The 72,089-nt window shown below is 40.3% G+C and overlaps 1 long non-coding RNA gene across 1 annotated transcript; it reads left to right on the top strand.

Moving 5' to 3' along the window:
• The first annotated feature begins 19,569 nt into the window (after nucleotides 1-19,569).
• On the top strand, nucleotides 19,570-41,647 carry Gm28822 (predicted gene 28822). The gene is made up of 4 exons (NR_151529.1): nucleotides 19,570-19,697; nucleotides 20,930-21,169; nucleotides 21,658-21,799; nucleotides 41,380-41,647. It is a non-coding gene; the product is annotated as a predicted gene 28822 (long non-coding RNA).
• Nucleotides 41,648-72,089: the final 30,442 nt, after the last annotated feature.

Below are 72,089 nucleotides of genomic sequence, written 5' to 3' on the forward strand. Positions count from 1 at the left end.
GGAATTAGTTACACCTTTTTGAGTCATTGTAGATAATGTTTGAAGTAGCAAAACATATAGAAGCAACCATAATGCCCAAATTAGAAAAGTTAAATAAATATGTAATATTCACACCATGGTATGTGAAAAGGCTTGATAAGGAAAAATTTCTACAAGTTAATGCTGAGAAAGTCTATGTAACATAGAATATCATATTTTAAAGTCAAAGACCAACACACACACTCACACACAATCATGTAAGCATGACATGTGACTCACCATACTACATGCCTATTTCATTATTCTTGTCTACACCACAGGATTCCCCAGCAGACAAGGAGCTCTTTAAGGCTTGACACCTGAAGAGGTTCCTGATATCTGTGCTCAATAAACACCTGCTGAACAATTAGATACACAGAGAATAAACGTCAAGGTTAACCATAATTGACCAAGTAGAGCAGAGATAAGAACAGCTCAGCTATTCCTCAGAGATTATAACTAGCAATTTGCTATGAGTGTGAGCTGCTTATGTCTTTTATTATTAAATGGTTCCTGTCTCTTTAGTCCTTATTTATTGTGAATGTTTCAGCCATGTTATTAATGTTCTTTTAAAGCCTAATAGAATGTCATCCTCTAGTATATAAAACTGCCAGCTTACTAAGGATGGAAAAAGCAGTTAGGATTGTTTTTATGAACACAGCATTTGATTCACTATAAGGCAGTTACAGACAAAAATCATGGGGAATATTTGGCAAATGTAGTGATGGCCACTGTAGTTTGCAGTGCTTTTTTGCATTTCAAAGCAGACATGACCACCTAGGTATTCTTCCACAAACTCCTCCCTGCTGCATTGTAATTGATTTTCAACTTTTGCAGCTACCTGGTCCAACTATGGTTCCTTCCCCGTGACCCCCGATGCAGTGACAAGTACATAAGAAAGCACTCTGGTATCAGAAAGAGGAACTTCATCACACCCACTTCCACAGTGAGTGACAAGGATGACAAAAGAAAACGAAACTAAACAACCTCATTCTGAGGACATCCACTAGTGCCTGCCTCACTAGGCCAGGAAATGGGAGCAGAGTGGAAGGTGTAGAAAGTGGGGTAGCCAGCCCTCCAGGGACTGACAGTCTAGACAGGTGTAGAAAGTGGGGTAGCCAGCCCTCCAGGGACTGACAGTCTAGACAGCTGTAGAAAGTGGGGTAGCCAGCCCTCCAGGGACTGACAGTCTAGACAGGTGTAGAAAGTAGGGTAGCCAGCCCTCCAGGGACTGACAGTCTAGACAGGTGTAGAAAGTGGGGTAGCCAGCCCTCCAGGGACTGACAGTCTAGACAGGTGTAGAAAGTGGGGTAGCCAGCCCTCCAGGGACTGACAGTCTAGACAGGTGTAGAAAGTGCGGTAGCCAGCCCTCCAGGGACTGACAGTCTAGACAGGTGTAGAAAGTGGGGTAGCCAGCCCTCCAGGGACTGACAGTCTAGACAGGTGTAGAAAGTGGGGTAGCCAGACCTCCAGGGACTGACAGTCTAGACAGGTGTAGAAAGAGGGGTAGCCAGCCCTCCAGGGACTGACAGTCTAGACAGGTGTAGAAAGTAGGGTAGCCAGCCCTCCAGGGACTGACAGTCTAGACAGGTGTAGAAAGTGGGGTAGCCAGCCCTCCAGGGACTGACAGTCTAGACAGGTGTAGAAAGTGGGGTAGCCAGCCCTCCAGGGACTGACAGTCTAGACAGGTGTAGAAAGTGGGGTAGCCAGCCCTCCAGGGACTGACAGTCTAGACAGGTGTAGAAAGAGGGGTAGCCAGCCCTCCAGGGACTGACAGTCTAGACAGGTGTAGAAAGTAGGGTAGCCAGCCCTCCAGGGACTGACAGTCTAGACAGGTGTAGAAAGTGGGGTAGCCAGCCCTCCAGGGACTGACAGTCTAGACAGGTGTAGAAAGTGGGGTAGCCAGCCCTCCAGGGACTGACAGTCTAGACAGGTGTAGAAAGAGGGGTAGCCAGCCCTCCAGGGACTGACAGTCTAGACAGGTGTAGAAAGTAGGGTAGCCAGCCCTCCAGGGACTGACAGTCTAGACAGGTGTAGAAAGTGGGGTAGCCAGCCCTCCAGGGACTGACAGTCTAGACAGGTGTAGAAAGTGGGGTAGCCAGCCCTCCAGGGACTGACAGTCTAGACAGGTGTAGAAAGTGGGGTAGCCAGCCCTCCAGGGACTGACAGTCTAGACAGGTGTAGAAAGTGGGGTAGCCAGCCCTCCAGGGACTGACAGTCTAGACAGAAGATTAATGGGATGAGTAGATGGCAATTGGAACAACTAAGACGGACTTTAAAAGTCAGAGAGATGACCACATTTAACTCAACCAGGGAGTTCGTCATCATATTGAGAGATAAGTGGTGAAAGTATGCAAAAGTCAGCGACACCATTGCATACGCCAGCAAGATTTTGCTGAAAGGACTCTGATAGTGCTGTCTCTTGTGAGGCTATGCCAGGGCCTAGCAAACACATAAGTGGATGCTCACAGTCAGCTATTGGATGGAACATAGGGCCCCCAATGGAGGAGCTAGAGAAAGTACCCAAGGAGCTAAAGGGATCTGCAACCCTGTAGGTGGAACAACAATATGAACTACCCAGTACTGCCCAGAGCTCATGTCTTTAGCTGCATATGTATCAGAAGATGGCCTAGTCGGCCATCAGTAGAAAGAGAGGCCCATTGGTCGTGCAAACTTTATATGCCTTAGTACAGGGGAACGCCAGGGCCAAGAAGTGGGAGTGGGTGGGTGGGGGAGCGTGTGGAGGACTTTTGGGATAGCATTGGAAATGTAAATGAAATAAATACCTAATAAAAAAAGAAATTAAAAAAAAAAAGAAAGCCCAAGAGACCAAGGAGTGAGTGCTCTGTAATCCTGAGACTGATGTAGCTGGTAGTCTTTAATTCCTGAGCTGCTACAAACTATCAGTGCTTCCTGATGATGTTAGATAGCTGAGCTGTGGGTGGTACTGAGAAAAGAAAACTGGAATCAAGGACATATGGGTCTTCGTCTGAACCCTGTTCCTAACTACAAGTTATTTAACTCAATGAAATCCAAATCTCTTTAGGACTCAGACACTCCAAGCTTTCCATGCCTCTATTTAATATAAATAAATACATAAATAAATAAATAAATAAATAAACAAATAAATAAATATAAGACAAGATCTCCATTCCCCAAACCACAGTCACTAGTACATGTCACCAGATGCCAGCCTATGGATGGGACTTAACTAGACCTAGGGTCAGATCACTAATAAGACTTTCTGTAGCAAAAGGCAGGAGTGGGTGGGTAGGTGGGGGAACATCCTCATAGAATCATGGGGAGGGGTATGGTATAGGGGACTTCTGGGGGGAGGAGCCAGGAAAGGGAGGAAAGGGGATAACATTTGAAATGTAAATAAAGAAAATATCCTATAAAGAGAAAAGAGAGAAAAAAAAACAAGAAAATACAAAAAAAAAAAAAAAGACTTTCTGCTTTCTGAAAAGCTGCTGTGGTGCCTTAGAAACAGATTGGTTTAGGGACTGTGGGTGGCAGTGAATCCATGGCTGCATCTAGATCAAGGGGTACAGATTGATCCCTGAATGCCTGAAACAAAGGACTTTCCCCCCTCAAACTGGGTTCTTTACATCATGTAAGCCACAACTATAACATGGCTGACTATTTGATTTTTAAACAGACTCTTCAGCCAAAATCTGTTCATTACATAACTTTGTATTAGGGGTTGGGAGATGAAGTTCCCGATAAACATTTGCTTTTATGTCAAAGCACCTCCAAACCAAATGATTAAAACATTTGAAGGGAGACGAACAGGGGTTGATAAGTCTATCAGGAGATCCAGAAAACAACTGTGTTATTTGAAATGAAAACCATAACAGAGAGAACAATATTTTGTATTTGATATTAATCCACCTGAGGGCCTGGTCTCTGTCTAAAGTGTTTCCACAGACCATGGCTGGAGCATTATGCCCATTAGGAGGGTACTCACTCAGGACTTCCATCCTTGGCTCTACTTTAGTCTCTATTTCTTAAGTGCCCAATCTTGCTCAGCTCAAACCCTTATTATCACATTCCTAAAACCACCAATATGACCATTTAAGGTTCACAAGATATATGTGCCCCGTTTTCTTTCTCAGACTCAAACCCCCATGTTGTATCTGAAAAATACCGTATTGCTTGTAGTTCCTTTAAACATTTCAAACTCTCCAGCTGATTTAAAACAAATCAAAACTTTGCTTTATATTTCCTTTGGGAGGCCGATTAAGCTGGAGTGGTTCATTTTTGTTATTACTGCAATCAGGAGCTCCAGAGAGGGGTGGGAACGCATGATACCATATGACAGTGATTTGATTTCATTTCTAAGACAGCATGTTACCACATAACCAATCCCATTCACTAAAATATAAACCCCTGCTCTTCTCAAATTAGAAGCTTTGTGTGTGTGTGTGTGTGTGTGTGTGTGTGTGTGTGTGTGTGTATAAAATTATTGGTCTATGATAAAAAGAATTTTAATAGCTTCTTTCAACAAGCCATATTATTATTTCCTTTCTTTATTAAATTTTGTGAGGTATCCAGGGAAAGAATGCTCATTTTATTGCAAACGTTTTATTCTTCAGTTATTAATGTACTTGTAATGTAACATCTTGGAAAGGTAAATTGACAATACTTACTGCTGTGTATATTTGACAACTAATTAACTTCTCCCACACATAATTTTCCTGAGGAACAATTCAGTTTCTCAACACACACTCCTCATCCTCACGTAAAGGTCTAGAAAGACAGGCTGTGAGAGGAGAGGTTTGAGAGCTTCTAGAGAGCACCTTCTATATTTAGAAATAGATTTATACTCTGAAATGAGGGCCCTTGCCTCCTGCATGAACTCCCAGGACAGCAGAAAGCCTGTTCCAGAACTGGAAACACTAGCTTAACACTCATATAGAAAAATCATTACTTCACATAGTTTCCTTCTCTAGCCTGACACAGGTCTGGCCACTGTGCCACAGAGGGAGATGAACACACTTCCCTTGAAAGCTCTTTAAAGGCGTCAAGACAGTGGCTCATAACACAGCAACTTAAAGCCCTCCACGTTATCTCCTGCTTCTACCCTTCTGTGGCATGGTTTGTCTAGGACTCTCGTTGTCTACCCCTTTGTAGAATGATTGTGATTTCAGACTATATTTTATCTGTAGAAGAATGATACTTTATATTTTTTTGTAAAGGAACATTTGTTTCTCTTTTGGCATTTAAGCCCAAATGTTTAATGTCTATATATCACACACACACACACACACACACACACACACACACAGAGTATTGTTTTAGACCATGTAAATACTTAACAGGCACCAAATATTTTTTATGAACAGTTTTTGGTCTGGATTACTGCTCTCTAACAAAGACAATGCTATACTCATCAGAATGTCAACACCCAGTGAACATTTAATAAAAGCATGCCTTAATTAATGAAATCTGAGCTACCACTATGGAGTTCTTAGGAATCCTGCCATCCTTAGTTAATTGCATAATAAGCACATCTCGAGTCCAAGACACATAAAGGAATGGAAGTCCAGCTGTTGGGCTATAACAAAGGTACCTGGGAAAACTGGGAGAATCTGTGCATTATTACTTTCCTGCTAATTTTCTTTTGAATAAAATAGATTTCAAGGTTTCATTCTTGTTATTTTTCTGGGCCTTTGCAAAGTCAAAGGGTCTAATCCTGGGGTACTTCTACTCTTATTTTATATAATACTATAATAGGAAATCTTTGTAAATGTTCCATGATTTGGTAACATATTAGCTATTACTAACAATAACAAAATATTATTTCAGCTGGACACCTTGCATCAATATGAGGGAAAAACAGACTGAAGAGGGTTTATATTGTAAAATAGCCTGGTCTTTTGTGTAATAAAATATTTACTATGAAAAATCTTATTTTGAGAAAGTGCATAAAAGCCATACATAATTCCAAGATGGCGTAGATTTACATATGGCAGAAGCACCATTATTGACATCGGCCATCAAAAGGGTGTCATTCTTCTGGTCACAGACCTATCTATATACTGAAGGATTTAAATATTAAAAGGATTTCATATTCTACCAAATACAATTTGAATGTTTGCAACTAAACTCTATAACTTATAAGAGAAAGTTAACTTTTTAAAAATACATGACTTTTTTACCCAACAGTTTTTCTTATTTGTAAATTTAGAAGTTCAAATATACAAAAAAATCAAGGCTGGCTGCAATGTGCAGTGAGAATTTTGGTTTCTTTTTAAAAAATCCAGTTATGTTATGTTTTCTAAACTGTGAAAAATGTGTAATAATTACCAACCTACATTACTACATCTGATATAGGTATGCTTCAGAACTGAAGGTGAAATAAAGACTTTCCAAGATAAGCATAGACAATCTACAACGACTGAGTCAGCATATCAGAAAATCCTCAAAGGAAACTGTGCTGGTTAGTTTATATTGCAAATATCACACAAGAGTTACCTGGGGAGGAGAGGTGTCTGCCCCACCCAGGAGGGCTTTGCTGCAGCACCTGGGGGAGACATCTTGGTTCCCGGATTCCACCAACACTAGTCTGTGCAGGTGAGAGTGTGGACTACAGAAGCTACACAAATACTGGGACAAGCACTGTTTTGGGCCTTCATCTTCTGCCAGGAGGCAGGTCCGAATGCCAGATATCTCTTCACCTTCCCTGCAAGAGGAGAGCTTACCTGCAGAGAGTTCTCTAACCACTGAAACATAGGAGAGATCTAGTCTTCCAGGTCTGCTGATAGAGGCTAACAGAATCACTAGAGGAACAATCTCTAACCAGAGACAACTATAACAACTAACTCCAGAGAATACCAAATGGTGAAAAGCAAACGTAAGAATCTTACTAACAGAAAATAAGACCACTAACCATCATCACAACCCAGCACTCTCACCTCAGCCAGTCCTGGGCACCCCAACAAACCCGAAAAGCTAGACTCGGATTTAAAAGCATATCTCATGATGATGGTAGAGGACATCAAGAAGGACTTTAATAACTCACTTAAAGAAATACAAGAGAACACTGCTAAAGAGTTACAAGTCTTTAAAGAAAAACAGGAAAACACAACCAAACAGGTAGAAGTCCTTAGAGAAAAACAGGAAAACACATCTAAACAGGTGATGGAAATGAACAAAACCATACTAGACCTAAAAAGGGAAGTAGACACAATAAAGAAAACCCAAAGTGAGGCAACGCTGGAGTAGAAACGCTAGGAAAGAAATCTGGAACCATAGATGCGAGCATCAGCAACAGAATACAAGAGATGGAAGAGAGAATCTCAGGTGCAGAAGATTCCATAGAGAACAACAATCAAAGAAAATGCAAAATGCAAAAAGATCCTAACTCAAAACATCCAGGAAATCCAGGAAACAATGAGAAGACCAAACCTACAGATAATAGGAGTAGATGAGAATGAAGATTTTCAACTTAAAGGGCCAGAAAATATCTTCAAGAAAATTATGTAAGAAAACTTCCCAAATCTAAAGAAAGAGATGCCCATGAACATACAAGAAGCCTACAGAACTCCAAATAGACTGGACCAGAAAAGATATTCCTCTCGACACATAATAAACAGAACAACAGATGCACTAAATAAAGATAGAATATTAAAAGCAGAAAGGGAAAAAGGTCAAGTAACATATAAATGCAGGCCTATCAGAATTACACCAGACTTTTCATGAGAGACTATGAAAGCCAGAAGATCCTGGACAGATGTTATACAGACACTAAGGGAACACAAATGCCAGCCCAGGTTACTATACCCAGCCAAACTTTCAATTACCATAGATGGAGAAACCAAAGTATTCCACGACAAAACCAAATTCACACATTATCTTTCCACGAATCCAGCCCTTCAAAGGATAATAACAGAAAAGAAGCAATACAAGGACAGAAATCACGCCCTAGAACAACCAAGAAAGTAATCATTCAACAAACCAAAAAGAAGACAGCCACAAGAACAGAATGCCAACTCTAACAACAAAAATAAAAGGAAGCAACAATTACTTTTCCTTAATATCTCTTAATATCAATGGACTCAATTCCCCAATAAAAAAAACATAGACTAAAAGCCTAGCTACACAAACAGGACCCAACATTCTGCTGCTTACAGGAAACCCATCTCAGGGAAAAAGACAGACACTATCTCAGAGTGAAAGGCTGGAAAACAATTTTCCAAGCAAATGGTCTGAAGAAACAAGCTGGAGTAGCCATTCTAATATCGAATATAATCGACTTCCAACCCAAAGTTATCAAAAAAGACAAGGAGGGACACTTCATACTCATCAAAGGTAAAACCCTCCAAGAGGAACTCTCAATTCTGAATATCTATGCTCCAAATGCAAGGGCAGACACATTCATTAAAGAAACTTTACTAAAGCTCAAAGCACACATTGCACCTCAAACAATAATAGTGGGAGACTTCAACACACCAATTTCACCAATGGACAGATCATGGAAACAGAAACTAAACAGGGGCACAGTGAAACTAACAGAAGTTATGAAACAAATGGACTTAACAGATATCTACAGAACATTTTATCCTAAAACAAAAGGATATACCTTCTTCTCAGCACCTCATGGTACCTTCTCCAAAACTGACCATATACTTAGTCATAAAACAGGCCTCAACAGATACAAAAATATTGAAATTGTTGCATGCATCCTATCAGATCACCATGGTCTAAGGCTGATCTTGAATAAGTACATAAATAATAGAAAGTCAACATTCAAGTGGAAACTGAAAAACACTCTTCTCAATGATACCTTGGTCAAGGAAGGAATAAAGAAATAAATTAAGACTTTTTGGAGTTTAATGAAAATGAAGCCACAACATACCAAAACTTATGGGACACAATGAAAGCATTTCTAAGAGGAAATCTCATAGCTCTGACTGCCTCCAAAAAGAAACTAGACAAAGCACACACTAACAGCTTGACAACACACCTAAAATCTCTAGAACAAAAGGAAGCAAATTCACCCAAGAGGAGTAGATGGGAGGAAATAATCAAACTCAGGGCAAAATCACCTAAGTGGAAACAAGAAGAACTGTTCAAAGAATCAACCAAACCAGGAGCTGGTTCTTTGAGAAAATCAACAAGATAGATAAACCCTTAGCCAGACTCACTAGAGGGCACAGGGACAGCATCCTAAAAACAAAAACCACATGATCATCGCATTAGATTCGGAGAAAGCATTTGACAAAATCCAACACCCATTCATGATAAAAGTCTTGGAAAGATCAGGATTCAAGGCCCATAACTAAACATGATAAAAGCAATATACAGCAAACCAGTAGCCAACATCAAATAAATGGGGAGAAGCTGGAAGCAATCCCACTAAAATCAGGGACTAGACAAGGCTGTCCACTTTCTCCCTACCTATTCAACATTGTACTTGAAGTCTTAGCCAGAGCAATTCAATAACAAAAGGAGGTAATGGGGATACAAATTGGAAAGGAAGAAGTCAAAAATATCACTTTTTCAGATGATATGATAGTATATATCAGTGACCCTAAAAATTTCACCAGCGAACTCCTAAACCTGATTAACAGCTTTAGTGAAGTAGCTGAATATAAAATTAACTCTAACAAGTCAATGGCCTTTCTCTACACAAAGGATAAACAGGCTGAGAGAGAAATTAGGGAAACAACACCCTTCTCAATAGTGAGAAATAATATAAAATACCTTGGAGTGACTCTAACAAAGGAAGTGAAAGATCTGTATGATGAGAACTTCAAGGATCCATCCCATAATTAGCTTCCAAACGCTGTAAGGCAAAAGACACTGTCAATAAGACAAAAACGCCACCAACAGATTGGGAAAGGATCTTTACCTATCCTAAATCAGATAGGGGACTAATATCCAATATATATAAAGAACTCAAGAAGGTGGACTCCAGAAAATCAAAAAACCCATTAAAAAATGGGGCTCAGAGATAAACAAAGAATTCTCACCTGAGGAATACCGAATGGCTGAGAAGCACCTGAAAAAATGTTCAGCATCCTTAATCATCAGGGAAATGCAAATCAAAACAAGATTCCACCTCACACCAGTCAGAATGGCTAAGATCAAATATTCGGGTGACAGCAGATGTTGGCTAGGATGTGGAGAAAGAGGAACACTCCTCCATTGTTGATGGAATTGCAAGCTTGTACAACCACTCTGGAAATCAGTCTGCCGGGTCCTCAGAAAATTGGACATAGTACTACTGGAGGATCCTGCAATACCTCTCCTGGGCATATATCCAGAAGAAGTTCTAACCAGTAAGAAGGACACATGTTCCACTATGTTCATAGCAGCCTTATTTGTAATAGCCATATGCTATTACATATGCTGGAAAGAATCCAGATGCCCCTCAACAGAGGAATGGATACAGAAAATGTGGTACATTTACACAATGGAGTACTACTCAGCTATTAAAAAGAATGAATTTATGAAATTCTAAGGCAAATAGACGGACCTGGAGGGCATCATCCTGAGTGAGGTAACCCAATCACAAAAGAACTCACACAATATGCACTCACTGATAAGTGGATATTAGCCCAGAAAGTTAGAATACCCAAGATACAAGATACAATTTGCAAAACACATGAAACTCAAGAAGAATGAAGACCAAAGTGTGGACACTTTGCCCCTCCTTAGAATTGGGAACAAAACACCCATGGAAGGAGTTACAGAGACAAAGTCAAAAGGATGGACCATCTAGATACTGCCATTCCTGGGGATCCATCCCATAATCAGCCTCCAAACGCTGACACCATTGCACACACTAGCAAGATTTTGCTGAAAGGACCCTGATAGAGCTGTCTCTTGTGAGGCTATGCTTGGGCCTAGCAAACACAGAAGTGGATGCTCACAGTCAGCTATTGGTTGGATCACAGGACCCCCAATGGAGGAGCTAGAGAATGTACCCAAGGAGCTGAAGGGGTCTGCAACCCTATAAATGGAACAACAATATGAACTAACCAGTACCCCCCAGAGCTCGTGTCTCTAGCTGCATATGTAACAGAAGATGGCGTAGTTTCCATCAGTGGAGAGAGGCCCATTGATCTTGCAAATTTTATATGCCTCAGTACAGGGGAATGCCAGGGCCAAGAAGTGGAATTGGGGGTAGGGGAGTTGGGAGGAGAGGGTTTGGGTGGCTTTTGGGGTAGCATTGGAAATGTAAATGAAGAAAATACCTAATTAAAATAAAATAAAATAAAAAGAAATGTGGCAAAAAGAAAAAAAAAGTGTTACCTGGGAAGAGAGGACTGAGGAATCACCGAGATAACATAGAGTTTATTCCATGAAAATTTACACAAAATTGAGAAATTCTTAACTAAGCTAATGAAAATAAAGAGAAGACCCAAATAAATAAAATTAGAAATTATAGGGTACATATTTTTATAAGTACCACAAAACTCATTATACAATTATTAATAATAGTTTGAAAATTTATATGCCAATAAATTGGAAAATCTAGAACAAAAGTGGCTAAGAGGCGATTTAAAAATTCTGAATAATCCCATAGCAGCCAATGAAACTAAAGCATAACAAAAGGTCTTCCAGCAAAGAAAACCTCAACCTGATTGCTGACAGCTGAATCCCATCAGACTTTTACAGAAGGAAACTGATGTTTCCCAAACTATTCCATAAAAATAGAAGTGGAAAGAGCTCTTCCATGCTCATATGGCAAACCAGTATTAATAATCCTGTTACCAAAACCTGGCAAAGTCATAACAGAAAAACAAAACTGTAGGCCAATATTCTTGATGAACTTAGACAACAAGAGCCAAAATAATTGCAAATAAAATTCAACAATACTGTAACAAGATTTGACGCTATGGTCAAATGTGCTTTGATCCAAGGATGGTTCAATGTTTGCAAATCAGTAGCCACACAGATTGAACCAAGGATAAAAATCAATCACCATCTCAATAGGTACAAATAAATTTGACAGCATTGACTATCCTCTCAGGATAAGAACTCTGAATAGGAGCTGGAGTGATGGCTCGGAGGTTCAGAGTCCTTGTGACTCTTTCAGAACTTCCAAGTTCAGTTCCTACAACCTATTTCGGGGATTTTTGCCATATCTGACTTCACAGCTACCTGTAACTCCAGCTCCAGAGGAATCTAACATCTTCTTCTGGATTCTTCAGGAACCCACAAGTACATGATATATACTCACACCGACACATATTCACATGAATTAAAAAAGAAACTATCATTTTGGTATGGAAGGATTACAGTTAAGTTCAACAAAGTCTATTTTTGACAGACTCAGCCAATATTATGCCAAATGAGAAAAAATTACAGGCACTCCTCATTTCTCAAATATTTATGGTTCAAATAAAGAGTAAAACAAAGGCACCCCCTCCCACCACTCTTACTCAACACAGTACTTTAATTCATACAAAAGAAAAAAAGAAACGAATAAAAACAGGAAACATGGAAGGCAACTTACTCCTGAGTGCACATGGTTTGATTCTAAATGTCACAGACTTCACAAGACAATTCTCCAATCTAATATGCAATCTGTAGTAATATTTAAAGCCAACATATAGGCAGACATCAGCTTTTCTACTCTCCAGTATCAAAAACATTAAGAGTTTAGTGGAACAATTTCATTCATAGGAGATTCAAAATATATAAATGGTTGAAATTATACCTGATGAAAGACCTTTTCAATGATCATTCTAATGTATTAAAGAATGATATGAAATAAGACACTAGAAGATGGACAGATTTTCCAAGTTCATGAGTAAAGATAATTAATGTTGTTAAATGGGCATATTACCCAAAGTGACCATTAGATTTAAGGCACTTCCTTTCAAAATACAAGTGAGACTCTGTACAAAACTAAGGGGAAACAATCCTAAAATCCATAGAGACACCTTGTTTGTTTGTGCGTATCTGTAATCCCAGCATTCAGAAGAGAGAGCAGGAAGATACTGAGTTTAGGGTTAATCTGGGTTGTGTAGTAAGATGTTTAAAATCTTAAACTCTTTTGGAAGCACAAAAAGGAAATCAAGAGCCAAAGCAATTCTGAGCGGAAAAAGTAATGTTGGAGGTTTCAGAATGTGTGTCTTGAGTTGTACTTCCCAGACTCACAGCACGGGATTACAAGGAAAACGAGCACATAAGCCGAAGGCATTAAAGGGTAGCAAATGCAGCAAACTGAACCTCAACACCGATGGCAATGTTGGAGAGATGACAACCTTGGGGAGTGGTGATGAGCAAACTGGCTATCCATCCGTAAAATGCTGAAGTTATGTCCCTGTCTCTCAACAGGGAATGGAGAGCAATGCCAACATCTTGGAGCAGGCAATGATTCTCTGGGGAAGATTCCAAATGGCTCTGGACTTAAAAGTAAGAACTGACATCAGAATATAAAGCTACTGCAAGCAAAAGAAGTAACTCAAGAGACAACTTACAGAGTGAGAAAAAGACATTTACTCATCACTCACCTGATAGAGGATTAATAGCCAGTCTACAAAGAACTCCAAAGAGTTACCAACAAAAGAATGCATGATCCAGTCAATAGATGGCCCAAACAGACATTTCTCAAAAGAAATATAATGCCAAGTAAATATATGAACACTAATATCTCTTATTCATCAGGAAGTACAACAAGCAGCTGAGATTCCATCTTCCCACATTCAAGTACAGCCAGTTCTGGAGAGAGTGTGAAGAAAATGCACAAGTATTGTTGACAGGCAGGTTACATTGTTGTCAGGGGTGTGAATTAGATGAGCCATTTTGGGATGCAGGGTGTCACTATCTTCAAACCCTAAAGTAGAACTGCATTGTTACCCAGCTATTCCACTCCCAAGTTTGTACCTAAAGGAAACAAAAACATGATGCTGGAGAAACCTGTATATCCATGTTTATTGTGACATTATTCAGGCTAGTCAAACTGTAGAACCATCCTACCTACCCATCAGAAAACATGATGTGTGTGTGTCTGTGTGTGTGTGTGTGTGTGTGTGTGTGTGTGTGTGTGTGTAGACAACAGAATTCTTTTCCACCATTAGGAAAGGCAAATTTTTATCATTTTCACAAAAATGAATGGAACAAGAGGTCACCATGTTAAACAAAGACACAGAAGGCTATAGAGTCCATGTATCCCCTCATACATGAAACTATGGAAGTAGACTTGAAAGTAATGAAGGGTACCAGGGAAAGGTAGAGAGCCCTGGAAAGTGGGGAGAAAAGAGAGAGTAAAAGAGGATATAGGAAGAGAGTTATCTTTAGGGAAGACACAAGAAAAGCATGTATAGAATGCTACAGTAAAACTCATTCATATATATATGTGTACATTATATACATTAATAACTATCATATACATTAATGATTACAACATGAAAGAAAACAGTGTTACAATTATTATCACAGAACTTAGATGGAAAATGGAGAGGAAATGTTTGCCCCAAACCAAAAAAGAAAACACAAGCAGATGATGTTAGGAACTCAGATAATCAAGAGGTCAAGCTGGGTTTCTTTTGGATGTTTGTCTTATACTTCAGCTCTCTTCCTGCCAATCCATAGTTCCTATGCTCACTACTGAAGCCATCTTTACATTTCCATATACTCAAGTAATTTTAAGGATCTGTTTTGTTACTTCATATGAGGACCATTTTTAATTTATGCTCTCCTTAATATTTTGTGAGAATTAACCAGAAAAAAAAATGATTCTCAAAAGAGTAAGAGATTTTTAAAAACTTTTTTATACGCAGCTAATGTCATTAGCTTGAATGCTTAGGCGAACACACACTTTAATAATCATTAGAGCCTTACAAAAATAAATTAAAATCCACAACTTCCAATTTCTATCAACTTGACAACAACCCTGGGAAATTCATTTGATGGTTCTATCTCAATTTAGGCATTTATAAAACCAATTTAATAATATTCTTAATTTACTGCTAATGTCAGTAGGAAACTTAATTAATGTCAGTGAACTAATTTTCTTTGGTTAGAGATTAGATAATTATGCATTACTATAGTCTTCCTAATTTCCAAAGTAGTTTAAGATGTTTAAATGATTAAATCTACAAACTTTTAAATGGCCTTCATTTTAATTTAATTAATCACAAGATATTTTATTTTTAAAGCATATATTTTGCTTTTCACAGACATAAACTTACAGTCAATTAGTCAAATTACAGTATGAAGTCTCTCCTGAGTGTTAAGCTATTTGTTTCTCATTTCTTATATGTAGTCATTGTTTCTGTTTGTAATTTTACTAAACATTAATATAATTAATAAAACTAAGAATATTCAATGTCATGTAAATATGTACATACTGGCATACTTAAATGATATTTTAATGCTGGTCTTAATCAGTTCTTGTTCCTTCAGATATAGTATGGATATGTGAGGGTGTTTATGTGTTATCGGGTCGGGTATGAGAGGTGAAAGATAGTCTCAGTAAGTGTGCAATGAAGATGAACTTCATTACAGATGTGTAATCAATGACAATAGATTAAAGCAGCAGGGCGGTAGTGGAGCACACCTTTAATCCCACTTAAAGCACTTGGGAGGCAGAGACAGGCAGATTTCTGAGTTCCAGGACAGCCTGGTCTACAAAGTGAGTTCCAGGACAGCCAGGACTATACATAGAAACCTGTCTCGAAAAAAAAAAACAAAACAAAACAAAAAAACAAACAAACAAACAAACAAAGAAAATAGATTAAAGCAAGCCAGATCAGTAGTTAGGGTGTTTAAGAAGGAAGATGCAAATTGCCACGTACCTTTTCTCTCAATGAAACAAGTGAAAAATGATCAAAAAAAAAAGTGACCATTGCCTGCATTTTACCATAAAGACACTGTCTCCTATTATGCTGGCCTTATTTCTACTTAATGTGTTTTCCTCGCTTCCTTTTATGCCCCCACATGATCAGGTTTCCTTCTGAGACAAAGTAATATGTAGAAAGCTGCTTCAAAATTATGTTTCCACAAGAGATCACATAAAATATCAATGCAAAGGAAGAGATAATCAGAGACTGGGGGAATCATGCCAGTTGATTTTTCCAGAGCATTCCCTGCCTTTTTCTTTCTTTTTAAAACATAAAGTATATAATTTCTTTCATTAATTTATTTATTCACTTTACATCCTGATCATGGTTCCCTTCCTCCTCTCCCCACAGCCCCCCCCTCTTCTCTCCTCCCCTTATCTGAGGGGAAGGGAAGCCCCCCCACCCCTGTACCAACTCATCCTGCCTTTCTTGACTTCCTCATAGAGGCAGAAATTATCAGTCCACTAATGGTCTTTATAAGATCATGGCATTCTGGGAAATTTTGTAAAATCTGCCTTTACTTACAGAAGCATTACAGTGCATTTCCTGCAGGGTGTTATGCATTTTACATGTTACAAGCATCTGCGTCCAGCTCTGTCTGCCTAAGAGCACCTTTACGCATTGCTTACTTATTGTCTTGGTCTCTTTGCTCTTCCATTAGCCATTAACCTAAGTTACATGACCATCCTCATTAAATCTGTCTTAGTGGTTGTGGATCCTTACAATGTAATAGAACTTTTAATCAAGTCTTGATGGCCCACATGAAGATTCTCTTGTCCTTTCCTCTAAGAGTTGTGTGATGCTGAAACTATGTGTTCAAATCAGAATGTAGAATGCCTCAGATGCTAGATTGGGGGGAATTCATACTTAATGAAGGGTAGAGGCTCTGTACACTAAAGTAAAGTTATTTAAGTTTATTTAAAGCAAATACTTGGAATGAATTAAGATGAGGGATAGGCAAGAGAGAAAATCATACGTTACTTTCATTGATGAGGCATCAGGCACAAACCAAGATAACAGTACTGAAGATGGAGAGTAGAGGACAAAAATCAGAGAGAGAATTCAGCAGAAAGACTTCAGACTCAAAGGCTGGAGTCAGAGAGAAAGGGGAGTGTGGACAGGCTGTCATTCTCACAGATAGATCGAGAAAAAAGGAGAGCCCCTGGGTCTTCCATAAGGAGCAAAGATCTCTCTGACCCAACTCCCGCTCTTCCACATCATAGCTTTCCTCTGTCCTGAGGCATTGTGGGTAACACTGAAGACCCATTCAGATGCATATTGTCTGTTCTATCTCTTTTCTAATTTCTATTCATCTCTTGAGCTTGGACTATAAACCCATGTCTGAGAACCTCATTTACTCTTATGGTCTCCGAAATGCTGTGTACCTAGCATCTAAATGTGAGGTAGATGTGTGTAAAGCTAAATCATTTCCAGAGTGCAGTCCCTGGTATTCGTAATTCCAGTGCTATGGAGAAATGAATAAAATGTTTCGTGTCAGAGGACAGATTTGTCTTTCTAGAAAGCATTCCTTATCGGAGCTGTGGGCTTACTTTTCTAGAGTCAGATAATATGACCTGCTCTAGTCATGGAGGCCAGACAACCCAAAACTCTCTTCTTATTTATCTTACCCTACAATAAATACTGCTGCCCATCAGGCCATTCCTGTCTATTCTCTGCCTGGAAATATAAGACAAAAAAAAAAAAAAATGCCCGAAGGAAGCCAGCAGCCCTTACCCTGTGGAATTTTACACCTGCCTTTTACCAAAGGAAATGACTAGCCCTTGCCGCCTTGCCACAGCAACCCCAAGGACCTGCTTTGTGATTGGCATAACATTTTCCTTCACGTGGGTCGATTCCTACACATCCGAGGGACATGTTTTATCCACCAAGCTAGATTTGCTCTGCTGCTTACATGAACTCTTCTCATTTTCCACGCTGCTCTGTGATGTTCAGAGACACAATATCTTAGTTATGAATAATACTGAGCAGAGTCGATTTCCTCCTGATTTTCCAATGCTCACTTCATCCTAAATCACGTTTTACCCCTGTCTGTTGGTATTGAGGCCTTGGGCAGCTTTGGAGCTAGCTGAGGAGAATTTAAGTCATGGACTTATTGGATTTAAGAAATGACTTTGGCTGGGCGGTGGTGGCCCATGCCTTTAATCCTAGCACTTGGGAGGCAGAGGCAGGCGGATTTCTGAGTTCGAGGCCAGCCTGGTCTACAGAGTGAGTTCCAGGACAGCCAGGGCTATACAGAGAAACCCTGTCTCAAAAAAAAAAAAAAAAAGAAAGAAAGAAAGAAAGGAAGGAAGGAAGGAAGGAAGGAAGGAAGGAAGGAAGGAAGGAAGAAAGAAAGAGGAAAGAAAGAAAGAAATGACGACTTTGATGTCATTGCCAGTTATTCGTGCCAAGGAATAGTTACATCAACCATCTTTGTACAAATCTCCCATGAGGCAACAGGCCCAACGGCCATCCTGCAATGTGAGTAAACCCACGGGCTACAAAAAAAAAACCCAAAAACAACTCACAATGTGCTTGCTGCCAAGTCTAACAACCTGAGTTCAATCCCGGAAGGGAAGGAGAAAACCGAGACTCCTACCTTGTCCTCTGACTTCGGACCATATATGTGATATGGCACACACGTTTAAATAAATAGATGTAACACAATTTCTTTAAGAGAAATAAGTGACAGTGTATTTTTCCATATTTGACAACAATCCTAAAGCTTACATAACACAAACAACAATGAATTATGCTGAGAGAAGAAAAACTATTGAAGCAGACGCTGACTTTTTTTTTAATGGATAAATTTTCACCATATTTCAAATATGGTGAAAATAAAAAGGAATGTTTTTTCCAGATATGTTTCCAAAAATCTGCACAGTAAGAATACAATAGGTTTATACAATACGTAATAACTGAGGTCACCAATTAATTGAAATACTGCATTTTCTGTATTTTCTCATGCAAATACAGCCAGTTTCATGAATGCGCAACTGATACAACTAAGGAGAGCTATGTTCACAAGGACCTAAGCCTAGCAGGGGGTTCTGGAGTGATTTCTTTATTGGAAGCAGCCATACATTTTGGAGAGGAGATGCTACAGTTTTAGTTGCCCTAAGTTCCTCGGATGATGTAACTGGTCCTTAGCAGCACTTGTCCTGTGGTGGTGAGGGTGGGAAAGTGCGTATTAACGAAGCGATTCAGGCCTTGACGGTGGGACTATTCCTCAGCTTTCTAAAATTTATGATCATCTGTGATTTGTCATTCTGAATAATCGTGCACTTTTATATGTAATGCCGACTTCATACGTGGGTCTTTCTTTGTTTTAAAAAAAGACCCAGGAGTCGTGTGACCATGAAACTATAAAACCTCCACCACAGAGCATGCATCCCTTTGGGCTTCTGCCGTGCAGAACGAAGTTAAGGGCTGTGAACCGCCAGACAGACTTCCCTTTTCTCCTCTGTCTGACTTTTCAGTTTGTCAGCTTTTCAGTTTTATTATGTTCAAAGATGCTGAAAAGAAGAAAGAGGTTGAAAAAAATATAACTTTACCCACTCCTGTCATTTACTAAGAATTCCGTAGATCAAACAGGACACGGAGTCATTGAAGAGGAGGGGATTGGAGTTCTGTTCTCATTGTCGCAGAAGGGACTTGATCCTTTCATTTCCGACCTCTGCATCCACAGAGTGGTGTGTTTATCTGCCTAATGATATAGCCTTGTCTTCCTTACTGAGCTCCTTCCAAGCGATGGGAAGATGGTTTTCTGCTGCGAACTACCTTCGCTCTTTTTCTCGACTCCACAGCGAGCCTGCTAGGTTTGCAAAGCCAGAGCTAGAAGAGTGCTCATTAATTCAGCTTCATGAAGGGGAACAGGTAAGCAGAGCCAAAGCTTAGGTCTTTGTGACTCTCCTCAAGTATGTTGCTCTTTCCATACAAGGGAGTGACAGCTCCTAAATTCACTATTCCTTTGGTAGAATGCTCTTCTATAATTCTTGTTAAGGCTGGATTCACATAAATTTCTCACTTTTATTAAAAGGCAAGATTATTTTAAGCTAGTCGTACCTGGATGTTACTCAATGCCTAATGAACTGTTTCTTAATAGGTCCAGTGGGTCTTCATCTATATTTATAATAATTAGAATATGCAAAGAAAATATGTGGAAAAATAATTAAGCTATGACTAATTTTCTTCAAGAAATGATTACCAATTAATTGTAAAGAGTTCAAGAGGCAGCCTGTTCATAGTACAGGGAGCCTGTTCAATATGTTAATTTTCTTTCTTTTTTTTTTTTCTTGGATGGGGTTTGAAATTAGATTCAGATTGCAAATTACAGCTTTGTATAGGCACCCTACTGCTAGCTAGTGTAATCCTCTGGCTACTGGGGATGAAGCAATTTGGCTTCCCACAATAAGACTGTGGGAACCTTATTTCCTGCTGGCAGAATAATATGTCTACAGTCTGAAATGCAGAAATCCAACATTGGCTCTTTGACTGGGTCACCAGTAGGGATACATGAATCATAAAAAGAACAGATGTAGAAGAACAGCTCTTTGCTTATGTGTTTCTGGTTTATTCAAAAATCTATCCCCCAACTTATTTCACCTGGCACTTCAGATGTAGCTCACAAATTGTTTCCTTTCTGTGAAAAGAATTAGCGTTTTGGTCATTTGGGGGCACGATATATCTATATCTATATCTATATCTATATCTATATCTATATCTATATCTATCTATATCATCTATATCTATATCTATATCTATATCTATATCTATATCTATATCTATCTATCTATATCTACATACATGTATGTATGCATATGTGTGTGTGTATTTCTTGTACTCTAGCTGTACTATAGAGGATGCTTCAATGGGCTCTTCATTGAGGCATGAAATGAAGGTTTTTTTCAGTTGAGGTGGTTTGAAACCCATCACAGACTGCTTCATAACAAAATATGTGGTGATTAATTGCCATACATGCACTGTGTTGGGTCTTTAGAAATAGAATTAGAGGCAGCTGGTGGGACACCACTTCCCTTTACAAGTGAAATATATGCCGATTGACTGGCCAACTTCACACTAAGTCACAAATTTCTCTGTCTCTCTAGGTGATATTTCCCCCAATGGAGACTGGTGACTCAGTCATGCATCAGCTTTCAAATGAACTTCCCTCCTTAGAGTTTCTTGGAAATGTCCCATGCAGTTTCAATTAATTTTACTTCTTTTTTGGCTACTTCGGGCAGAAGGAGAAGAGAATGATGCAGAAAAAAAGAGAACAGATTTTCTTAACAGTTTATCAAAATTGTTTGGCCTCACGCGGTTTTTCTGCTGCCCTTTCTGCTGTGTCTGTGAGTGCTTGGAAGCAATTTATGTTTCCCTAGGATGGTTTTTCTGTCAGAAGCCCCTGCATTTGAAATTCAAATCTCAACTGTCGGCAGGTTGCTTGTTCCAACTGTGCCTTACTCATATGGCCATAGCGGGATCCCTTACAGCTTTAGTCCTCCAATCAGAAGTGGTTCTGGTCCTGTTAGCTGGTAGGAAGAGAGTAGTTTAAAACCACAGGCCAATGCTTCCCGCCTTCAGTGGCAGGGACTGTGACAGTCCCCTGCCTCCCTTTTAGGTCTTCTCCTATCTGGCACTATGCACCATTTACAGCTCCAGTCTGCTCACTCCTGTGCCTGCATTGGCAACTGCTAGGAAAACAAGGCCTCAGGGTTAGTAACTTTCCAGGAAAACTTCCTTGTCCTTTTTGTTCCTCCAGTCCTTTGAAATAGGTTGCATTAGGTTTTTCTTTTGTTGTTTGTTTGTTTTTGAGGTGGGGTCTTATTTGTTCCAGATTGACCTCCAACTTGCTATGTAGCCAAGGCTAACCTTGGACTCCTGCTCTTCTTGCCTCCACCACCAGACATTGGAATTGCAGGTTTGAGCCACCACGGCTGGCCCAAATGCTTCTACAGAACACACTGAAAAGACTTTGGGTATGTATATGTATATGTGTATGTGTATGTATATGTGTATGTGTATGTGTATGTGTGTGTGTATATATGTATATATATGTGTATGTGTATATATATATATATATATATATATATATATATATACACACACACACATACACATATTCCTTTTGAGAGTCTGTCAGTCAAGCCCTGCACTTTGGGTATATAAGCAAGGACTCTGCTGTAGGGCTAGATTCCAAGCCTCACAACAATTTTAAGTATAAATAAATAAATATCAAAAGATGACTGAGTGATAAGAACACTGGCTGCTCTTCCAGAGGACCCAGACCCAATGATAAGCACCCACATAGCAATTCACAATCATCTGTAACTCTAGTTCCAGAGGAGATCCAATGCCCTCTTCTGGCCTCTGTCCATATCAGCGTGCATTTAGTGTACACGCAGGCAAAACACTCATAATCATCAAATAATAAAATAACAAACTAATTATTTTTTGTAGAACATGATTTTAATATTTTCAACGGTTAATATTCAACAAACAATAATTATTTTAAGATATATTTCTTTATGTCTCCCTTTTCATTTTTGATTTTGTTAATTTGGATACTGTCTCTGTGCCCTCTGGTTAGTCTGGCTAAAGGTTTATCTATTTTGTTGATTTTCTCAAAGACCCAGCTCCTAGTTTGGTTAATTCTTTGTAAAGTTCTTTTTGTTTATGCTTGGTTGATTTCAGCCCTGAGTTTGATTATTTCCTGCCATCTACTCCTCTTGGGTGAATTTGCTTCTTTTTGTCCTAGAGCTTTGAGGTGTGCTGTTAAGCTACACATATTTGCCTCCTCCAGTTTCTTTTTGGAGGCACTTTGAGCTATGAGTTTTCCTCTTAGCAATGCTTTCATTGTGTCCCATAAGTTTTGGTATGATGTGGCTTTATTTTCATTAAACTCTAAAAGGTCTTTAATTTCTTTATTTCTTTCTTCACCAAGTTATCATTGAGTAGAGTGTTGTTCAGCTTCTATGTATATGTGTGCTTTCCATTGTTTTTGTTGGTATTTAAGACCAGCCTTAGTCCGTGGTGATCTGATAGGGTGCATGGGATAATTTCAATCTTCCCGTATCTGTTGAGGCCTGTTTTGTGACCAATTATATGGTCAGTTTTGGAGAAGGCACCATGAGGTGCTGAGAAGAAGGTATATTCTTTTGCTTTAGGATGAAATGTCCTATAAATATCTGTTAGATCCATTTGGTTCATAAATTCTGTTAGTTTCACTGTATCTGTTTAGTTTTTTTCCCATGATCTGTCCATTGCTGAGAGTGGGGTGTTAATGTCTCCCATTATTATTGTAAGGGGTGCAATGTGTGCTTTGAGCTTTAGTAAAGTTTCTTTTATGAATGTGGACACCCATGTATTTGGAGCATAGATGTACAGAATTGAGAGTTTATCTTGGCAGATTCTTCCTTTGACAATATGAAGTGTCCTTCCTTAATTTTTTGATAACTTTTAGCTGAAAGTTGATTTTATTCGATATTAGAATGACTACTCCAGCTTGTTTTTTGAGATCATTTGCTTGGAAAATTGTTTTCCAACCTTGACCTCTGAGGTAGTGTCTGTCTTTGTCACTGAGGTATATTTCCTGTATGCAGCAAAATGCTGGATCCTGTTTACGTATCCAGTCTGTTAGTCTATGTCTTTTTATTGGGGAATTGAGTCCATTGATGTTAAGAGATATTAAGGGAAAGTGGTTGTTACTTCTTGTTATTTTTGTTGTTAGAGGTAGAATTGTGTTTGTGTGGCTATCTTCTTTTGGGTTTGTTGAAAGATTACTGTCTTGTTTTTTTCTATGGTGTATTTTCCCTCCTTGTGTTAGCGTTTTCCATCTATTATCCTTTGTAGGGCTGGATTTATGGAAAGATACTGTATAATTTGCATTTTCCATTTATTATCCTTTCTAGGGCTGGATTTATGGAAAGATATTACATAAATTTGGTTTTGTCATGGAATATTTTGGTTTCTCCATCTATGGTAATTGAGAGTTTTGCTGGGTATAGTAGCCTGGGCTAGCATTTGTGTTCTCTTAGGGTCTGTATGACATCTGCCCAGGATGTTCTAGCTTTCATAGTCTCTGGTGAGAAATCTGGTGTAGTTCTGATAGGTCTGCCTTTATATGTTACTTGACCTTTTTCCTTTACTGCTTTTAATAGTCTTTATTTTTTAGTGCATTTGATGTTTTGATTATTATGTGACAGGGGGAATTTCTTTTCTGATCGAATCTATTTTGAGTTCTGTAGGCTTCTTGTATGTTCATGGGCATCACTTTCTTTGGGTTAGGGAAGTTTTCTTCTATAATTTTGTTAAAAATATTTACTGGCCCTTTAGGTTGGGAATCTTTGATCTCTTCTATACCTATTACCCTTAGGTTTTGTCTTTTCATTGTGTCCTGGATTTTCTGGATGTTTTGGGTTAGGAGCTTTTTGCTTTTTGCATTTTTGACTGTTGTGTCAATGTTTTCTATGGTAGCTTCTGTCCCTGAGATTCTCTCTTCTATCTCTTGTATTCTGTTGGTGATGTTTGCATCTATGGCTCCTGATGTCTTTCCTAGGTTTTCTAGGGTTGTCTCCCTTTGTGATTTCTTTATTATTTCTATTTCCATTTTTAGATCTCAGATGGTTTTGTTCATTTCCTTTGCCTGTTTGATTGTGTTTTCCTGTAACTCTTTAAGGAATTTTTGTGTTTCCTCTTTAAGGGCTTCTACCTGATTACCTGTGTTCTCCTGTATTTCTTTAAGGGAGTTATTTATGTTCTTAAAGTCCTCTATCTTCATCATGAGAAATATTTTAGATCTGATTCTTGGTTTTCTGGTGTGATGGTGTATCCAGGACTTGCTATGGTGGCAGAATTGGATTCTGATGATGCCAACTAACCTTGGTTTCTGTTGCTTATGTTCTTAGGCTTGCCTCCTACCATCTGATTATCTTTAGTACTACCTGCCCTCGATATATCTGACCAGGCCTGTCCTTCCTGTGATCCTGGTTGTGTCAGAACTCCTCAGAGTTCAGCTGTCTCTGTGATCCTGTGATCCTGAGATTCTGGGTGTGTCAGAGCTCCTGGGAGTCAGGTTGCCTCTGGGACCCTGAGATCCTGGTGTGACCAACCTCCTGGGATCCTGGGTGTGTTAGAGCACCTGGGAGTGGAGCTTCATCTGGGCGTTGTGGGATGGGCTGTAGAGTGTGTACCCAAGGTCTGGTCAGGGCACCGGCCTAGACTAGAAGGCAAAATAATCCTTTACATGTAAGATATTTGAGACTAAATATATTTATGAATCCTGTCACAACTTTAGTTAAACTTACCAACCTATGTTATTGTATTTGTAATAATCTTGAAGAATTCAACTTTGCATAAGACTTAGATTTCCTCTTTTAAATTTGGTTATCCAAAAGGTTTGCTCTTTTTTTCAGTCAGAGCAGCCTGTGAAAGAGCCATTGGGATTGTCATACTGTATGGAGACTTTTCTCTCATTTATATTTCTATCTACTTATATCATGTGACTAAATTTATTTTTCAAGTCTCAAATGAACAAATCTGATAATTAAAACACATTAAAAATATCTTCTGATATGTGTGCATGCAGAGAAGTTTTATAGACTGATTCTTGTGAGTTGCCCAGGCTTGTCCTCAGATGGCAAATGGTGCTGCTGTTTATGGTTTGAGTCCTACCTGAGATTTTGGATAATAAGAATTAGAAGAGGCATCAGGAATCATTTGTTACAGACTTCATTTGCACACAAAACAGTATTGAGGGCTACATGGCTGAATTCTCATCATAACCACTCACCATGGGTTATAAAAACTGGATTTTAAAACTCTTAGATTCCCTGACATCATCTTCAATGCACTGCTGGTATCTTATAAATATGGGCACATCTATTCCTGAGTTTGTTTTAAAGACTTTAAAAAACTAATTATGGGTATGCATGTGTGCGCCTTCATGAGTGTATGTGTTTGTGGAGCCCACGGAGGCCAGAAATGTCAGAGATGATTGTGGTCACCATCTAAAGATGGATGCTGGCCACTGAACCCAGGTTCTCTTCAAAAGCAGTAAGGGTTCTCTATCGCTGAACCATCTCTCCAGCCCCTATTTCTGATTCTTCAAATAACTTTAGATAGTAACAAATACAGAATTAAATCCAAACCACAAAGAAAGGTATTCTTCTCAATTCTCTTTTTTTACTTCCTTGTTATATTAAGAACAAGCCTTGATTTTTACTTGATTTTTCATTTAAATGATTGCTCATATTGTCTTTTAACTATAGGAAAAAAGATTTTAAAATTTCAGTATTCATTTACAAGTCAAGTTTAGTGTTAGATTTCTGTCTGTCTGCCTGTATTCAAGAGACCCAGTTTGCACTCACAGCACACACAGGGCAACTCACAACTGTCTGTCATTTTAATTCCATACAAACTATGCACAAAAATAAATTATGAAGGAGGACTTAGGTTTAAAGGTGCAAAAAGACAGTTTTCAAACAAGACTTTAGTGGTCCAAAATCATGAGGATAGAAGTTCAACCTTATTATTAAGTAAAAAAATGAAAACTACACCAGAAGAACCTTTTTCATGTATCAAAGAAGAAATGGAGCAAAATAATAATTATGCCTATTTGAAGAAAAAGACCATAGAAAATGGTTATGTTTATATATTCCATTTAAGAGGTAAGTATAAATTACTGGATAAGTGTGTTTATATGTGAGATATATATATTATATACTATATACATTATATATACACCATATACATATATACATTTATGATAGCTCCTTAAAGTAAAGAGCATGTTAAATGTTGGAAAGATCTAGAAAGGAGACCAAAAGAGAAGTGACAGGTGATGAGGAAGATGGAAAGATGGAGAGGAGGCCAAAGCACACATGAGATGTGAAAGAAGAAAGGAATCTGGTAGGAGGTTCTAAGAGGAGAACAGATTTATAGGTGGATGGGGGAGATGGGCAAGAAGGAGGACCGCAAAAACACACATAGTTCAAGTACACCATGATGGTAACAAATAATTATATGCTGATTAAAGAAATAAAAACACAAAAACACCACATGTCTAAATTTAAGATTTTTTTTAATTAGGTATTTTCTTCATTTACATTTCAAATGCTATCCCAAAAGTCCCCCGTACCCTCCCCCCTCCCCTACCCATCACGCCTACTTCTTGGCCCTTGTGTTCCCCTGTACTGAGGCATATAAAGTTTGCAAGACCAAGGGGCCTCTCTTCCCAGTGATAGCCGACTAGGCCATTAAGATGGTAGCTCTTGACTCTAGCTGCATATGTATCAAAAGATGGCCTAGTCGGCCATCACTGGAAAGAGAGGCCCATTGGACACACAAACTGTATATGCCCCAGTACAGGGGAACGCCAGGGCCAAAAAAATGGGAATGGGTGGGTAGGGAAGTGAGGGGGAGGGTATGGGGGACTTTTGGGATAGCATTGGAAATGTAATTGAGGAAAATATGTAATAAAAATATTTTAAAAAGATGTTTTTTATTATGAAATTATTTTTCTAATTTAATTGTTATTTATGTAATGAGTACAAGTATTTTAAGACAAGATTCAGTAAATATTCAGTTACAGAAGCTGTGATTTAATCCATGTGTGTTTTCATAAAAATCAATATTCCATACACTCTGTTAGCATTAACTGTTCAACTTGACACAGCCTAGAATCACCTGAAAACAGAATCTCAATTGAGTGATTGACTTTGTCAGGTTGGTTTATGGGCATGTCTGTAAGGGATTGTCTTAAATACTGATTGATGTAGAAGTGCATAGCCCCTTCTTGGAAGGCCTTTGTGGTCCTTTCACAATAACCTGCAATCAAAAATAAAAACACCCCCCCTTGGTCAATATAATGGAGGGAACTCCTCAAATGAAGTTCCCTCTTACTGGGTACCATTTGCAAGACAGGTAGACTTGGGCTATGTAAAAAAGCTAGCTATGCATGAGGCCCGAAGTGAGCAGCACTCTTCTGCAGCCTTTGTTTAAGGTTCCTGTCCTGGGGTCCTACTCATTTCTCTCAAAGATGGACCCTTTCCTCCTCTAAGTTGCTTTTGATCAAAGGTTGTTGTTTTCTTGTTTTGTTTTGTTTTGTTTTGTTTTGTTCTTGTTTTTGTTTTTTATCACAGCAATAGGACAAAATTAAAATGATTACCTCATTAACCACCATTTTTATTTGTTTCTCTTTGCTGTGATAAAACACTGACCAAAGGCAACTTTGGGCAGGAAATGGTTAGGTAGAGAGATACAGAAATGGTTCATTTCATCTCACAGAATAGAGTCCATCATTAGGGAAAGCCACAGCAACAAGTCAAGGCAGCAACATGGAGGCAGAAACTGAAGCCAAGGCTTTGGTAAAATTCCTGGTTTGCTTTCTCCAGCTCACTCAGATATTTTATTGTTTACTTTTTTATATGACCCATGCCTATCTATCCAAGAATGGGACTTCCCAAATTCAGCTTGGCCTAACAAATAACCAGCAGCCATAATTAAAAATAAAAATCCCCACAGGCCAATATGATGGGAATAATTCGTCAACCAAAACTCCCTCAGACTGGGTATGTCAAGTCGACAACCAAGATTAGTCATTAAAACTACTACAAATTATTATATAGCTAAATGATATGTAGGTAGGTTAGGTGAGACTCTTTTACTCATAAAGAGAGATGAATACAATAGATTTAAGAGGTCAAACATCTGGTCTAAAAGCAAAGCAAAATAAATATGGTGGAGGTTTGTTTTTTCTTGCCTAAAACTACATGTGGCATTCACTAACACCGAGAAAGCAAAAAGAACAGAAAATATACATAGTTATCTCACAGTGAGTTTTCTGTGACCCTTCTGGGTACAGTTGTGTAACTGCCAGGTAATATCAACTGTCAGGTTCCCTCCTTCCTGCCCCAGCCTACAGCCGCCATAAGATACCCCCAAGGAAGTTGTCAAAATGGTGGCTCCTGTCAAAATGACAGCACCATGACACTTCAGCCTGATTTGGTCATGAGAAGCTGGCCATGTGGTGCATCTCCTTTCTCACCTCAGCCTATGGCCTTCAGAAGCTGTCCTTTAGGAGTTGCATGTGCATGGTGGTGGCACCTCCTCTCCAGCTTCCCTGAGCAGCTCCACAGAGATGGTGCCTCAGCCTGCAGCCAGGAAGGACTTACCATCCCATGCGCCTGATGCAGGGAAAGGGGGGCAAAAAGACTCCACCAAACAACAATATGAACTAACCAGTACCCCCAGAGCTCGTGTCTCTAGCTGCATATGTAGCAGAAGATGGCCTAGTCAGCCATCACTGGGATGAGAGGCCTCTTGGTCTAGCAAACTTTATATGCCTCAGTACAGGGGAACGCCAGGGCCAAGAAGTGGGAATGGGTGGGTAGGGGAGCAGGGCAGGAGGATTGTATAGGGAACTTTCAGGATAGCATTTGAAATGTAAATGAAGAAAATATCTAATAGTAATAATAAAAAAAAAAACTCCACCAATTCCTGAACAGGAAAAACCCACCAATCTCTGACACCCCCCCAAAAAAAAAAACAAAAACAATAAACACCAATCCTGAATTGCCCAAACTCAGGACTTGAAATCTGACCAATCCTCAATCTGGAAGTCTCTGCCCTAAAAAATTTCACCGGCTAAGAATTCCCATATGAGCCCCGCCCTTTGTCCGATTCTCTGCTGTCCACTCCCGGAAGCAGGGGCAGCCACTCCTGGATTCGTCCCTCCACACCCTGGACCCTCCAATAAATCTCTGCTATGAGATTTGCTGCCTGGTGTGACTATCTCATCGAGAGAACCCAAAAATGAGTGGGTGAAGGGAAGAAGAAGAGGAGAGAGGGAGCGGGCAGAGGTCCCTGAATGCTGCAGCTCAGCTGGAGAGACCCTCCCCCGGGAGCTGCAACTCTTCTGCTGGGGACACTTCCTCTCAGAGCTATGTGGTTCCTGGGCTTCCGTTGGGTACCTTCTCCCCTTAGAGCTGTGTGGTTCCTCAGCTTCCAAGTCCCAGGGCACCTTACCTTGTGAGCAGGAGCATTTAACAACAATGACTTTCTTAAGACTCAAAAATATGATTATCATAGGGAAACTGTTATCATGATATTGGAAGTATCTTGATATCTCCAAACCTAGCCACATGCTATGTATTAGTGAATATGAACCAGAGGACATTATCAACTGAATTTTAAGATTTCATTGGCAAAAGTAACAGCAGCAGTGAGATGATAGTGTAACTATTTTAGATGAATATTATTTCCCTTTTTCTCAATGTTCTCAATATTCTCACCACCATTTCTCAACACTGTCAAGGTTATGTAATTTCATTTTTTATATATGATCATAACAAAAATGAGATTTTTAGCAACTAAAATTCTAACAGGAAGAACGAACATATGTCAATATTCATTCATAAATTCAATAATTAAGCATTTCAGTTCAAGACGGGAGAGATGGATAAATAAGACATTATAATGTATAGCAATGTTATGAAGGAATATATAAAAAAAAATACTATGTAGGAAATACCTAACATAAGTATTTAGCCCTTTCCCCTCTTACCACCCCCTCAGAGATTTGTTGACGGAAACTAGAATAGTGTAGACATTTTTAGAATCATAGAAGAAAAAGTGAGCAACTTCTGATAAGGGACTGAAAATGATTATGTATGAAAGCGAGAGACAGAGACAGACAGACAGACATATATTCAGAGAGAGAGAGAGCAAGAGAGGGGGAGGGGACTGAGCAGAGGGGAACTGAAGCAAGCTCGGACTTGAAGCTTTCCTCTTTGGATCTTGATTGCAGCGAATACATGTTAGAATTTGAATATATTATCCTGTTACATCTTTTGGAAGGGCATCTCTGGATCAATGAAGAGAGTTTAACCAGATTAAAGAACTTAATGTAGGAGTTATTGAATGCCTTAAAATAGATAGATGTGTTTCCCATCTATTGACCAAGGAGCAAGTCCGTGGATGTGTCTCAGTTTGTAACTATCATCTCTCTTCCTTCCAGCATTGTACATACAATATTATATTCTATAAACTGGAAGTATTTTAACATGTTTATCCATAGTCATCTTGCTAAATATTTCAAAAATCTCAAAATGTAAATCTAACCACTGTCTGGACGATTCTATTAAAAGGTTTCATATTCTTTAGACAGTTTCTCACATTGACATTAGTGATTCATCAATATTAAAGAGGTCTACAGTATTGTATTAGCTAATCATACGAAAGACTATCTTTGGAATCTGCCATACATAAACCTGGTTCCTATTTTTGTAGCTTGATGTGCAGCTCGGGCTGATTCCACTATTTTTAAAACTATCAATCCCACTTTGAGTAGAAGAAAATTATCTGCTTTAAAATGCATGCTTTAACCAAGATAAATATCACCTGAGAATAACATACTTTAAATGCTAGTTCTGTGAAATAAAAATGGCAAACGCATGTTCTTCTTGGTTTTTCAAGCAAGGGGGGGGGCTCTGAAGGGACAAATATTAATAATAATAATATAATATAAATTATAGTAATATAATCAGAGGGCAAACTAGCTGCCTTCCCTCAGCAACTCACAAGGCTCTTCTGCTCTCACCTAACGCTGGTTACAGGAATAGCCGAGATTCCTCTGAATGTCCTAGGTAGGCAGGTTTATGCTAAGGCATGTTCCCAAACATGGTCATGACCAGGGACTTTCAGAACTGAATAGAAAAGTCTCCAACTCAGAGAACATCTTCATTTTGTAGCTCTCTCTCATTGACTACATTCTCTCATGCAGAAACAATGACTCATTTGACATTCAGTGTCTTTGGGTATTCATTGCTAGTAATTTCTGGCACACAAAAAAATAACATACATACATACATACATGCAAACACATGTACACGTTATACTCTTTATACAATACTCTGTTGAATCTTGCGGGGGTGGGGGTACCAAAACTGCTAAGAGATAGCCTGCCCGTAAACGCTTTCAACCTGGTTGATAGATCAAATCTGAGCCTTGAGTCCAAATAAGCCAGTCCAATAAGGTAGTTATAGGTGACATTATAGAAATTGGTACAAGGCTCTGTAAGGTCTTATATGAGATGTCTATTTTCTAATAAGCAAGAAGAAGCCCAAATCTGGGTGGTTTGTTGTTGTTTTGTTTGTTTGTTTATTTGTTTTGGGGGTGTGTTGTTTTCTTTTGTTTTCCTCTGGTTGAAGCCTTTTGGTCTGGTTTCCTCACCTACACCCAGACAGTTACTCTCCCATTTACAACCTGGAAGTCAGGTCTAGGCTCTTTTTTTTTTTTTTTTTTTTTCCATTTTTTATTAGGTATTTAACTCATTTACATTTCCAATGCTATACCAAAAGTCCCCCATATCCACCCACCCCCACTCCCCTGCCCCCAGTTCAAGGTTCTTTAACTGCTTGGAAAGATTTTATGTCAAAAGAGTAATTCTATATGTGGAGGTGAATTCTCTTATCATTTTCTTCACAATACACAGGGCAGTGAAGACTTTCATCCCCATAAATCAACAGGAAGAAGGCAAAACAATGAAATCCCATATAAGAGTGAGTGAGGGTTGGGAAGAGGCAGGGATGGCGTTTCACATATTTTCCTCGAGTAACTCCTGTTTTTAATTATGACATTTCAGACAATATCCTTTGATCATATTCTTTTTCCTTCCCCACCTCCTTCCAGATTCTCCTCATCTGCCTACGTATCCACCTTCATATTTACTCTCTCCCTCTCTCCAAAAAAAAGAAAGAAAATAAAAATAAACTTTAAAAAAGGAAGGAAGGGAGGGAGGGACGGAGGGACGGAGGGACGGAGGGACGGAGGGACGGAGGGAGGGAGGAGAAAGTACCAATATGAATCTGTTATTTATTTATTTATTTATTTATTTATTTATCAATCAATACAAACCCTCTTAATCCTGAATTTGTGTCTGGTTCTAGTTTTTGTTCCTGTTTTTGCATGCTGAACCTTGAACTTGGGGACATGCATCCACTAAATACCCACTCTGCTGCAGAGTTTTCATCCCCATCCTGTGTTAATTACGTTACTACTATATTAAGGATGTTTGTGGGACAATATGTATGTGGCATATGTGCATGTGGTATATGCACTTGTGTGTGTGTCTGTGTGTGTGTCTGTGTCTGTGTGTCTGTGTGCAAATGCATACTCGTGGGCACACTTGAGGACAGAAGATGATGTGAGGTGTTCTTCACAATTGTTCTTCATCTATTTCTCTGAGACAGAGTCTCACACTGAACGTGGAACTAGGGTAGTAACTAGCCAGTTCCACGTAAGCTTCCTCTCTCTGTCTCCTACATTACTGGAGTTACAGACATGTGCAGCCATATTCAGCATGTTACTTCACAGCTGAGAATTTAAACTCAAGTCCGTAAGCCTGTGTAGAACAAACTCTTACTTAGAGCCATCTCCCCAGTCCTAGAAGAGTTATGATAATGCTTGGACCACAGATCTATAATTTGTGTTATCTAAGCTACTAAATTGGTGGTTGTTTCTGTGGCAGTAACAAATCACACATGCTGACTTAGAAACTCATGACAGCGTTTATTTATATGAGGCTGTTCTCCATCAAAATTCTTAGGCTGTTCCTAACAGAGTCATATCCTTGTGGAATGTGGGTCTCAAAAGGGTGTGACTTTATATAACTTTGTCTGCAAACTGAATTTGTTAAAGAAATGAAATGCTATAATATTTAATAAGGGGAACTTTGAGATTATGGAAGTGCCTGTTACAAGAACAGAATTAAAAGCAAGGCATGCTGATAACATCGTTGATGGATCAACATGTTAAATACTAAGGAAAGAAAACCAGTATGAACTGGGAGGGGGATGAGGTGGATCAGGGAGCAATTTGATACTATATTTTTCTCAATATAAGAAATGTTGTCTAAAAGTTGAGCTGTGTGTCTGGGAAACAAATGGGAGTTAGCCAGTGAGGAAATGAGGTTAGCATAAATGTTTGCATGTTGTCAAGGAGAATCAAGCCTCCGGCTGAGTATCCTTGCTCTCCTCCAGCACCAATGTTCTATTAAATTATCCTAGGAAATAATTATATTGCCTTTATTGTATTGATGGCACATATAAGAAAAACTACAGAGCCCAGATGCTAGGAATATATTTATAGACCAATGCAGAGGGAAAAGGAAAAAGTCAAGATAGGAAGTGGAAAGAAAGGAGAACACAAAATGCCTTCTGAGGTAACATTACTAAAAGTCTACGTATTAAGATTGATTTGTGTATGGGAAACAATAATGTACCATAGCCCCAGTATTATAGAGATACAGTTAAAATAGAAACTTGCCCAGTAAGGACTGAAGGAACCTAGGAGCTGTGTGTATAAGAGAGATAAAGGAGAAGAGGGTTGACATTAATGTTAATGGATGACATGGTATTTTATGAAAAAAATGGTGATATTAAGAGCCTGAACAACCACAGGAAATAGATTTGGGAAATTTGAAATATAGACAAAAGTAATAGGAAGATATTCCTTACACGCAGTTGCTTGGTGAGGTGCGCACATTCGGATTCCTTCCAAAACTGACGAACCAACGCAGGGCGGCAAAACCATTGACCACAAGGGATTTTTAAATGAGTGGAAATGGTTTAGAGGCTGCACCATAGGAAAAAAAAATTAAGGAAAATCTGCTTCCTAAATGTGCTGAAATGTGTTTACAGCCTTACATAAATTACTGAAGTCAACATCCTAGAAACACATTTACACTTTCATCCTTGGAAATGAATCAAATGTGTAATGAGAAAGCCCGGAGCAGGAACGCTGTAAAATGATTCCAGGCTGCCTGCACTTACAGTCTAATGGGCTTGCTGGGATTAAGATATGGCTCAAAGGTTGGTGTCACTAACCTTTTTATGTCTCATCTTTCCCTTTGTGCAATAAAGGCCCTGACAAAGTGGGCTCTGTTTCTTACAGTTCCAAAGTTGAACGTGATGTTTGTCAGTAATAGCGATGTAATATTCTGTTGATTCCAATCCAATTTTTTTAAACCGAGGCCTCAGCATGATAACTCACCAAGCTATGTCTTTAAGCCTGCATTTATGACTCAAAACCCTTATTTTCAACAGTATGAGGCTTTCCCTCCTTCAACAACTCAGATGCACTCATTCCTCAGCCTGTGTCTGTACAACTCATATTTCCCAAATTGTTTCTAGAGCCTGAACTAGGAACTACACTCAAACTGACTCAAAGTTCTTTTCCACATAAGTTATCTCTTCTATGGTCCAAAACTCTTCATGGTAGCTTCTTGAACACCCATAAGCTTTTGAATATATGCAAGTTCTCTGTTACTGCAAAACAAAAGAGATGGAGTTGAAAAGGGTTAGGCATGAGTTTAATGACAATCTGCATAGGAAACTCCACAAACTCCAGATTTTCCAGCCAAGTCTTCATACTCTGTTCCTTGGCATCACTAGTACTAATAACTGAATGGGGGACATTTTATCCCTAGATAAAACAAGAGGCTGCTTTTGCAAAGAACGTAAGTGAACATCTGGGAAAGCTTAAGGCTCATTTGAAAATATCTGTTCTTCAAAAAAGCTATCCTTCCTGGCATTTGGATAACGGCGAGCTTCCTCATAATTAAAGCTTATGATCAGGCACCTCTATGATCCGGCATCCAGACCTCATCCATATGAGGACTCAGTGTACACTGTCTTGCCAATAAAAGCGCACCTGCTGTCACGTAAGCAATGGGGGTCACCTGGAAACAACATTCAAAACCCAAGGCAAATGATCCTACAAACCTAAAAACCAGCACAAAAGGAAATGTCACTGAGGAGACAGAAAATTACCTAAACCATCCACTTGCCCAACACTGAAATAAGGCAATAGGAGGCAGAAGAGAATATAAGAAAAGCTAAGTCCCACCTTTATAGGGGGAGCATGGTAAGTGTCCTTAAAAGTCAAAAAAGAAAACATAGCAGACTAGAGAGATGAGTGCTTGTTGCTCTTGCGGAAGACTTGACTATGGTTCCAAGCATGCACATCAGGTGGGTTTTCTGCCCATAACTGTAGTTCCAGAGGATCCAACACCCTCTTCTCACCTGGGCAGGTAACTAGATTCATCTCTACATACCCCATGCATGGACATATGTACAATTAAATTTCTCAGACATTTGTTTTATTTCTCAGAAAAAAAGGGGACTGGAGAGGTAGCTCATCAGTTAAGAGCATTTGCTCCTCTTACAGAAGACTAAGGTTAAGGACACATCACCTGCGTGAGGCAGCTCACAACACATGTAACTCCAGTTCCAGGGGGTTTGACACCCTCTTCTGACCTTTGAGAGCACCTGAATGCATATCGTGCTGATACAGAAAAACGGCAACACAAATTCATTCAAATAAAAATAATTAGCATTTTAAAAAAGAAAAAAGACTGGCCTCAGTATCCCACCATGGGGGCAACTATAGGATAAGAACTGTCTGTTAAACAGGACTGAAGCCCAGCAGAGAGAATGGAAACAGGCAACCTCGGGAGATAAGAGGCGAGGGGAGCCTCTAGAATGTACCAGAGACCTGGGAGGTGAGAGACTCTCGGGACTCAAAGGGACCTTAGATGAAATGCTCTATAGTGGGGAGAGGGAACTTAGAGCCCACCTCTAGTAGAAAGACAGGGCATCAAGGGGAGGGATGGGGTTGCCACCACCCAGTCAAAAACTCTGACCCAGAATTGTTCCTGTCTGAAAGAACTTCAGGAACAAAAATGCAGAATAGTCTGAGGGAAAGGAGGTCCAGTGACAGGCCCAAATTGGGATTCAGATCAAGGGGAGGCCCCCAAGACCTGCCACTATTACTGATGCTATGGTGTGCTTACAAACAGGAGCCTAGTATGACTGTCCTCTGAGAGTCCCAACAAGCAGCTCAAAGAGTCAGATGCTGATACTTCTGCCCAACCAGTGGACAGATGCCAGGGACCCCTGTGGTTGAATTAGGAAAAGGCTGGAAGAAGCTGTAGAGGAGGATGACCCCGTAGGAAGACCTGCAGTGTCAACTAACCTGGACCCCTGAGATCTCACAGACACTGAGCCACCAACCAGGCAGCATAAACCAGCAGATATGAGGCACTCGACAAATATACAGCAGAGGACTGCCTGGTCTGGCCTCGGTGAGAAAAGATGCACCTAACCCTGGAGAGGCTTGAGGACCCAAGGAGTGGGAAGGTCTGGTGGGGTTGGAGTGGGGACATCCTCTTGGATATAGGGGAGAAGGTATGGGATGTGGAACAGCCAGAGGGCAGACCAGGAGGGGGATAAAGACTTGACTGTAAAACAGGGTATGTATGATATATATACATATATACATATACATATACATATACATATACATATACATTATATATGTGTGTGTATAGATAGATAGATAGATAGATAGATAATTAATTAATTAAAATCTATTATTTTAATCTATGATTCATTGATTGGCAGAGTTTACTAGGCTAAGCTAGTGTCCCCATCTTATGTGTGTCACTCTGGAAGCTATGTGCTCAGTCAAAGAAGACCAAATTGTGTTACACAGGACTGTTTTTCAGTTAAGGGTGCATGACTAAATGTATCTTCTAGAAGCTTCAGAGATGCTCCTAAAGGATAAGTACAGATTTCTAAAACAAGATGAGTTGAAAGCAGAGTTACCTCTCTAGAATGGGATTCAAAGCAGAGAGAGTGGGACAAGACACTCCTTTCCTTCATACTATTTGGATTGGTTAGCTTTCTCTCTTCTTCAATTAACGAAGCACTCTGTATAAAGGGATACTCCCGAGGCCAACACAAAATGCCAGCATAGTACAAAAAATGCAAGGATTGTGCTGGACAAATGGCCCTGTAGTCAAGAACACTTGCTGCCCTGATGAAGAACCCAGATTCAGCACCCAGCACCTACACTGAATGGCTCACAGCTATTTGAAACTCCAGTCCCAATGGGATCTGATGCCTCTAGCTTCCATGGACCCATGCACTCAAGTGCCCATACAAATAGCATACACGTCATTAAAAATAGTAAAAATTATTTTTTGAAAAAGAAACTCTAAGACTCTTCTATGCATGAGTTCAATGTGAGCTATCACATTTATTTCATAAACAGAGTCATCCTGGGGAGGTGTTAAGAGACACATTCAGCGCCAGGAGCTGAGAGCATCCCCTAGGGAACTTTCAAACAAGGACACTATTTTCTCTAAATATCTTTGAGTTTGGCAAACAGAATGTTACAGAAGTAAATGCAGATGAGCACTGTCTTGAGTTGCCTTTCAGATACACTGGATGAATGCTGCTCTAGAGAGCAGCTGAGCCTGAAGTCTTCAGCAAATGATATCAAGGATCTGTAATGAGCCAGGAATGGTGATAAGAACATAACTCAAGGGGGAATTCAAACCAATCTCCTCTTCATTGATCTAACCATTGGAAGTCTCCTCAGCTAAAAAGTGCATAGTACCCTGTGAGATAAGTTGCCTTACTATCCCATGTTATAGATGTGAAAGCAAAACAGTGTATGTTTGGTCCATGGCTTAGCAAGGGACAGCATCAGCTGAAAACACAGGCAGGCAGAGGCAGCTCTTTAGAGTGTAGTAAATGCTGTCAAGAAGGTGATGTAGACTCCCAGGCCATGAGGAACATACTCTGAACAGGCACGAGAGCCATTTGTTCCCTTGGCTTCCATTTTCAGTTGTTGGTTCTTTTTGGCCTCCCCAGTAGTGTTCTACCTATTCTCCGACACACTCAGCAGTCGGAACAAGGTTGTGTGGGGTCCAGGAAAAGTCTTTATTAATATGTCATTAATGCATCTTCATTTTCCTCCTTCGTTAACTAACATTGGACAGGTTTCCTCTTTGCCAACCCACATGCTTTAGTTTTGCTTGCTTTCAGTTATGGCAGATGTTCACTTAACTTCTCTGTACAAAACTAGCGATGCTGAATGTTACATCTTCACATTCAAATTAGCCATGGGTTGCCAGAGCGTGTGACTTCCCTGGGACTTGGTGAGCCCAGTAGAATGGGGTGAAATATGCAAGGAGGACAGGTGGAAGAGAGCTACCATTTATCAGAACGTGAGTTCCTTCTCCTTCCCAGCATTCTCTGTTCCCTGAACCTACCCCTCAATGTCACTCAAGGTATGGCTGTGAGCATTTAAAGCTTAAATTGCCTGTGATCCATTCAGTGGGTTTTATGGCAGATGCAACTTATTTTTTCTTCTCTTGATCCTCAGAAGATACCTCATGAAATAAGTTGTGGCACTTTATATGCATGCAAATGAATAATTAAATTCCTAAGAGCAGGCCCCGCTGTTAAGAATATGTCTAAAAAAAGAGAGATGTTTGTAATAGGGTTTAAAGGGAAAAAAAAGAGTGCCGTCCTAGAAAAATATGCTTGCAAACAAAACGTATGAATTGCAAGCTTTTAGAAACATGCCTTATTTAAAGATATTGATTTTAAACCTAGACTCATGAAAATATATTATCAAATGTCATTGATATGAAGAAGATTATTTCCTATAAGTCCTTGAAGGAAGGGATTTATTCTTTTTCTCGGTAGCTAGGGAAACCTATCCTAGAACGGTGGCTCTTGATCTGAGGGATCAAACAGTGCTTTCACAGGGTCTCCTGGGATAATCAGAAAACGCAGGCATTTACATTAGGATTCATAACAGTAACAAAAGTACAGTTAGGAGGTAGCAACAACAATAATTTTATGGTTGGGAGTCACCACAACATGAGGAACTGAGAGCCTCTGCTCTAGAAGGTCTGGTATGTGGCCCGGATGGAGACACCTTGCGCCCTTGCTTTACGTGGCCCGGATGGAGACACCTTGCGCACTTGCTTTACGTGGCCCGGATGGAGACACCTTGCGCCCTTGCTTTACGTGGCCCGGATGGAGACACCTTGCGCCCTTGCTTTACCAACTGTGGTTGATAAAGAACTGGCTCAGATCGAGGAACGTGGCGTTCTTGTTCTATCTCTACCAGGAGCTGCTCAGCACCCTTAAATAAATCAGCTATCATTTATGGGCCATTTCATCTACAAAACGAGGCCACTTAATTACGTGATCTGCAAGGCCTATTTCAGCTAGGACTCTGTGGGGGTTGTCACAGAAAGATTTGAAAGGTACCGAGTAGCAAAATCTAAACTAACATGACCTATTTTCTTTTGCTCTACTTTCATCCAAGAGAAAACAGCAGCAGAGAGACACAGCCATTCAAAAAGTCTCACCACCTGTCCAGAAAGAGATTTAAGGCATAGTTCTGAGAGAACTGAAATCTACCAAAACATACAGAGAAGAGCAGAAATGCAGCAAAGGCTGCAAAAAGACAAAATGGTTATTTTTTAAATTATGAGGACAATGGCAACAAATAGACTTCCCAATTAAGAGCAGGCAGGATGGAACATAGTAAATAGTAAGTGATAATTTAGTGTTACCAGTGAGAAAGTAGATTATAACAGCATGGAAGGTAGGCAGCTATTGTGCTGCTTTAAGGCACATTTTAAAACATAGAGGCTATGTGTGTGTGTTTCATATTGGAGCATAAATGGCCAAGGGCAGGAAGTAACGCCACAAATGGGATTGTTTAAAATATTTTTTACTACAATGGGACCTTCATTTTGTGGATGTCTGCGTCGGGGTTTCTCTTGCTGTGATGAAACACCATGATCAAAAGCATTGTAATTCACCATAGAAGGAACTCAAGCAAGATTGGAACCTGGAGAAATGGGTGCTGCTTGGTGGCTTTTTCTTCATAGCTTACACAGTCTGCTTTCTTACAGAGTCCAGGGCCACAAGCACAGGAATGACCTTACCCACAGTGGGCTGGGCCCTTCCACATCAATCACTAATTAAGAGAGTACTCTGCAAGTCAGCTACAACCCAATCATAATGGAGGCATTTCTCAATTGAGGTACCCGCCTCTCAGATGACTCTAACTTGTATCAAGTTGACATAAAATTGTCAGCACAGTGGTTGAATTTGGTGAGGGTCTCCAGCAAGGAGCAGGGTTTACTTTCTGGGTCTGAGTTTGTCAGAACATCAGTCCTAAAGACAAAACTAATAGACAGCAAATCAGAGGCAGCATTTGATATGGATATATGGCTAGATGAATTAATGGAGAAATAGTTCCTTGATCCCAGGGAGAAGTGTTCACAGACCTTATCCCAGGGCTAGTCACTCCTTTACTGTAGGAAGTGACTCTATCACCCACATATTTGAGAGTTCCCCCCACCCCGAGGGTTCACTTATCCACAATTACTTATTTTGCCAAGAGCAAAATTATCCAACACATCAAAATTGGCTCCCTCTTTATTTGTATGGCACAACATATTTTGTGTAGAAAATTCCTTCACATGGATTCTCTCAGTAGATACCCATGAGATTAACAGGATGGGACAGAAGATAGGCTTGGAATATTTCATGAATTGTGCCTCTCAGTTTACTAAATTGAAGGCTGGCCAGCATTATTTGTAACTTCAAAATTAAAAAAACAACAACAACAACAAAAACATGATTAGAGCTCACTTTAATGTTCATTTTCCTTTTCCCTGTAGGTCAATGTGAAATGTCACCTTCAAGCCAGAATTTTCTATCTGGAGGTCTTCCCCTTGGTTAACTATGCTGGGCACAGATGGACAGACAGAATACATGTGGCTTAGTCTATCAAGAACAAACCAATGATCGCTTCCCATGTTCCTTAGTAAGAACAGAAATGGAGATCCCTTTAGAAAACCAGCGGATAAATTTCTCCATTAATTCATCTAGCCATATATCCATATCAAACTACAACATAATTCTCCAACTACAAAAAAAAAAAAAAAACTACAACAACAACAAAAATACTGTGAGGACCCTCATGAAACTTACGGAACTTAGTTCTCTCTCACACACCTTGAATCCATAGTTTCAATCATGACAGTTAATCTTAATTGTCAACTTGATGGAAAGAACCTGGATATCTCTCAAGAGAGAAATGGATACAGAAAATGTGGTGCATTCACACAATGGAGTACTACTCCGCTATTAAAAATTCATAAAATTCTTAGGCAAATGGATGGAACTAGAAAATAGCATCCTGAGTGAGGTAATCCAATCACAAAAAAAAAAACAAACAAACAAACAAAAAAAAACCACACATGGTATGCACCCACTGATAAGTGGATATTAACCCAAAAGCTCTGAATAACCAAGATACAATTCACAGACCACATGAAGCTCAAGAAGAAGGAAGACCAAAGTGTGGATGCTTTGGTCCTTCTTGGAAGGGGGAACAAAATACTCATGGAAGCAAATATGGAGGCAAAGTGTAGAGCACACACTGAAGGAAAGGCCATCCAGAGACTGTCCCACCTGGGGATTCATCCAATATACAGTCGCCAAACTCCAACATTATTGTGAACACTAAGAAGTGCTTGCTGAAAGGAGCCTGATATAGCTGTCTCCTGAGAGGCCCTGCCAGAGCCTTACAGAGTCAGATGCTTGCAGCCAACCATTGGACTGAGCACAGAATCCCCAGTGGAGGAGTTAGAGAAAGGATTGAAGAAGCTGAAGGGGTTTGCAAACCCATAGGAAGAACAACAATAACAACCAACCAGACCCCCCCCCCCAGCTCACAGGGACTAAGCCACAAACCAAGGAGTACAAATGGCTCCAGCTGCATATGTAGCAGATGGCCTTGTCAAGAATCAATGGGAAGAGAGGTCCTTGGTCCTATGAAGCTCGATAGCTTCCCCAGTATAAGGGAATTGAGGGCAGGGAGGTGGGAGTGTGTGGGTGGGTGGAGGAACACCCTTATAGAAGCAGGGGGAGGTGGAATGGAATATGGGGTTTTGGGGGCCAGGAAACCTGGGAAATGGGATAACATTTGAAATGTAAATAAAGAAATTATCCAATAAAAATATGTAATAAAAATTTTAATTGATTTGTTACTATAGTATGTTTGTGTTTATCTGTGCATGAGTTTGACCACAGGCATGCCATGGAGGGTATGTGGAGAGCAAAGGGTAAATTTGTGGAGTTAGTTCTCTCTGTTAGCCCTTCTGTGGGTCCCAATGATTGAACTCAAGCCACAAAGTTGTGCAGTAATTACCTTTACTCAAACGCACTGATCCATCTCATCAACCTCTTTTCTAAGTTTTCTGTCAGCTTACAACAAATTGGGTTTCACTGTGACATCCTTCAAAGAAAAGGTGTTTGTTTTTCTCTCCCATCTCCTCTTCCTAATCTGAGCCCCCTCCTTTGTGCTTGCCCACCCTAGAAGCCAGCTCATTTCATGTCACATACAACCATTGCCCAACACTTTTTGATCCCCTCATTGAATCCTGTCTGGTTTCATAGTCTATTCATCCTCACTTTCACTCACACTTTTTTATATACACTCAAATATTAAATGTTAGGGTCCCCATATCAAAGAGAAGATGCGATTTTTATCTCTCTAAGTCTCGGATGCCTCGTGAATATTTTGAAGTTACATCCTCTTTCTTACATAAGTCATAACTTTATTCTTCTTAACAGCTAAGTAAAAGTCTGTTGTGCGCCTACGTCACCTTCTCCTTGTGTGTCCCTCTATTGATAGACACCTGTGGGGCATTTGGCTATGCACAGAGAGACTGCTCTCCAGTCAAGCTGAGGTCTGAACCCCAGAAGGGTGATAATTCACCTACATGACACGGTAGGCGTTCCCTCATGCTCCTGGAACTCTGGCTCCTGCCTAAGTTACCGCCCCCTACAGCCCCCACAAGAGAAGCATGGCTAGAAGTCACATAGGCAATGGCCCAATCTTCTGACCTTCAGGCTAAAGTCCTCCCCAGTTACCTAGCAACAGAAAAGATAGCAGCTCGCTTTAAAGGGGGCTGTTTGGCCCCTCCTTCCCCTCTCTCTTACTCCTTTCACTCCTTTATTCTCTTACCTCTCACCTCTCTCACTACTCTCTCCTCTCTTTCCCTCTTACGCTTACTCTCTTTCTCTCTAGCCTTTCTCCTCTCTCTCTCCTCTCTCTCTCTCTCTCTTTCTCTCTCTCTCTCTCCCTTCCCTCTTTCTCCCTGCCTTTCTACAATAAAGCTCTAAAACCATAGACAGTCTCTGCTTATCAAGATCCGCTGCACTCACTCTCGCCACTGTGGGAACTTCTCTTCCCTCTTCCCTCTCTCCCATAACCCCAGAGCTACAAAGAATAACCCTGGGGCCCCTAGGTTGGGCTGCCCCTTGTTCACATCACCCTCCCCCATCAAATGGGTCAGAGGCTTGGATGCCCACCCGGGGCTGAGTGGAAAGTGTCTGGCAGCCCTCCCACATCCGCTTGTCCAGAGCATAGGTGGAAATCTGGCGGGGCATGGGTCCTTCCTCCCCCTCTTCCCCAGGGCCCCTTTTTAGTTCCCACAGACACCTAGGCTGGTTCCCTTTCTTCTGCTCCGGTGAACACAGCAGCAACAAATGTGAATGAGTGAGGACATAGTAGGGTTTGGGATCTCCATGGAAACAGACCTTGAGATAGATCTGTGAGGAAGTTTCTAGACTGGGTCAGTTGAAGTGAGAAGACTCACTTTAAATACAGCTAGCATCCTTCAAAGGTCTGGGATGTAAGGTGAATAGAAAGGACAAAGTGATGAGAAGTAGCCTTCATCTCTCTCTTCTTCCTCACTGCACATGCAATACCACCAGAGTGTGCCTTCCCCACCAGAATGGACCACATCCCCTAAAACTGTGAGCACAAATCACCTGTCCTCCTTTAGGTTGTTTCTCATCAGGTAGTTTGTAAAGTGGTGAATAAAAGTAACTAACTTTTTAAAAAGTTAAAATACTACAAATTCATTATATAGCCATTCTTTATGCACTGCATCATGGCCCCCTTACTCAATTTAAAGCCATTTTGATAGGAGAATCTGGGAATAATCAGGGTATATGTTGATAATGTTATATCAATAATCACAGATGCTACAATGACACTCAAACTGTTTGTCTAGGGCACCCTAAATTCCTCCTTATCATTCAAGACTCTTGCTGTTAAATTTTCTACTCAAGAAACTTTTCTATTTGGCCTCTGTACAGTGGGTATGGGACACTTTCCACAATAATTATTTTAATTAATTCAATTTATTAAGGCCTTAATAAGTATAAATTAGTAGAATTCTCTACTTTGTACTAACCTATATTTATTATCACCATCATAGAAGATGTTATCAAGACTATTTATATAATTTATAAGTCCTTGTAAAAGGTTAAAAAGAAGAACTCCTTGTTCAGAAACAATTTTAAGGATTTTTAAGTCACTACAACAGACCACTAATCCCATGGATTATTTGAAGTTGAGGCTAGAGCATTAGACTTGGTTCATGATCATGAAGTTGTCTGTGAAAGCTAAAAATAAAACATTACTTTCATCATCTCTTTCTAAAATATCTCTAACATGTACTCTCTAACACCTCAAAAGGGAAAGTCAAAATATAAGATTATATGATGACTTAGTATGTGAAATCTCTCTGGTCTCATCATTAACCTATCATTCTTCAAGTACTTTGATAGATAGATAGATAGGTAAGTAGATAGATAGATAGATAGATAGATAGATAGATAGATAGATAGCTTATAAAAAGATAGGTGATAGGTAGATAAATTACTGATAGATAATAATAGATGGCAGTATATATGATAGATGCTTTCATACATCAATACAAGATTGGCACATGCTAGATAGATGAACACAGGGGCCACGTACAGAAAGATGACTAAATAGAAATGATGGATGATAGATGATTAGTTAATCTTAGCTTTGTTTCTTTTGCTGTGATCAAACTGTGACCCAAAGGACCTTGGGATGAGTGTCTTTCAATTTACAGATTGTAGCCCAACACTGGGGGAAAACAGAATCAGAGGTCAATAGCATAAAGTCAGAAATGTAAGAAGAAACCTTGAAGGGACGCTGTGTACAGGCTCCACTCCCTCACTTGTTTAGCAACCTTTCTTATATAGCCTAGGCCTACCCTCCTCAATATGGCTTTACCCATGGTGTGCTGGGCTCTACCATACCAATCAGAAATCAAGAAAATACCCCCAAAGACATGCCTATAAGTCAGTCTGATGGAGATGCTTCCTTAGATGAGATTACCTCTTCCCAGGAATGTCTAGGTTGTGTCAAGTCAACCAAAACTGTGTAACCCCCTCGCTCCCACTCCTATTCTTCTGAATAGTCTCTAATCTTTCCTCCAACCTCAGTTCAGCTTTGACCATCACTCTTGCTCATTTATACTCCTCTTCTTCTTCCTCCTCCTTCTCCCCCCCTCTCTCTTACACACACACACACACACACACACATACACACACACACACATACACACACATACACACACACACGCGCACACACACACACACACACACACGCACACGCACGCAAACATGCGCGCGCGCCAGTCCATCCTTGATGCCCGGAGCCAACACAATGTGGATTGTCTAAAAGGTGTCTCAGCAGGCAGCAGGATCTCAGAGAAGAGCAGGGCAGTTGACACATCAAAAGAAGCCAGCCAAGTCAGAAAGCTGCACCTCAGTGGCGACAAGGTCTGCACCAGCCCGCTTCAGGCTGGGGGAGGCTACACACAGATACTGATGCCTACATTTAAAGCTTTTGAGAAGGTTAAGGTTAAGAGTTTATAATCCAGGGCTGGAGAGGTGGCTCAGCAGTGAAAAGCACTGACTCCTCTTCCAGAGGTCCTGAGTTCAATTCCCAGCAACCACATGGTAGCTCATAGACATCTGTAGTGGGATCTGATGCCCTCTTCTCGTGTGTCTGAAGACAAATACAGTGTACTCATAAACATGAAATAAATAAGTCTTTAAAAAAATAGTTTACAATCCACCATCCCTATCTTTTAATGCATTTCTGCCAATGGCACTGTTCTAGATTCCAGGCTTAGCTTGTGTTAAGTAAACTGAACAAAAGGTTTGAAACTGGAATCTCTATATAAGAGAGAAGACATTGCCTTTATCTTTTCAGACCTGAGTTATAATATAATATGTTTAAATATAGAAGGCCATGGAATCATACATAGGGAGAAATCAGGAATAGGGGATGACCAACTTAGAATGGTGGCATATGAAAAATTCACATGGAAGCCTACTGTGATGGTTTGAGTGAAAATGGCCCCATAGACTCACAGGAGTGACAGTATGAGAAAGTGTGGCCTTGTTGGAGGAAGTGTGTCACTGGAGATGGGCTTTGAGGTTTCAGAAACTCAAGCAAAGTCCAGTGTCGTTCTCTATTCCTGTTGCCTGTCAATCCAGATGTAGAACTGCTGGCTCCTTCTCTAGCACCACAGCATGCTCCATGCTTTCTGCCACAAAGACAATGAACTAAACCTCTGAAATATAAACCAGTCACAATAAAATGTTTTTCTTTATAAGAATAGCCATGGTTGTAATGTCTATCCACAGCAATAAAACCCTGACACCTACTTCTCACAACCCAACTGAAAAATATAGAAAGATAATAACATACATGGTATATAAAAGAATATAGGGACTTACCAGAGGTTAAAGGATTAAGTGGAGATGAGGTAGAGGAGGCAGAGATAGGAAGAGAGTGAGTGAACTAACCTCAACTAACAATGCATGAAAAGCCACATGGAAAATTGCTAGTTATTAAGATAACTTCAAAATATTGCTTTTCAAAAAAATGAGTTCAATGAGGTTTCCTGTGTGGGTGGACAATACCACTCCCAGAAGACATGGGTTATTAAACAAAAAAAACCACAGTGCAAGCATAGGCTGCCTCCCTTTGAGATATTGTCAGGGAGGCCATAAGGGTTTTCCCCAAACAGCAGAGACTGCCATTACTCTTAGTTACCCACTGTGACCAGAGCATAAGATCCTGTGACTGAATACAACATATACTTTAGTTATAAAACACCAAGGAATCAACCTCAAACTGACAAGGGAACTTGTTCTATGTTAGCTGGGTTTCGTAGTGCTCAGGGGTACTCTTCAGGCTTCTGGATGAGAAAAGACATTAATGGCCTCACCCAGTGCTGGACAATGCATTCTGTACGGTTGCCCTGCCAGGTTAACAGTGCAGTAGTGGTGTAATGAAATAACCAACTTCTTTCTGATTGGGTTTGAGGATTGCTCCACAGGAGGCAATTTTGTGCCTGGTACTGTAATTCTAATCAAAAGGCTATGGCTGGGGAGTTACCAGCTCTTGTTATTTTGCTCAGTGGTCATGTTGTCAAATTACCTTCTAAATATTTATGGTTATGCGGTAGACCTTGACTGCTCTTAACTCAAAGAAGCTTCTTCGTTTGGTCATGGACAGTGGTCAAGGCAAAGAGAGTGAGTGGATGCTGAGTCCTAAATGGAATCTCTGTCAACCCTCCAACCCCTGCCCAGGCACAGGGGACATCTCAGAAGAGGAGGCAGAAAGAAAGAACTGCAGAATATGGAGAACTGTTAGGAAATGCTGTCCTGCGGACAGGACATAGCATTTGAACTCACAACAGCTATGGTTATCTGTGCAGGATTTATACAAGATCAAGCCAGCCAAAACCCATGCATGGATAGGGGAAAGGATCTCCGGGCCCCATCCTTTACTGAGAATCTATTGCTACTGAAGAAGAGGGGGAAGCCAACATTGTTCTTGGAGGCCACCTTTTCAGGATCCAGTGGATGGTCCCATAGGCAAACTAATCTGGGCAGAATATTTGGACATAGTAGTGAATTAACACACACAAAAAATAAGACACAAAGTTATAATGTGAGGCATTGTGGGACTATGGAGAGCCTTGAAGGTAAGAAGTGGAAGCTGCATAGGAACACACACACACACAATATGAGAGAGATTCTCAAAGAATAATAAGGTAATAAATAAAATAAGCTTCAAGTATTTTTGAAGTTTATACCTGCCACTGTACCAAGTATATTGTAGAAATTTAATAAATGCTATTTGCTTCATCTATAAAATATGTACCGAATATAAAGGAAACTAAAGAGTATGTCTCATCCAAATTTACTAAAATAATAGTAATGATAATTAAAATAAACAAAACATATTCTCACTAACCATGGCTAGTCTAAAGAAGAGTGTAATGCCATATTTGACACTTTCAAGTTTCGTGCTAATTTATTGCCTAAAGAAATAACAACTGAACACACAACAAGGCTGAAGATACCAGCAGTTAAAACTTCTACAAAGAACTACTGTTTGTTTGAATACCTAACCCAATCGACAGAGGCTCACCCCAAAGGAGTCTTTAACATAAAGACTAACGATTCCCACACATCACTTTTAAATGTTTACAAAACTGAACATCCCAATGTAATGAGCTGTTAAGCACTTAAGGGTGGATATGGGGAACAGAGAACAACAGCAGAAAGTCAAGAACTGGCAGCTAGCACAGGTGTTTCAGGCCACTGAGGCAAACCAGGAGACAGCAGACACCATTGAGTGTAAGTCCTACCTAGAGGGAGGAAGGGGCCGCGTACCCACACAACCACTACAGCATTTGCTGTTCAGCTCTAGCTGCAAACACCAGGAACTCTGTCTGTTGAGAGGGCGCATGCATGTTCGGAAGGAGTTACTACCATGCTATGACCTAGGCACCCGGTTAGGAAGTCACACCCACTGCCTCGCCACACTTCCATGCACGCCACCCTCACAACCCTTGCTTGGGAACCCGCTGTGTTCTTGGGAAGCAGCCAGAGATTATTTTCAACAAATTCGATTTTCTGTCTGGAGTTCTGGCTTCCACAAAATGAAAACAAGACATACAAAGAGAACCACGTCTCTCTCCACCTTTCTTGGAGGTCGTTCAGAAGCTGAGGAATGTGAGTACCTCAATGAATCCAGATGGTCCTTTGGATGTGTGGCATGCTCCCTCTTTATGAAACGCACTGAGAGCACCTTGGCTGCTCGCTGCAATCACTCACTAATCAAGTTTCATTTTTTTAAACTGATTAACTGTAGCATCTCCTGCCAAATCACTTTCATTGTTCCCAGACAGTTGTCGAGGCTGTACAATTGTTCTGCCTCATCCGGACACTTAACTGCTTTTCTTTTCGCCTTTCAAGGCATTTTCAGAAATGATCAAATCTGGAGTCTGCATCTCCTTTTCTACCAGAGAGCAAACCACAGGGACAACCCGAGTCTAAAGTTATGTTAAAATGCGTGCTCTAAGCCTTTGCCAAAGAGCCCAACTCTCTCCTAGTTTGATTGTGCTTGTGTGTCCAGGTGCTTTATCTCCAGCGAAGCCGAGTCAGGTTTCACAGCATCTTGAGTGCAAAGCTCATTTAAATGAACTCTGTGTCTTGCTCTCTCATCATAAGCCCAAGATCAGTTGGAAAAGTTCATCAGTCTTTACATTTTATTTACTTCCTGAAAACTGATGTTTATCTCCACTTTCAGATTTCTTAGTGGGAAAATGTATTCAGCCATCTTCCATGCAAGCCACCTCCAGATACAATTCCTTATGCTTAGACTTTATAGAAGTTTGGTTTCGGTTCTAGTTGATCGTCACTGAAGTCCCCAAAGCATCCTAAATTGGAAAAAACTAACAGCTCCAACCCTGTGTAAATCTTCCAAGTCCTTACGCACCAAAATTCCACCTTCTCAGATGACTTTAGCAGAAACTAGCCCTAGGTCACAGTCAAGACAGTGAAGCACAAGAAGGTCTCTGTGGGGACCTGGATGGGTTTCTGGTTTCCTAATACAGGTGTCTCTCTTTCTACTCCTTTTCTCTGTACCTGAACTATAGATGCATACCAAGGTGATTCATCAGACCTCTTGGAGCCATGAGGAACAGACAAAAGTAACTGCAAGGAAGTGACCTTTGACAAAACTCCATCTCTAGACCACAATCTGAATTTGTTGCACAAAGCAAAGAACATTACTCTTTAATGGGTATGCTTTATATTGCTTACAGTCAAAGGTAACCATTCACTTCTAAATCTAGGAAGTTATTAACCATCCCTGGAGGGCACACAATTCCCTTTGGGGTGTTTGCAGAGTAATGGTGAGATTAAATACTATGTTGGGACAGCATAAACAATATGGCACCAAGCGTTTGGACTTAAGATCATTTGATTCCCACAGCAAAGTCATCAACACTTACATATCAGTCTTCAGGCTTACAATTTTTTCCATATCTTGCTATCATCTAATTCCTACCAAACTCCACTTACTGGGCAAAAGGATATGTGGCAGGTATTGTTCTTCTCTTGGACCCACTTTTTAGTTCTTAAAGGACTCTAAGCATTAAAACATGAAGATCCTATGGTTGTTTTCATATTTATAGAATAAAATCTAACTTCATGAAGTGTCTACCTACCCCTTTCATAGCTGAGTCAACCAACTCTCTTCCCAGTTCTGGAACCCCTGTCCCTCCCTCAGATTTCTGCCTCAGCATCCTCGTCCTGCAGTCTTCTAACAACAGGCTATACCCCATATCTTAGGCTTCAGCATAAAGATCTCACTCTAATCCAGTGGTTCTCAACCTTTGGGTTACAACCCATTTTGGGGTTGAATGATTCTTTCAAAGAGTTCACATATCAGATATCCTGCATATCAGATATTTACATTACCACAATATGCAGAACTGTACTGAAGGGTCACAGCATTAATAAGGTTGAGAACCACTGCTGTAAGCAGCCTTCCCTTACCACTGGACTTCAGGCACCATAGCATGGTGTTAGCTACATTCACAGCACCTTCCAAATGGATTGGGTTATGACATTTCCCTGGGGAATTTCTAGGAATACTAATTCACTATGCATTCTATTAAAACGGATGTTCAGGAAGACAGAGATTTGCATGTATTCCAGAGATGAGAGCGTATACATCAGAAAAGGCGTTGGCTGCATTATCCACTTCTTGGGCCAGTTGTTCCCCCCATATATGAACAATATGTCAAATGACCTGACTTGTTTAGACCATGAATGAAATTGGAAAGAGTGAAGAACATGAAGATTCATGAGCGAAATGCTAAGAGTACTTTGATGGATTGATTTGTTTGAGCTTCCTAGTATATTTGTAAGACAAATGTTGTCATTACAACACCATTTTACAGATGAGGGTGTTATTGGGGCATGACTGTGAAATCTCCTCAATAGATTTGTGTGTTTGAGAATTTGTTCCCTGGATGGCGTATCTATTTTGGAAGGTTATGGAAGCTTTAGGAGGTAGAGCCTTGTGGAAGGAAGTACACATGACACTAAGGATGGTCTTTGAAGCTGTATAGCCTAGTCCCATTTCCTGTTCTCTCCTCTGCTCCCTGTATATGGAAGAAATGTGATCTTACTTCTTCTTGACTGCCAGGCCAACCTCACACTCCTGCTAATGTGTCTTCCCCAAGATGCTGGGCTATGTGCTCTCTGGAACTTTTTGCCAGGGCATTCCATGACAGAAACAGAGAAGTCACTCATACGGTTGTTTGATAGGCCACTTAACTCAAGAGCCCTTTCCATGTGCCACCCAACTGCTGACTTCACAGGCTCCTACTTGTGACTCCCTTTCATTGAGATGCACTTCAAAATTCTTTAATGTGTGTTGCCCTGGATAAAGTATAGTTGAAACCATGCCAGGGATGGTGTCAGTAACCCTATACTACAGGTGAGAAACCTGAGCCATAAGAGGCCATTCACGGATGATCCTAACAGTAACTTAAGGAAGCAACCTGTGACCCATGGCTTTGAATTCCATTTCCCTAGACATGATGTTACTATGAACTCCTATTTCCTACACAGGAGGCTCTTTCAAAAGTTCATTCTGCTAGAAGTTGCATTTGTTTCTACACTGTGGTAATCAACAATGTATATGTGTAGGTAGACTCTGAAAAGAATCTCTTAGACACAGTCTTGAAACTACAGGCTTATGTGATGAGAATGACCTGGTTATAATATTTTCATAGATTATATGTAAATGATTGCAGGCTATAAGACATTTTACAACCATGAGTATATTAGCAGCCCCTGGTTTTGCTACAGTGTTTTATCTCACTTACAATTGTCATTTCTCCCTATTTGCAAGCTTTCAAGGAACATGACTACCAAATACTTGGCTTTCCTAGGAGGTCCTTAATTGGTGATCATTGTCATAATTAGGGTTTCTCTTGCTACAACACAACACCATGACAAAAAAAAAAAAGTAAGTTGGGAAGGAAAGGGTTTATTTGGCTTACATTTCCAGATCATACTCCAGCACTGGAGGAAGTCAGGACAGGAACTCAAGTATGGCTAGAACTTAGAGGCAGAAGTTGATGCAAAGGCCAGGGAGGAGTTCTGCTTTCTTGGCTGGCTCAGCCTGCTATCTTATATAATTCAGGTCTACCAGACCTGGGATGGCACCACCCACAACGGGCTGGGCCTTCCCCATTGATCATTAATTGAGAAAATGCCTTACAGCTGTATTTCTTGGAGACATTCTTTCAACTGAGGCTCCTTTCTCTCTGATGATTCTAACTTGTGTCAAGTTGACACACAAAATCACCTCAATCATGAAGTCCAGCCTCTGGTTGAGGAAATACAGGTAATTGATACTTGCAAGGGAGAGAAGTTTTCTTTAAGGTTGTGACCCCTGGTAGGTGAAGCATGTCCCCATGGCCATACCCCCCAGAGTATTAGCCAGCACTAATTGGGCTGGATATTTATTTTAACAAGGACACAAAGTGTGGTAGGTATCGAAAGAGGGTAGATCTGGAAGCAGCCCAGGAGGGAGATGAATATGATCCAAGCATGATGTGTGAAATTCTTAAATAATTAATAAAAATTAGAAAGTAAAACACTTGGTTTGGCTAAAAAGTTGAGAAGTGTTATTAGTTCTTATTGTCAAAAGCAGAGAGACAGGATAGGTTTGTTTGCCATTTTTGTGAATCAGACTCAAATCCTGAAAGTTTTTTAAAATTCTGATTTCTCTTCATGTTTTTTAATTGTGTGAAGCAATGCATACTGTGGCATCTGAGCTTCGTGCTGGCCACTAAAGATCACAGGAGACTTTGGTGTGAAAAGTGAGGACCTGGTCGCAGAGTAATAGCTCACAATCTGAGGGGTAAACATGAATGCACTTAAAGCAACCAGAGACCAAAATAAGAACACATTATTTGTGCTGAATACTATGATGTAAGTAATAAAAGAGCCCTACAGAAAAGAAGAAATAAAGGAAAACGGACTGGCACAAGGCTCTTTTATGCACATGGACATATAAGATATGTGTAAGTTGGTATCTTCAGGCTTTAGATAGATATAGTATTGAGTCAGTGGCTCAAATGGAGTGGATAGAAATGATAGTATGTGCCTTGAATAGATTCTGTAGAAGAAAAGACATGGAAGAATGTCCTATCCTGGACTGGAGCACAAAGGGCAACATTTTGAGAAACTTAGAGGAGTTTAGATAACCCCATGTGTCCAGAACTACCCTTGCCACTTAATGCTAAACATATCCCATGATTCTTTATTGTCTGCTCTACTCTCTGGTGTATTTCACCACCAGACAGATATTTCATCTCCAATAGTTTTTAAACAAAAAGTGTGTGTGTGTGTGTGTGTGTGTGTGTGTGTGTGTGTGTGTGTGTGTTAAACTAAAATCTCTGAAACTGACACCCAAGAGAGAGAAGTGAGAAGAAAATGGTACTACATGCTGTCTCCTGGACTAAAGTGGGGCATGGCTGAAAAGGTGATGGATGGCGAGCAGCTATGTTGTGGACACACATATTTTGATATGCCTGTCAGCATACAGTGGAGACATAAGAGAAAGAAACACTGCCTTGTAGTTCAAGAGAAGGGTCTTCAAATATCATCATGCAAGTGGCAGCTAAAATCATAAGCATGGTGTACCCACAGAAAGTGTGTTAGGAGTAAATTTTAAAGAATAACATATGCAAGGGCGGGAACTGGAAGAAAAGGCTGAGATAAGGTAACCCGGAATGGGGCAGTCAACCAGAAGGAGCTAAGTGGGGAATAAGGATAGGGTGGAAATCAGTCTACAATCTACAAAATCAAACCCATAGGAGGCTAAGAAAGAACCAGGCTTTAACGGTCCACTGTCTGGGTAAGAAGCAGGATGGATGATTAGTGACCTTGGCATGAACAATTTATGCAGAGTGAGGATGGGAAAATCACATGGTGATTGAAGACTAGAAATTCAGACCAGCCTTCCAGAGAATACTAGCTAACCCGAATAAAAGGTGCCAAAAGGACTGTGAGGGCACATGGGAAATCAACAAAATGGAGGGATACAACTGAGGAATGCCTAAGGAAAGACAGATTTCAGAGAATTCCCCACAGTATATGGAGCCATAGAAAGACCTGAGGGTCTGAGTAGAGCTCTTGTTTATTAATTTTGTGTATTGGTGTGTTGTCTCCATGTCTGTCTGTGTACCATGTGCTTACCTGGCGACTTCGGAGGCCAGCAGAGGGCATCAGATCCCCTGGGACTGGAGTTAGAGATGATTGTAAACTGCCATGCAGGTGCTAGAAATTAACCCTGTCTCTTCTGGAAAAGCAGCTAGTACACTTAGCCACTGAGCCACTACTCTAGCCTACTGGGCAGAATTTTACAATCCTGAGAAGGTGGGGGGATGAATACTGGAATATGTGTGTCCAGGGGCATCTTTGAGTTAGGCCTCACAGTACTAACACTGGCAGAACAAGGGTGAATCTACTCAGAATCATCATAATCTGCTGAATAAGGCTATGCTAGGAAGAAGTAAATGTTAATTCCCTCTAAAGAAAGATAGCATCATTCTCAATGTCAACTTTTTCCTACAATTTTGCTAACATAGCACATAGCATTCAGTCAACAATGTCTAGGCCCTAGGCTCTATTACCAAAAGATGTATAAAAGGGTGTTTGCTTCTCAACCTAAGGAGCATCCTTCAGTGGGCGAGCTGGAAGTCTCTGAGAGAAAGTCTTTGACACTGACCTCTGGCCTCCTCATATGCACACACATTCACACATATGAACACACAGAATAATAATAAAGAGAACAAACCACAGATAATAACTGGGGTACTATATTTAGGCTTAGAAAAACAAGGTGCTTTCCCTTACCATAGTGATTATGGACTGAAACCATGAACCAAATACTACTGCTGCTGCTGCTGATAATAATAATAATAATAATAATAATAATAATAATAATAATAATGTTTACTTTAAAAGCAAAAACTGGAGCTTGCGAGATAACTCAGTGGTTAAGAACTCTGACTGCTCTTCCAGAGGTCCTGAGTTCAATTCCTAGCAACCACATGGTGGCTCACAACCATCTGTAATTAGAGCCAATGCCCTCTTATGGTATGTCTGAAGAGAGTGTACTCACATACATAAAATAAATAAATAAATCCTTCTAAAAGCAAAAACTCCACATACTGCAGCGTTTATTAGCTCTTTGAGAGTTTCAAGCAATGTGTTTTGATTTTGACTACATTTACCTCCCTTTCACAACTATTTTTCAATTAAACCATTTCCTACCCACCCTATTTTTTTATCTTTTTTTTTAATCACTAGAGACAGAATTGTGCTATCCAGATATTATTGGATAAATGATCTTGACTTACCAGGACTTATACTCTTAGAGAAAACTGTCTCTCACTCTCCAAATAGTTAAAAATTGCCAATAGTTCCATATCTTGGGGTAAAATTGTGTGCCCAGCACCTCTTGCCTTGCTATGATTTGGGGTTTTGTACTTTCTGTTGCAATAAGTGTAAGTTCATATGCCTGACTTCCCTGCTGTCTCAAAAAGACAATGTTTCCTCATAGTCATCTACCATCTCAGGCTCTGGACTCTTTCTTATATGATCCCTGAGCCTTGGGGGTGTGTATATATATATATATATATATATATATATATATATATATAGTCTCTTTGGGTATGGGTACTTTGCAGTCTCCTCTCTGTGACAAGGCCACTTTTGGATCTTTTTGCTAACTACCATCTACTGTAAAGAGAAGACTCTCAGTTGAAGACTGCAAGATGCACTGATCTCTGACTGTAGTGATATGTTGTTAGAAATTGGTTAATACTGTGTCTATTTAGAAGAATAATATTAGAAAACTCTCCTTAGGTCTATGAACTATCTAGCCTGATATTGGTGCCATGGATTTTATTCTATAGAGTGGGACTTACATCCAATCAGAAACGGATTGGTTACTATACCAGTGGGCATGCTTTTCCAAGCCAGTCCTCAGAGTGACTTTCAGGGGTCACAGAAGGGTATGATTGGTGGTTACTTTTCTACTCCAGCAGCACCTTCTGGCACTATGGAAGACAGCCAGTTGGGATAAAACTTCCTGATTCACACCAGCTTGATCTCTCCATGCCCTGTGACTTGTGCATGTGGTGTCTTCCGCAATAGGATCTTACCATCAAGCTCTGGAAGGTAGCAAGGACAATGGAAATAGCCTGTAATATTTGAGGATTCTAGGATGACACTGACCAGCAACAATAAAAGAAGTAGCTGATGCCTGGCCCTGGATATTTTGTTAGCACCTGGTATCTAGTATGAGCATTGTGAACCTGTTATAGGGTTACTGCATTTTAAACACACATACACACACCTCTCTCCCTCTCTCCTCTCCTCTCCTCTCCTCTCCTCTCCTCTCCTCTCCTCTCCTCTCCTCTCCTCTCCTCCTCCTCCTCCTCCTCCTCTTCCTCCTCCTCCTCCTCCTCTTTTTCTTCTTCTTCGTCTTCTTGTCCTCTCTCTCTCTCTCTCTCTCTCTCTCTCTCTCTCTCTCTCTCTCTCACACACACACACACACACACACAAACACACATAGAACCTTCACAGGACCTAGGGCCTCTCCTCCCTTTAATGACGAATAGGCCATCCTCAGCTACATATACAGCTAGAGCCACATGACCCACCATGTGTTTTCTTTGATTGGTGGTTTAATTCCAAGGATCTCTGTGGGTACTGGTTAGCTCATATTGATGTTCCTCCTATGGGGCTTCAGACCCCTTCAGCTCCTTGGGTACTTTTGAAAGAAAGAAAACTAAATTTAAGACTTCAAAGCCCTAGTCAGAAAGTTTATTCAAGGTTCATGACTCATGCGGCTTGCTAGTTAGGAGGGCTTTTTGGGCTTAGAGCAAAGAACAAAGGCTGTAGAGTCATCCCAGGAACCAACTAGCCATAAAGATAGGGAAGACATACAAGAATGTCCGGACTGGCCCGGCGCCTCCCTATCTCCCTCCCTTCTGACCTAAGTTAAATGTTAACCAGATGCTCTGCTGTTACCTCAATCTGCATGTACAGTCTGCTGATGTTTAAATGGACCAGTCATGTGAAACCACGCCAATTCCTCCCTGGTGATGTTTAAATGAACCAATCATGTGAAACCACGCCAATTCCTCCCCCAGCCCCAGACCCTTTTCTATAAAAACCCATAGCTTTCAAGCCTTGTGGTCGAATCCATTGTCTCCTGCGTGAGATACATTTCGACCCGGAGCTCCACCATTAAACTACCTCATGTATTCACATCAAGACGATCTGTTCGTGATTCTTTGAGTGCACGCTGAATCAGGAGTTGAGTGGGGGTTTCCCCAATAGGTTCTTTCACTCTCTCTGGCTCCTTCATTGGGGACCTTGTGCACTGTCCAATGGATGATTGTGAGCATACACTTCTATATTTGCCAGGCACTGGCAAAGGCCCTCAGGAGATAGTTATATCAGGCCCCAGTCCGCAGGCCCATGTTGGCATCTGCCATAGTGTCTGGGTTTGGTGGTTGTTTATGGGATGTATCCCCAAGTGGGGCAGTATCTGTATGGTCATTCCTTCAGACTCTGCTCTGATCTTTGTCTCTGTAGCTCCTTCCATGGGTATTTTGTTCCCCCTTCTAAGAAGGATTCTGAGCTTTGTTACATCCACTCCAGTAGTGACAAGCAAGACAGGCCCCGAAAACCTGGGCGCTGTCCCGAGGCAAAAAATTCATGGAAACTTAGTCTCCTGGAACCATGGCATCCTGTATACAGAATGCTCCAATGTCCTTGCTTTAGTTGGTAAATAGATCTGTGTGCTTTCCCTTAATATTGCTTTATTACAAGTGCTCCTAAGGATTGATATTTTGACATATAGCTAAGTTAGATTCTAGGCAGTCCTTGATACGACCTTGGACATGGATAGCTAAGTCACTGCCCTACACAGAAATTTACCATTATCTAGGAAGAAGGAAGTTTGTGACCTAAAGTGGAACCAGAGTAGATACTTAGAACTATAGGTAGCTGAGTTACACCCATTCACAAGCAAGTATTTACAATGGCCTAGGGGGAAGGTGGACTATACAATAGACTAGAGTAGGAACTATGTCAAAGGCATGAAGCCTTGCCCCTGGCTTCTAAGATTAAGTGGACCTTCAGTGGAGCTGTTTTTGATCCCAGTTGTTAACATTGAGTTTTACCCCAGTTGGTTCCTGCCAGTTCTTCCATATTTGTATTTCTTTGTTTTGTGTAAGAATCCAGTAACCTCTTTATACCTTGCCTGTGTGTCACCCAACTTCCCTATTTTCTTTGGTATAAAAAGTTTGATGCTCCCCCTTCCGCTCCACTCGAGCACCAGGGTACCTTGCCAGCGGAGGCGCCCGACACCCGCAAGGGCCCACACAGGATTCCCCACGGGATCCTAAGACCTCTGGTGAGTGGAACACAGCGTCTTCCCCAATCCAATTGCGCGGAACCTGAGACTGCTGTAAATAGGGAAGCAGACTACCCGGACCTGACCTGGGGCACAAGTCCCTTCAGCTCCACTCGAGCACTGGGGTACCTTGCCAGCGGAGTCGCCTGACACCTGCAAGGGCCCACACAGGATTCCCCACGGGATCCTAAGACCTCTAGTGAGTGGAACACAACTTATGCCAGGAGGCAGGTTCGAACACCAGATATCTGAGTACCTTCCCTGCAAGAAGAGAGCTTGCCTGCAGAGAATACTCTGCCCACTGAAACTAAGGAGAGAGCTACCCTCCCAGGTCTGCTTATAGAGGCTAACAGAGTCACCTGAAGAACAAGCTCTTAACAGAGACAACTATAACAGCTAGCTTCAGAGATTACCAGATGGCGAAAGGCAAACGTAAGAATCCTACTAACAGAAATCAAGACCACTCACCATCATCAGAACGCAGCACTCCCACCCCACCTAGTCCTGGGCACCCCAACACAACCGAAAATCTAGACCCAGATTTAAAAACATTTCTCATGATGATGATAGAGGACATCAAGAAGGACTTTAATAACTCACTTAAAGAAATACAGGAGAGCACTGCTAAAGAGTTACAGGCCCTTAAAGAAAAGCAGGAAAACACAACCAAACAGGTAGAAGTCCTTAAAGAAAAACAGGAAAACACATCCAAACAGGTGATGGAAATGAACAAAACCATACTAGAACTAAAAAGGGAAGTAGACACAATAAAAAAAAAAAACCCAAAGCGAGGCAACGCTGGAGATAGAAACCCTAGGAAAGAGATCTGGAACCATAGATGCGAGCATCAGCAACAGAATACAAGAAATGGAAGAGAGAATCTCAGGTGCAGAAGATTCCATAGAGAACATCGACACAACAGTCAAAGAAAATACAAAATGCAAAAGGATCCTAACTCAAATATCCAGGAAATCCAGGACACAATGAGAAGACCAAACCTACGGATAATAGGAGTTGATGAGAATGAAGATTTTCAACTTAAAGGGCCAGCTAATATCTTCAACAAAATAATAGAAGAAAACTTCCCAAACATAAAGAAAGAGATGCCCATGATCATACAAGAAGCTTACAGAACTCCAAATAGACTGGACCAGAAAAGAAATTCCTCCTGACACATAATAATCAGAACAACAAATGCACTAAATAAAGATAGAATATTAAAAGCAGTAAGGGAGAAAGGTCAAGTAACATATAAAGGAAGGCCTTTATATCAGAATTACACCAGACTTTTCACCAGAGACTATGAAAGCCAGAAGCCTGGACAGATGTTATACAGACACTAAGAGAACACAAATGCCAGCCCAGGCTACTATACCCGGCCAAACTCTCAATTACCATAGATGGAGAAACCAAAGTATTCCACGACAATACCAAATTCACACATTATCTTTCCACGAATCCAGCCCTTCAAAGGATAATAACAGAAAAGAAGCAATACAAGGACGGAAATCACGCCCTAAAACAAGCAAGAAAGTAATCCCTCAACAAACCAAAAAGAAGACAGCCACAAGAACAGAATGCCAACTCTAACAACAAAAATAAAAGGAAGCAACAATTACTTTTCCTTAATATCTCTTAATATCAATGGACTCAGTTCCCCAATAAAAAAGCATAGACTAACAGACTGGCTACACAAACAGGACCCAACATTCTGCTGCTTACAGGAAACCCATCTCAGGGAAAAAGACAGACACTACCTCAGAGTGAAAGGCTGGAAAAAAATTTTCCAAGCAAATGGTCTGAAGAAACAAGCTGGAGTAGCCATTCTAATATCGGATAAAAATCGACTTCCAACCCAAAGTTATGAAAAAAGACAAGGAGGGATACTTCATACTCATCAAAGGTAAAATCCTCCAAGAGGAACTCTCAATTCTGAATATCTACGCTCCAAAGGCAAGGGCAGCCACATTCATTAAAGACACTTTAATAAAGCTCAAAGAACACATTGCACCTCACACAATAATAGTGGGAGACTTCAACACACCACTTTCATCAAAGGACAGATCGTGGAAACAGAAACTAAACAGGGACACAGTGAAACTAACAGAAGTTATGAAACAAATGGACCTGACAGATATTTACAGAACATTTTATCCTAAAACAAAAGGATATACCTCCTTCTCAGCACCTCACAGGACCTTCTCCAAAATTGACCATATAATTCGTCACAAAACAGGCCTCAACAGACACAAAAATATTGAAATTGTCCCATGTATCCTATCAGACCACCATGGCCTAAGACTGATCTTCAATAACAACATAAATAATGTAAAGCCAACATTCACGTGGAAACTGAACAACACTCTTCTCAATGATACCTTGATCAAGGAAGGAATAAAGAAAGAAATTAAAGACTTTTTAGAGTTTAATGAAAATGAAGCCACAACGTACCCAAACCTTTGGGACACAATGAAAGCATTTCTAAGAGGGAAACTCATAGCTCTGAGTGCCTCCAAGAAGAAACAGGAGAGAGCACATACTAGCAGCTTGACAACACATCTAAAAGCTCTAGAAAAAAAGGAAGTAAATTCACCCAAGAGGAGTAGACGGCAGGAAATAATCAAACTCAGGGGTGAAATCAACCAAGTGGAAACAAGAAGAACTATTCAAAGAATTAACCAAACGAGGAGTTGGTTCTTTGAGAAAATCAACAAGATAGATAAACCCTTAGCTAGACTCACTAGAGGGCACAGGGACAAAATCTTAATTAACAAAATCAGAAATGAAAAGGGAGACATAACAACAGATCCTGAAGAAATCCAAAACACCATCAGATCCTTCTACAAAAGGCTATACTCAACAAAACTGGAAAACCTGGATGAAATGGACAAATTTCTGGACAGATACCAGGTACCAAAGTTGAATCAGGGTCAAGTTGACCTTCTAAACAGTCCCATATCCCCTAAAGAAATAGAAGCAGTTATTAATAGTCTCCCAGCCAAAAAAAGCCCAGGACCAGACGGGGTTAGTGCAGAGTTCTATAAGACCTTCAAAGAAGATCTAATTCCAGATCTGCACAAACTATTTCACAAAATAGAAGTAGAAGGTACTCTACCAACTCATTTTATGAAGCCACAATTACTCTGATACCTAAGCCACAGAAAGATCCAACAAAGGTAGAGAACTTCAGACCAATTTCTCTTATGAATATCGATGCAAAAATCCTCAATAAAAGTCTCACTAACCGAATCCAAGAAGACATTAAAGAAATCATCCATCCTGACCAAGTAGGTTTTATTCCAGGGATGCAGGGATTGTTTAATATATTAAAATCCATCAATGTAATCCATTATATAAACAAACTCAAAGACAAAAACCACATGATCATCTCGTTAGATGCAGAAAAAGCATTTGACAAGATCCAACACCCATTGATGATAAAAGTCTTGGAAAGATCAGGAATTCAAGGCCCATACCTAAACAGATAAAAGCAATCTACAGCAAACCAGTAGCCAACATCAAAGTAAATGGAGAGAAGCTGGAAGCAATCCCACTAAAATCAGGGACTAGACAAGGCTGCCCACTTTCTCCCTACCTTTTCAACATAGTACTTGAAGTATTAGCCAGAGCAATTCGACAACAAAAGGAGATCAAGGGGATACAAATTGAAAAAGAGGAAGTCAAAATATCACTTTTTGCAGATGATATGATAGTATATATAAGTGACCCTAAAAATTCCACCAGAGAACTCCTAAACCTGATAAACAGCTTCTGTGAAGTAGCTGGATATAAAACAAACTCAAACAAGTCAATGGCCTTTCTCTACACAAAGAATAAACAGGCTGAGAAAGAAATTAGGGAAACAACACCTTTCTCAATAGTACACAAATAATATAAAATATCTCGGCGTGACTCTAACTAAGGAAGTGAAAGATCTGTATGATAAAAACTTCAAGTCTCTGAAGAAAGAAATTAAAGAAGATCTCAGAAGATGGAAAGATCTCCCATGCTCATGGATTGGCAGGATCAACATTGTAAAAATGGCTATCTTGCCAAAAGCAATCTACAGATTCAATGCAACCCCCATCAAAATTCCAACTCAATTCTTCAATGAATTAGAAGGAGCAATTTGCAAATTCATCTGGAATAACAAAAAACCGAGGATAGCAAAAACTCTTCTCAAGGATAAAAGAACCTCTGGTGGAATCACCATGCCTGACCTAAAGCTTTACTACAGAGCAATTGTGATAAAAACTGCATGGTACTGGTATAGAGACAGACAAGTGGACCAATGGAATAGAATTGAAGACCCAGAAATGAACCCACACACCTATGGTCACTTGATCTTCGACAAGGGAGCCAAAACCATCCAGTGGAAGAAAGACAGCATTTTCAACAATTGGTGCTGGCACAACTGGTTGTAATCATGTAGAAGAATGGGAATCGATTCATACTTATCTCCTTGTACTAAGGTCAAATCTAAGTGGATCAAGGAACTCCACATAAAACCAGAGACACTGAAACTTAGAGGAGAAAGTGGGGAAAAGCCTTGAAGATATGGGCACAGGGGAAAAATTCCTGAATAGAACAGCAATGGCTTGTGCTATAAGATCAAGAATTGACAAATGGGACCTAATGAAACTCCAAAGTTTCTGCAAGGCAAAAGACACCGTCAATAAGACAAAAAGGCCACCAACAGATTGGGAAAGGATCTTTACCTATCCCAAATCAGATAGGGGACTAATATCCAGCATATATAAAGAACTCAAGAAGGTGGACCTCAGAAAATCAAATAACCCCATTAAAAATGGGGCTCAGAACTGAACAAAGAATTCTCACCTGAGGAATACTGAATGGCAGAGAAGCACCTGAAAAAAATGTTCAACATCCTTAATCATCAGGGAAGTGCAAATCAAAACAACCCTGAGATTCCACCTCACACCAGTCAGAATGGCTAAGATCAAAAATTCAGGTGACAGCAGATGCTGGCATGGATGTGGAGAAAGAGGAACACTCCTCCATTGTTGGTGGGATTGCAGGCTTATACAACCACTCTGGAAATCAGTCTGGCGTTTCCTCAGAAAATTGGACATAGCACTACCGGAGGATCCAGCAATACCTCTCCAGGGCATATATCCAGAAAATGCCCCAACTGGTAAGAAGGACACATGCTCCACTATGTTCATAGCAGCCTTATTTATAATAGCCAGAAGCTGGAAAGAACCCAGATGCCCCTGAACAGAGGAATGGATACAGAAAATGTGGTACATCTACACAATGGAGTACTACTCAGCTATTAAAAAGAATGAATTTATGAATTTCCTAGCCAAATGGATGGACCTGGAGGGCATCATCCTGAGTGAGGTAACACATTCACAAAGGAACTCACACAATATGTACTCACTGATAAGTGGATATTAGCCCAAAACCTAGGATACCCAAGATATAAGATACAATTTGCTAAACACATGAAACTCAAGAAGAATGAAGACTGAAGTGTGGACACTATGCCCCTCCTTAGAATTGGGAACAAAACACCCATGGAAGGAGTTACAGAGACAAAGTTTGGAGCTGAGATGAAAGGATGGACCATGTAGAGACTGCCATATCCAGGGATCCACCCCATAATCAGCATCCAAACGCTGACACCATTGCATACACTAGCAAGATTTTATGGAAAGGACCCACATGTAGCTGTCTCTTGTGAGACTATGCCGGGGCCTAGCAAACACAGAAGTGGATGCTCACAGTCAGCTAATGGATGGATCACAGGGCTCCCAATGGAGGAGCTAGAGAAAGTACCCAAGGAGCTAAAGGGATCTGCAACCCTATAGGTGGAACAACATTATGAACTAACCAGTATCCCGGAGCTCTTGACTCTAGCTGCATATGTATCAAAAGATGGCCTAGTCGGCCATCACTGGAAAGAGAGGCCCATTGGACAGGCAAACTTTATATGCCCCAGTACAGGGGAATGCCAGGGCCAAAAAGGTTGAGTGGGTGGGTAGGGGAGTGGGGGTGGGTGGGTATGGGGCACTTTTGGTATAGCATTGGAAATGTAAATGAGCTAAATACCTAATAAAAAATGGGAAAAAAAAGTTTGATGCTCAATTTGACTAATTACATTCAGATCCACACTCCCTTGTCAATTCCCACCGACTCCTTGCCCGCCTGCACCAGAGATTCGTTCCACGCAGACAAGGGACCCAGAGGGTCTGTGGCAGAGCTTCTGGGCTAATATCCACTTATCAGTGAGTGCACATCATGTGTGTTCTTTTGTGATTGGATATCATCTTGAGTGAGGTAACCCAATCACAAAAGAACACACATGATATGCACTCACTGATAAGCAGATATTAGCCAGAAACTTAGAATATCCAAGATACAATTTGCAAAACACATGAAACTCAAGAAGGAAGACCAAAGTGTGGATACTTCACTCCTTGTTAGAATGGAGAACAAAAAACCCATGTAAGGAGTTACAGAGACAAAGTTCGGAGCTGAGAAGAAGGAAGGACCATCTAGAAACTGCCCCACCTGGAGATCCATCCCATATACAACCACCAAACCCAGACATTATTTTATATGCCAGAAATATTTTGCTGACAAGACCCTGATATAGCTCTCTCTATGCAAGTTCCTGGCAAATACAGAAGTGTATGCTGACAGTCATCTATTGGATGACTAATGAAGGAGCTAGAGAAAGTTCCCAAGGAGCTAAAGGGGTCTGCAACCCTATAGGAGGAACAACGATATGAACTAACCAGTACCCACCATTTGTGTTCTCTTAGGGTCTGTATGACATCTGCCCTGGATCTTCTGGCTTTCATAGTCTCTGGAGAGAAGTCAGGTGTAATTCTGATAGGTCTGCCTTTATATGTTACTCGACCTGTTTCATTTACTGCTTTTAATATTCTTTATTTTTAGTGCATTCGTTGTTCTGATTATTATGTGACAGGAGGAATTTCTTTTCTGGCTCAACCTATTCAGAGTTCTGTAGGCTTCTTGTATGTTCATGGGCATCTCTTTCTTTAGGTTGGAGAAGTTTTCTTCTATAATTTTGTTGAAGATATTTGCTGGCCCTTCTCATCTTCCTTCCTGAAATCTTCCTTCTCCTCTATACCTATTATCCTTAGGTTTGGTCTTCTCATTATGTCCTGGTATATTGGCTAGTGTTGTGTCAACTTGACACAGCTGGAGTTATCACAGAGAAAGGAGCTTCAATTGAGGAAATGCCTCCATGAGATCCAACTGTAAGGCATTTTCTCAATTAGGGATCAATGGGGAAAGGCCTCTTGTGGGTGGGACCATCTCTGGGCTGGTAGTCTTGGTTCTATAAGAGAGCAGTCTGAGCCAGCCAGGGGAAGCAAGCCAGTAAGGAACATCCCTCCATGGCTTCTGCATCAGCTCCTGATTTCTGACCTGCTTAAGTTCCAGTCCTGACTTCCTTTGGTGATGAACAGCAGTATGGAAGTGTAAGCTGAATAAACCCTTTCTTCCCCAACTTGCTTCTTGGTCATGATGTTTGTGCAGGAATAGAAACCCTGACTAAGACATCTGGATTTCATGGATGTTTTGGGTTAGGATCTTTTTGCATTTTGCATTTTTTTTATTGTTGTGTTTTCTATGGTATCCTCTGCACCTGAGATTCTCTCTTCTATCTCTTGTATTCTGTTGGTTATCAATGGCTCCTGACTTCTTTCCTAGGTTTTCTATTTCCAGAGTGGTCTCTCTTTGTGATTTCTTTATTGTTTCTACTTCTAATTTTAGATCCTGGATGGTTTTGTTCCATTCTTTCACCTGATTGGATGTATTCTCCATGTGTTCTCCTGTATTTCTTTAAGGGAGTTATTTATTTCCTTTGGTTCTGATGATGCCAAGTAACCTTGGTTTCTGTTGCTTCTGTTCTTATGCTTGCCTCCTGCCATCTGATTATCTCACATGCTCACTGCCCTCAGTGTATTTGATTGGAGCCTGTCCTTTCTGTAATCCTGATTGATTCAGAACTCCTCGGAGTCCTGCTTTCTCTGTGATCCTGTGATTCCGGGCTCCTGTGAACCTGAGATTCAGGGTCAAACTTCCTCTGAGACCCTGCAATCCTAGTGTGACCAAGCTCCTTGGATGCTGAGATTCTGGAATCCTAAGATCCTGGGTGTGTTACAATGCCTGGAAGTGGTACCTCCTCTGGGGACCGAGGGGCTGTTCGATGTGTTCAAAACCAAGGTAGACCAGCAACAGCCAGAAGGAACCAGAGCTGCTGGTCGGGCAGCTTTCCTGTGTTCCTACTCCTCCTGGGATAGGCCCTCACGGTTGTTTTGGAACAGATGTTGCATTCCACTCACCAGTGATCCTAGGTTCCTGGGTGAGCTAGGGTGCCTGCTACATGAAGAGTCCTCTGGGGAAACTTGGGACCGTCTGCGGAGTTCACACCCAAGGTGGCTCAGGACTGGCTCTGATAGGAATGAACCGCAACTGCTTTCCTATTTTATTCTTAATCTCTCTCTCCTCCCTTGAATATCCCTATTCATGGTCGCTTATTAATTTCCTGACCTTTATTGGTATGCTAAATGAAACACACATATCTGAGTATTTAACGCTAACATCCACAGATGGGAGAAACATTGGCCTTTATTTTTCTGGGTCTGGGTTACCTCATTCAGAATGATTGCTTACAGCTCTATCCATTTACCAGCAAATTTTGTCATTTCATTTTTAGCTAAATAAATTTTTTATAGATATACTGTATCTTCATTATCCATTCATCAGTTGGTGGACATCAAGACTATTTCCATTTCTTAGCTGTAGTGAATAGAGCAGTAATGAACTTGGGTGAGCTGATATCTCGAGAGGAGGCTATAGAGTCCTTTGGGTATATACCCAGGGGTGTATTAATTGGATCAAATCATAGATATATTTCTATGAAGATATTTTTGATGAACCTCAATGCTGATTTCCACAGTGCTACACCAGTCTGCATTCCCACCAGCAGTAAATAAGTGTTCCTCTTTCACCACATCTATGCTAACATTTCTTGTCATTTTTAATTACTATCTTAGCCATTTGGTTTTAGCCATAAAAAGAAGCTACAGAAAAATGTTAATCTGAAATTTCCCCTGATAGCAAAGGATGTTAAACATCTTTAAATGTTTCTCAGCCATTTGCACTTCATATTTGAAAACATTCAATTTGGTTAAATGTACCATTTTTTAATCGAGTTGTCTGTTTTCTTGTTTAATTTTTGAGTTCTTTGTATATTGTCGATATTAACCGTCTGTGAGAGCTGGTAAGGATATTTTATCATCCTAAATTCTTCTCTTTCACTCTAGTGATTGTGTCTTTTGCTGTATAGAAACTTTGTAAGTTTCATGAGATACTATTTATTGTTGGTCTTATATGCTGTGCTATTTGGTCCTGTTCAGAAAGTCCTTTCCTATGCCAATGAGTTCAAGTGTATTCCCTACTTTCTCCTCTATCAGAGTCAGGGTATCAGGTCTTATATTGAGGTTGCTGATGCATCTGAAGTTGAGCTTTATGCAGGAGGTATCACCATCCCATGTTTCCAGTTAAAGTACAGAGCTATAGTAATGAAAACAGCATGGTATTGGCATAATTGCAAATGTATTGATCAGTGGAATAGAACTGGGAACCACATATAACCTCACACTCATACAGCTACCTGGTCTTTAACAAAGAAGCCGACAATATACATTGTAAAAGAGACACCACCTTTTAAAAACGGTGCTGGTCATACTGGATAGAGGTATGCCGAAGAATAAAATTCAATTTTATTTCTCATTCTTTATAAAACTGAGCCAAATATTTTGTAATTTCAGTCATATAAAATGAAAACATCAAAAACAAAAGCCTACCTCTGCCAGGAGGGAAAAACACGCTTGTTATTGTTCAGTGGGGGTCAGGAGAAATGGGATGGAGGACTACGAAAGTTCAAAGTATGTTGACCAAGATGAAGGTCACATAGAAACACAGAAACTTGTTTATAGATATGCATCCTGCTGTACATGTACCAGTGAATTTTTCTATTGATTATTATTTCTCAATAAATGTTTGGTTTATGGTTTTATTTTAAGAATAGCTAAGTATACAGGGGACTAGCAATGAGTAAACCCTTTCAATAGGAGAATATTTATGCATGCAAAGGCTTCAAATATTTTTTTTATCAGACTTTGACTAAAAAAACTAAGATTTTATGTTGAGGGAGATAAAGGGGAAAAAACCTGAGAGTTTGTGTGGAGTTTTAGAAACTGGCTTTACAAAGCATCAAATTGTAATTACATCTTTAAAATTCTAAAGTAAAAATGAATTCAACAAATGGATTCATCAGAAGATAAAAGGCAATAGAGGAAATAACTGATAAACTAAAAATAACAAATTATTCAGACTATAACAATGAAAACTCAAAAAATATGAAAAAATACTGGAGAAAATAAAGAGGCACCTTAGAAATAATGAGAAGTTCTAATATACATGTAAAGAGGGTTCAAGGCCAGCATGGTGGCTCAGCTTGCCACCTGAGTTCAATCCCTAGGACCTAAGTGGTATAAGGAGAAAACCAACACATACAAGTTGTCCTATGACCTCTGTGAGTATTCCTGTGGTATACACCTCTTCCCCATAATGGTTAATATAACATAATAAAAATGTCCATTTATTTATTTATTCATTTTACATCCTGATCATTGCCCCCTCCTCCTAGTCCCCCCATCACATAGTCCCTACCCCATCCCTCCTCCCCTTCTCTCAGAAGGGGAGGCCCCTACTGGTTATTCCCCTACCTTGGTACATCAAGTCTCTGCAGGAATAGGTGTATCCTATCCTATTGAAGCCAGACAAGTCAACCCAGCAAGGGGAAAGGAATCCACAGGCAGGCAACAGATTTAGGGCAGTCCCTGATTCAGTTGTTGACCCACATGATGACTGAACTGCACATCTGCTACTGAAGAAATATAACGTAAAATCAAAATTCTAGGCCTTTAGGCCCAGGCTTGAGAATGTGACCTCTATGACTCAGTGCTCCAAGGTATGCTAGTCATAAAACAGATATCGACATTCCTCCACCCACCTGCTTCCTGGGTTCAAGGAGTGTTCATTCAAAGAAAGTCCCCCTGACCCACCCTGACCATTGCTGGAACCCGCTATTCAGATGTGCTATTGCTAGAGGCTCATTGTTACTGTCTTGACTTTCCACTTCCTTGTGACTCTTAACTGGTATTTTTGGTATTTTCCAACAACACCCTCCCCACCTCCTTGAGTTGTGGTTTCTACCTTTAAATACCCCCTTACTCAGCTACTTGGTGCGCCATGGTCCTCAATCCCTGCGTGGTGTATGACTGTGGGCCCCAGAGCGCTCTTGAATTAAAAGTCCTCTTGCAGTTTACAGCAAGACTGTTTCTCGTGAGCGATTTAGGGTGTCGCCTCTCCTGAGTCAGAACATGGGGGAGTCCTCACATTAAGGGTCTTTCACTACATATGGAGGGGAGGAGCCTAGGCCTAGCCTGAACTTCCTCTTTGTTGACTCTGTTGGTCTTCCTATAGAGTTCCTATCCTCTCCAGGGCCCTCAATCATTCCCTCAACTTCTCCATAACTCTGTCCAATGTTTGGCTATACAAAACAAAATCTTCAAGAGGATTAAATTAAAAATAAAAACAACAGTGTAGGATATAAACAGTATTTGAATATGGACTGAATAGGTTGTATCTATATATCTAGGAGTCACACACACATAGATGTAACAATTAAAAAAAAAAGAGGCCATGAATTTTAATGAGAGAAAGAGTGTGGTAAATGAGAATGCTACAGAGGGAGGAAAGGCAAGAGAGAAGTGGTATGATTATGTTATGATCTCAAGGGGAAAAAAAACTTTAAAAATGGTATTTGAAGAGATAGTGACTCAATGAATGCTCTAAAAAGGTTTTTAAAAATCAACACAAAAACTCCAAAGAACAAAACTCAATTTGCATCACCTCATATTAAAATGACAAGAGAAAAACATTAAAAGCAACCAGGGGGTAGGGGAAACTATCTTTTAAAAAGCCACAATTATATCAGACAGCTTAGTTCCTAACACAGGAAGTGGAACTAGGAGAGAATAAAACAATGTATTTAAATGCTGAAAGACAATAACTACAAACCTATAATTCCACATGCTGTAAAAAAGTTCTCCAAAATAGATGTAAGATGAAAATGTTTCTAGAGAAACAAGAGCAGAAAAATTTCATCCCTGTATAGCATAAGATATTAACTCTGTACTTCAGGCATGGTAAAAATGAACTCCCTCCCCCAAAGATTGAAGCTATAATCAGAATCATGGTGAAAATCAGCAAATATTTTTAAGAGGGTTTTGTTGGAACAGGACCCATTTCTTCTTCCCAAATTCTCAATTGTACCTCACTGCTCATCATTTTCAAGGTTTCAGGAAAAAACCAAGCACAGCTTTCCCAAACTGTCCTTTGAGCTTCACTGTGCTGTCCAGTAGATCTTCTGTCAAACTCATACACCTTCATCCATGGAAATGTGCAGTCTCCTGGATGACTCAAGGGAAGCTCTGTGGCGTAGACTCAAATGAGAATTGCTTTCATAGGGAACAAGTCAAAGTCTCTGCATTTCTGGTTCTATTTTACCACATGTGTGCCTCCCAATGCATTGAT

This window comes from Mus musculus, chromosome 1, assembly GCF_000001635.26.
Source record: "Mus musculus strain C57BL/6J chromosome 1, GRCm38.p6 C57BL/6J".
In the NCBI taxonomy this organism is placed as follows: Eukaryota; Metazoa; Chordata; class Mammalia; order Rodentia; family Muridae; genus Mus; species Mus musculus.